Source organism: Mustelus asterias, chromosome 4, assembly GCF_964213995.1.
Source record: "Mustelus asterias chromosome 4, sMusAst1.hap1.1, whole genome shotgun sequence".
Classification (NCBI taxonomy): domain Eukaryota; kingdom Metazoa; phylum Chordata; class Chondrichthyes; order Carcharhiniformes; family Triakidae; genus Mustelus; species Mustelus asterias.
The window spans coordinates 78,939,120-79,011,208 of record NC_135804.1 but is presented as its reverse complement, the minus strand read 5'-3'; the positions used below and the strand labels follow the sequence as shown (position 1 = coordinate 79,011,208).

The 72,089-nt window shown below is 45.0% G+C and overlaps 1 protein-coding gene and 1 pseudogene across 4 annotated transcripts; one reads left to right on the top strand and one right to left on the bottom strand.

Moving 5' to 3' along the window:
* Positions 1-12,767, top strand: part of LOC144493133 (interferon-inducible GTPase 1-like) — a 23,648-nt pseudogene extending 10,881 nt beyond the window's left edge.
* Positions 12,768-41,268: 28,501 nt separating this feature from the next.
* Positions 41,269-50,420, bottom strand: LOC144492798 (interferon-inducible GTPase 5-like). 4 transcript variants are annotated; one of them, XM_078211236.1, is made up of 4 exons: positions 50,245-50,397; positions 47,012-47,138; positions 46,065-46,227; positions 41,269-44,086 (listed from the first exon to the last, which is right to left on the bottom strand). In XM_078211236.1, exons 3-4 carry the CDS (start codon positions 46,082-46,084, stop codon positions 42,856-42,858), a joined length of 1,251 nt encoding a protein of 416 aa, XP_078067362.1. In that variant the 5' UTR covers positions 46,085-46,227; positions 47,012-47,138; positions 50,245-50,397; the 3' UTR covers positions 41,269-42,855. The 4 variants fall into 4 exon arrangements, with proteins under 4 accessions (XP_078067362.1, XP_078067361.1, XP_078067363.1 ...); XM_078211235.1 differs by lacking the exon at positions 47,012-47,138 and having other exon boundaries at positions 50,245-50,420; XM_078211237.1 differs by lacking the exon at positions 47,012-47,138 and having other exon boundaries at positions 50,263-50,410.
* Positions 50,421-72,089: the final 21,669 nt, after the last annotated feature.

Genomic DNA, 72,089 nt, shown 5'->3' with positions numbered 1-72,089 from the left:
TCAAACAGGCAATGTGTCAGGCGCCCGTTTACCTCTATGTCCATCATGGACTTGTCGAGTCTGTGAGGCTTGGCCTGGTCCAGGATGATTGACGCCACTGTTGGTTCCCGAGTGTAACTGCAGGCAGCTGAGATAGTCGACGACGAGGACCCCTGCTGGTCTTCTGCGGCCGGTGTCGACCAAAATGGCTGCGCCCACGGATCGCACGTGGTCGATGGCGTTGAAAGCGGCGGCACCTGCAGGTCGCACGTGTCTTGCATCGTCGTCATCAGAAATGGCGGCGCCCGTGAATCGCATGTGGTTGAAGACATCGACGAGGCCGGAGACGAGGAGACGGATCCTGGGGAGTCACAGGCAGCACTGCTTGGCTTGGAAGGGGGCTTTGCTCGGCACACTTTTGCATAGTGCCCTTTCTTCCCACAAGTGGAGCAAAATACCGTCCTGGCCGGACATCTCTGACGAGGGTGCTTCACCAATCCACAGAAATAGCACCGTGGGCCTCCTGGAGCTGCCGCAGCCGTCAGGTCTGAGGTTGAGAACATGATCGCGCAGTTCCGAGGAGCCGCTGGGTAGAGTTGACGCGGTGGCTGTACTTGCCACGATGTTCCCACGTGGTCGGTGGGGTAGGTTTCAAGACTTCTGGAGGCTGTTTCCATCGCATCGGCCAATTCTACCGTCTTGCCAGGTCCAGGTTACCTTGCTCTAGCAGCCGCAGGCGAATATAGGATGAGCCGATTCCCGCCATGAACGCATCTCGGATCAGATCGTTAGTATATTGAGTAGCCGACACTGGCTTGCAATTGCAGGCTCTGGCTCGCTGCTGAAGTTCGCGCAGGTACTGTCCCGTCGTTTCACCGGGCTGCCGCCGTCGAGTGGCTAATAGGTGACGAGCATGAATTTCGTTTGGTGGTTTATGGTACAGCTTCTTGAGTAATTCGATGGCCTCTTTGTAATCTTGGGAATCACGGATTGTTGCATACACAGTGTCGCTCACCCTTGCGTGGAGGACCCGCAATCTGTCGGCGTCGGTCTGGACTGCTGTCGAGGCATCGATGTAATCCTGGAAACACTTCAACCAATGGTCGAAAGTGTTCGACGCTCCCGCAGCACGTGGATCCAAGGTTAGCCGATCGGGTTTCAGCATCTGCTCCATTTTTTTTTCTGAACAAAATTTGTTGCAAATAAAATTGATGCGCGATTAATCCACTCGGGAGGCTAGATCGTACCCGGGAATAAAGGCTTTTATTCGCAACAAGAATAGAGCATACTGCTTAACAATACTATCCCAGACTAAGGGCCACTAGGAAATAGCAGTGACCTTTATACTCCTATAAGAAGGCGGAGCCAAACGGAGTGTACCACAGAACAGTGCTAACAGGTGGAACACCCCAACCCTAACCCCAACAGTAACAAGAGTAACATATGTACAAGTACCCATAGTGGTAACCATCTATGGTTCACCACAGGGTGCCTGAGCAAATAGACTCCGATCAAGGCACACACTTTACGGGGAAGGTACTCAAGACCATATGTCAACTGATGGGGATAAAGCAGAAATTTCACATACCCCATCACCCTCAAAGCTCAGGAATGGTGGAACGTATGAATAGGACACTTAAGACCTCCCTTTCGAAGGCCATGCAGGAATCAGGAAAGAGGTGGACAGAAGTATTACCCGCCATATTAATGAAACTCAGGGCCACTACAAATCGGACCACTGGGCTGACACCATATGAGCTAATGACCGGAAGGGCTATGCAACTGCCCGACTCCATCATTACCGGAGGGGCAGATGTAGGCCCGTTACGGGACAGGATTAGACGAAATGTAGTAGAGTTAAGCTCCCAATTGAAAGATATGCGGAAAACAGCACGGGACAAACAAATAGTGATAGATGAGCACAATAAATGAGAACAGACCCCGGAGGTACCCCCGGCGGGCAGCAAGGTTATGGTAAAAACACTACCAGGAAAACCTGGATTTGCCCCCAAATGCAAAGGCCCCTATGAGGTCATTATCAGTGGAGACACCTGTGCCTGCATAGATATGCAAGGTAGGGGTGTCTGGAAGCATTGGACTCAGTTAAAGGAATACACCAATTACCGCAACAAAACAGTTAAAAGGGGAGTAAAGGGTTAAAAGAAAACAAACAGGTTGTAAGTTCCTCTCTCACGTGAGAGAGAGAGAAAGATGTGATTGCGATCGAGAGCCTCATGTGGTGGAATGGGGTATAGCAGATCAATGCTATATGCGAGTAGATTCGATCTTGCATCTGCCTGTGTAAAAATAATTAATTTAGTAGAGGTATTTAAAAGTGATAAAATAAATGGATTATTTGGATCAGGTTTTTGTTAAATTTGAAAATGTATTCTTGATAAAACTGAAGTTGAAAAGATAAATAGAAAGAATTATTCCTGCGTATTTGAAATGATGATTAATCACTTGTTTATGTTCCTCTGAATTATAAGACTGCAGTAAATTTTAAGATATAGTCAAAATTTAACAGAGAAGGGAGTTATATAAGGTAGAATGGGAGTGCGTGTGTCATACTGGGAATTATTATACTGCCATAATGCATTCTAATTAAAATGTGTTACATGGATCAACCATGAAAGTGTATTAAATGACAGACGGGCTAAAAGGGAGTGCCCGCCTATCATACCAAATTGACAAATCAATATAATTAGAGATGAGGGAAATAATTCAGTGGAATAAGTGAGATAAGAAAATGCTGAGGAAGTATTTGTTACAAACGGTTAAAGATTAAAGTGATAAGATTTCTTGAATTTACTTCTGTTTTGAGTTGAATTACAGTTTGGAAGGCAGCAGAATAAAAGTGACTGTTAATCAACGGTCTGTATTCTTAAATGTTTTACTTCCATCCCAGTTTAAGATGTTAAGTCTGAATAAATGTTGGAAGCTTCCTTGTGTATCTGTGTGTTTAACAACGTGATTGCGTGAATGTTTTGTTGTTGTTCGTTTTAATGTTGAGAAAGGAGTTAAACCTTGGAAGGACCATGTGCTCTTTCCTTGTCTTGAAGTTGAAATTATAAGAGTATGGTTGAGAAGTTAAAAAAATAATAAGTAATTTTGTGAAAAGTAGAAAAGCAGGAACAAATGAATAAGGTGAATATACTGTTTCTGAGTCAGTTTAAAGTCTTATCAAATCAATGAATCGTAGTTCTGATTATCCCAAGTTACAGCAGGAGATTAATCAGTTAAAACCTCAGTTGTTAATACAAATAAAGATGTTGTCCTTGAGATTTTTAATTTGCATTTGATGCCAACCATTGAACACCATGAATTATTGGAACTTGTGTTGCCAGTTAGTTACCGATATGAAATTCAAGACTTGTGTGATGTTCCGATAACATGCAACAAATTACATCATTTAAATCATCTAACATTGATGATAGTTCTGATAGTGTAACTAGTTAAAACTATATACTGCCGTTGGAATTGTGCCATCTATTGTTCAAGGTTTTCCAAATCTAAGAACACTGCAAAGCTTAAAACCTAGCCAGCTAGGAAGCAAACTCAAACATTTCTAATCAAGTAACTATTGTTATTGTTATATGTATTAGAACAAAGAACAGTACAGCACAGGAAACAGGCCCTTCGGCCCTCCAAGCCTGTGCCGCTCCTTGGTCCAACTAGACCAATCGTTTGTATCCCTCCATTCCCAGGCTGCTCATGTGACTATCCAGGTAAGTCTTAAATGATGTCAGCGTGCCTGCCTCCACCACCTTACTTGGCAGCGCATTCCAGGCCCCCACCACCCTCTGTGTAAAAAACGTCCCTCTGATGTCTGAGTTATACTTCGCCCCTCTCAGCTTGAGCCCGTGACCCCTCGTGATCGTCACCTCCGACCTGGGAAAAAGCTTCCCACTGTTCACCCTATCTATACCCTTCATAATCTTGTATACCTCTATTAGATCTCCCCTCATTCTCCATCTTTCCAAGGAGAACAACCCCAGTCTACCCAATCTCTCCTCATAGCTAAGACCCTCCATACCAGGCAACATCCTGGTAAACCTTCTCTGCACTCTCTCCAATGCCTCCACGTCCTTCTGGTAGTGCGGCGACCAGAACTGGATGCAGTACTCCAAATGTGGCCTAACCAGCGTTCTATACAGCTGCATCATCAGACTCCAGCTTTTATACTCTTTTCCCCCGTCCTATAAAGGCAAGCATACCATATGCCTTCTTCACCACCTTCTCCACCTGTGTTGCCACCTTCAAGGATTTGTGGACTTGCACACCTAGGTCCCTCTGTGTTTCTATACTCCTGATGACTCTGCCATTTATTGTATAACTCCTCCCTACATTATTTCTTCCAAAATGCATCACTTCGCATTTATCCGGATTAAACTCCATTGTGCTTGTTATTGTATTGTGCTTGTTATTGTATTGTATTGTGCTTGTTATTGTATTGTATTGTGCTTGTTATTTTTCTAAAAGTGCAAGGAATTCTGATCTGGAGCTCAGTTTAAAAATGGAAACAGATTAATTTAAAAATTAAATTAAGAGGGTTTTGAGATAACCGAGAAAAGCAAATCCTGAAAAGCCTCAACCAATTTTATAATATATATTGTGTATTGATAAAAACATAATTCTGTGAAAAATAAGGCTAGTTATTCCAAACATGTAACCATTCTTTGCCATAATTTGTAATAGCTTGCACAATTAACATTAACATGACAGGAAGTGAAACCGGATTACTTAAGAGAGAGAGAGAGAAAGAGTTGCAGCCAGACTCAAAAATCTTGCAGCATTCGACTGCACACAACAAACGGCTTATTCGGTTATCTGTGTTTTTAAAGAGCTGTGTCTGGCAGCATAAACTATTGGCATCTGTGAGACCGTATGAGACCTTATGAGACAATCTGTCTATAGAAGAATCATTTCTGCTTAAACATTGCACTTTCAAATGTGGACAAACAAATGATCAAATTAGATATAATGTAAGAATACATCATACAAAGATCGGAGTTGTATGGCATGTGATTTAAATGAGAAAAGCGATGTCTTTTGATAGAATTAGCCAGCTGCAGCCAGTACAAAGTGTTGTTTGATTCGCACTAAGTCAACTGAAGGGTCTGTTTATTTCTTCAGAATAAACTCGACTGATCTGAAGTAAATATGCCTTTCGTTAAGCATTGTTTTCGAAATAACGGTTATTTTAGACAAAGAAGGAGAGAGAGAGCAGCCAAAAACCAGCGCTGAGATTGAACAACTCGAGACATAGCCTGGATCGAACTAACTAAACATCGATCTGTTTCTACAGCATAATTAATTTAGATATTATTATTGCATACAAGCAGTCTCCAGCTACATCAACAACTTGGCCATGAGAAAGTTTGTTTACCTTACAATGTACTATCAGAGAATGCAGCTAAGTTTCTAAGTTGGACTCAGAATTCCAAGCTGATGAGGCCAAATTAGCTTCAATTAACTTAAAGCATAGCACAATTAATTACATTGGGCAAAAATACTTTGCACTGGCGAAAGCCATACAGACATCGGGGAAAATGAACGTGGATGAAGGTATTGCCCACCATACTAAATGAGATTAAGGGTTGCTACAAACCGAACAACCGGATTAACCCCTTATGAGCTAATGACAGGACGGACGATGCAATTACCAGAAAGCATCATAACAGGTGGGACCGATGTAGGTCCACTAAAAGATAAAATCAGGAGATATGTTTTGGAACTAAGCACCCAACCAAAAGGGATGCATAAATCGGTAAAAGACAATCAAGAAATAAGAGATGCAGAGAGAGCTTGTAATGCTCCCTGACAGTCCCAACAGTGGGATGTCCTAGTAAAAATATTACCTAACAAATCAGGGCTTGTACAAAAATGAAATGAGCCATATGAAGTTATGATTAGTGGAGATATCTGTGCCTGTATATACTCAGTTGAATATGCTGAAATTAATTGGAAAATATGTGTCAAAGACTACTTTCCTGGAGTCTATTTTCACTTCTTTATTTCCTAGTTTATAGGCAGTAACCAGTTTCTCATCCTCCAATGCCATGCCGAAGTAATCCTTGGAAGTATCTTTGTTGCCCAGGTACAAAACAAACAGATCCAATTGCAAACATTGACCTACAAGCAAGCTGAACGGGTTTGCGGGTTCGCGGTATCGCGCATGGGTGATATAGCCTTTGGACTTTTGTATAATGGCCGCGCAGGATATTAGTAAGTGATAAGATGCTTTTCATGCTACTTCTCACGACCCTGGCCCTGTTAGCCATAGCGGGAAAATATAGATGGAATTATGAGAATTTAGGGATGGGACACAGTGAACATCTCTGCAATGATGACTCTGTCTATTGTATGAACACCTTTGTGTATATGTCTTATCTGTATGCATCACAATCGAATTTGAGCAAGTGCTGGGTCTGTTCACACATTCCCATGCACGGAGGAAAGGGAGGAATTCACTTATTTCCTATCCCTTTATCAGCTCCAGATGTAATTGAATGGGTTTTAAATCAGAATGGAACCCAGAAAGGATCAAGGAAACTGACATTTAAAACCCCATCGGGTACCACTATGCAGGGTATCAGCAACAGTGATGTTGTTTCAAGGCTAGGGGGCGGAGGGTGCACTTTATCGTCCTTTAAGAAACATTACCAGCCCAGCTACGACAGATCAGATTCCCCATCCTACTTCATTGTGAAAAATCAACAAAGGGGAGTTATCTGCCTGATAGAAATGGAACCATACCTGTTGGCCGTAGCTACTGTATACAGCAGATTGATATCACTGATGACACTGAGGCCATGATACAGGTCACAATCCAGTGCCCCATAGCCACCGTCCCGGTTAACCTCTCCTCCGCTTATATAAGCGCGATGACTGCATATAATGGTACCTATTTTGACTGTGGAAACAATGCCTATCCATGACTTCCCTGGAATTGAACAGGATCGTGTTATTTGGCATATGTGATGCCTTATATTCACCATTACACTGACTTACGGGACCACTCCGAGATACACCTGCTTAGGGCTAAGCTAGCCATTAGTGAGACAGAATGGTTCTTTATGATGGCCTACCCATTTTTTGGGATGGCAAGCACAGCACAGGAACTTATACGGATGGCCTCAACCCGAGAGAAAGTTGCAAATAAGACTAAGGATGGGTTCGAGGAGGTGAGCACGGCCATCTCTGAAATGTCAGCAGAGGTCATAGCTATTCGAACTGTGGCGTTACAGAACCGATTGGCACTCGATTATGTGCTAGCCGCCCAAGGTGGAACATGTGCCATAGTTGGCTCGAAATGCTGTACGTATATTCCCGATGCTTCAGAGAATATAACTTGCTTGGCAGATCATATTAAACACGTGGCGAAAACAATACAGGATGAGGGGAACCAATATCACAACTATAACCCTCCGGGCTGGCTGGGGCAATGGTTCTGGTCGTGGGGTTCATACCTGATGCATGAAAACGATTGTATTAATTGTAATTGTAATTACTTGCTGTGTTTGTAGGGCATTATTGGACGCCTGTTGCAAAACAGTAACAGCGCGGATTATGACGGTCGCAAGTGTACAGGCAGAGGGGACAGACCTCCCAAAAAAGGAAGAGCTGGGCCCATATGCTGGTAACATTTGGTTCTGAGTTGGTCATAGGGGCCATGTGTAGACCACCTGGCACCCGACCAAAAAGCGGGGAGTGAAGTCGGGAATGGGTTAATAAACTTCAAAACTCAAAGTGACCTCTGTGATATTTAGAGCTTGTATGAGAAGTGCTGTAGAATTCATTGTTTTGGTTAGAATTCATTGTTTCTTACATTCGGACCAGATAAGGGAAAACCGTTGTCTCCTGAATGTATATCAGATTAACTTGTTTGTGCAAAGCCTGTGATATTGTTTCAAGGCAATGACGAACGATCGTGGCCTTGGAGATTGCTCGTACAGCGAGAATCTGTATACCGAGAGGTATAAAACTCTGTTCTTAACTCATATTTGATGAGAAGGCTGGGGGTCCACTGTTAGGAACCTCACTTCTCCCACAATTGTGAAAATAAACCTGCACTTTGATCCACTAATAGTGTCAGAGGTTTCTTACCTACAACAATTATGACATAATCTCTTCCAGTGACTTTGAAAGACTTGGTCACAAAAGGGGCAGCACGGTGGCACAGTGGTTAAGCACTGCTGCCTCACAACTCCAGGGACCTGCGTTCAATTCCCAGGTTATGTTATGTATCTGTGTGGAGTTTGCACGTTCTTCCCGTGTCTGCATGGGTTTCCTCCAGGTGCTCCGGTTTCCTCCCACAGTCCAAAGATTTGTGGATTAGGTTGATTGGCCATGCTAAATTGCCCCTTGGTGTCCTGGGATGCATAGGTTAAAGGGATGAGCAGGGTAAATATGTGGGGTTACGGGGATGGAGCCTGGGTGGGATTGTTGTCAGTGCAGACTTGATGGACCGAATGGCCTCCTTCTGCACTGTAGGGATTCTATGATTCTGAAAAGAATATGTTGCTCTGGCTTGGCATTTTTTGGTGCCCCAATGTCCTTGGTGCAGTTGTTACCTTAAATAGACTCAGAACTGTCGGAATGACCAATCTCTCATGATGGATATGTAAATCATCCATTTCACTAATGTATCCCCTTTGTTCATAGTCCTGTTAGAGAATGGGATTGTGTGCCATGTGTGCTGGCCATTCTTTGATGTAATACTCTGATATGAGCACACTGATCTCAGATTTCAGTGCATCTCTGAATTTACTCAGTCACTGAGTTGTTGTTGATAGAATTATCGTTATTGTCGATGCAAAGATTTCAACCTCTTCAGCAAGGACTACTTGATCAGCTCTTGCCATTGAGAAATAGGGCAATGCATTTGCTGTATTTGGAGGTCTTGTGGCACAGTGGGTAGTGTCACTGCCTCTTAGCCAGACACTCTGTGCTTGAGTCCCACCCCAGGACTTGATGGCCAAGTGAGGTGCAATCATAACGCAGCTATACAGGTTGAGTGTCAACCAGAAAATCCTCCAACATGCCAATGGCTGGTGGTAAGAGTGAGAGAGACTCCTGGTCATCCACGCTTGATGTGGTGTGGTGCCCCTCAAGCTGTGTAAACCTCTGGCAACAGACCTGTTCCGAAAATTACTTGCTATGGAAACAGATGAAAGTCTGCCTTCGTGCACCACTAGGTGTGGGAAGAGAACTGGAAATTTGCTGCATTTTGCTCTTTTCCTGGAACATTCTCTTTGCAACAAAGTTCATCATCCTTAGTCTGAAACATTGTACTCATGGAGGAATTTTTGCCACTCATAATTTGAGAATGTCAATAAGGGCTTGTGCTCTGTTTCTGCTTGATGTAGAGAACAACAACGTAATCTGTAAACATTTCACAAGTCCAAGTATCAGCTAATATCTTTTTCTCTATCACTGCATATCTCTTCCATCTATGTCAGAAAGCAGAATGCATAGCAAACTGGTCTATACTTTCCAACCATCTGTACGTGAAAGATTACAGCTCTTAGTCCGATAGAAGATGCATCGGCAGCAATGATAGTAGGTAGCTCTGGGGCATAGTAAGGTAAAATGTCATAATATCATCATTATCTCTTTGATTTTCTCAAATAAACTCTATTGTGCTTCCTTCTAACACCATGCATGCCTTGTAACAGCTGACGTAGTGACTTATTGACAACAGATTGGGCAAAAGCATTCCAACTTGGGTTACCATTCCCATGAATCTCTGGTGGTCGGTCATGTTCTAAGGAGATGGAAACTCCTCAGTTGCTCTTGTCTTCTGTAGATCAACTCTTGACACCATATAAATGTCCAAAGAGCTTAACAGTCAGCTTTGAGAATTCACTTTTGTTGTTGAGAGTAAGTCTTGCTTCCTGTAGGCATCTCAGCACAGCTCACATTCTAGTGTCCAGCTTAGTCTGAATGGATACATGGATCAGAACATCATTCATATGACATACAATTCCACCCGATCCTTTTACGATGGGGTTGGCATTGTCCAGTGGAAGATTTCTGGCACTGATGTAACACCAAAGGAGTTGCATCAAAACCTTCTAAATGTAGTGAAGTTTGTGACAACTTGGACACGTTTCAGGAATAAGTTGCCAAAAACCATTATTTGCTTCTAGATGTGTGAAGATTGAAATCGTTTCCAATTTTGCAAAGCGCTGATCCACAGTTGACATAATATGAAGTTTACATTCAGTTGCTTTGTTCAGCTGTGTAAGATCTGCACAAACTTTAATCAATCTGTCAGGTTTTGGAACTGGGACCATCCCTGAGCACCAGCTGATTGCTCTGTCACAGGTTAAATGATCCCTTGCTTCAACATAGAGTCAGTTTCCTTCTTAACTTTAGCCGGTGTGGATGAGAAACTTTTCTGGTTGTAAACAGACACATTGGCCTCATTTTAGAATTTAGAGTGATGTGCTATGTTGTCTTCAGCTTTCTCAGTCCTGTGAGCAACTGTGGGAATTCAGCTCTGAAGATTTGAAGCTGATTTTCTCAGCTATCCAGTTTCTCTACTCTGTAAATCAGATGTAAGTTGGCCCAGGCTTCCTGCTCAAGAGTGAACAAGACTGGGTCAGGCTCATATCTGAGGTTTCAGTCATAGTTCTCCCTATATTGAAGGGTACAGTTCTGTTGTCCTATGAGTTTGAGTCCTACACCTCCTGTAGTTTTATGCGTAATGGCTGAAGGGAACCACGGTTCAGTATCAGAAAGAACCAAAACTCTGTCTGTGTCTAACTTCAAGTGTGCATTGTTTCCCTCAACTAGAATATCAACTTTCCAGTAACTTCTGCTTAGTTCCTGGGTCACTCCAAGGAAAAGCATCTCAATATATTTGATACCTTCTATTCCATTGATTTTGCCACCTTTCAAAGGCTTCTCTTTTTGTTTATTGTGTACGGACTTCTTGCTCTGACACATAATTTGCAAGCGACCCTTCTGTCTGCAAAATAGCATGTAGCCTCTTTGGCAGGACAATTTTGCAGCTGTGTTTTTCCCACTACATTGATTACAGTTATCTAGGTTGGTGGATAAATGTTCTTCCTGCCTCCTCTTTTGTGCAGTCATCTCTTTGCTTTGAAGTTTGACATGCTCACTGAGATATTTGTTTTTGGATATGGTTCCAGTCACTCCCAATCACTGGTTGGGTTTGCCTTCTAAACTCAGTTGGTCTGCTTAGTGGAATCGTTAAGGTCAAATGGTCTGCCAACCTCAAGTGGTCAGATAATGCTTAATCCAAGACTCTGACAGCAAATCTGTCCCTGATTAGTTTATCCTTTAAGTTGTGATAGTTCTCTGCAAGTCTCTTCAGATAACTGATAAATGTATCAATACTTCCTCTCTGGCTTTTGAAATGCTTGTTATATATAGTCCAATTGAAAATGGTATTTTTTTCACAGATTGAAGAGAAAGACAGTTCATGAGACATTGCATCGATCTCTGTAATGATATATACTGCCTCATTAGTATATTACCTAGTTAGCGTCAACCCTTTATATTACAATGAGTGGCAGTCGCCTCTTTTATTCTACTGCACACCATCATGTATTTTTTTCTTTCAGAGATCAGATGGTTCTATCTTCGAACCCCTCCTTCTTCACTCAGGAAGAGCTCAATAAACTGAAGTCTGTCAATGAAACCGGCGGCATGGAAACAATTAAACCATTGTTACAGAAGAAGTTAGATGACCTGGATAATACAGAACTGAACATTTCCGTGACAGGCAGGGAAATCTGCCTTCGTCAATGCTATAAGAGGGCTTAAGAATGATGATGAGGGAGCAGCGGAAGTTGGTAACAGAAACCACAATGGAGCCAATTGGATACAGGCATCCCAACATGCCAAATGTTTGTTTCTGGGACCTGCCAGGAATTGAAACAACAAAATTTCCAGCGAATAAATACCTAAGGGTAATGAAATTTGAAAGATACGATTTCTTCATTATTATCTCTGCCTGTCGATTCACAGAAAATGATGGAAAACTTGCCAAAGAGGTTAAAAGGCTGGGGAAGAAAATCTATTTAATTCGATCTAAAATTGATAATGATGTCTATTCAATGATGAGGGGGAGGAAATTTAATGAAGGGGAAGAACTGGAAAAGATCAGGAATAACTGTGTCAGCAAGTTGGAAAATGCTGGCATTTCATCACCCTGTGTTTTCTGATATCAAACTTTGATCTGAATTTGTATGATTTTAATCTTTTAAATGAAGCTCTTGAAAATTATCTTCCCAGCATAAAGAAAAGTGTGTATAAACTGGCCCTTCCCAACCTAAATGTGGAAATTGTAGAGAAGAAAAAGGAAGAGCTGAAGAAGTAAGTCTGGATGTTGGCAGCAGTTGCTGGAGCAGTGGGAGCAGTGCCGGTTCCTGTAGTCTCCCTTGCTTGTGACATTGGGATCCTGATTGAAGGAATAATATATTTCCGTGAATGTCTGGGTATGGATGCTGCCTCCCTTCGAAGACTGGCCAACATGGCAGGGAAACCTGTGGAGGATCTAAAAGCCGTGGTGAAAACTCCTCTGGTGGGCGAAATAACCCCTCACATGATAGACAGAATAGGCTGGGGTATCGCTGCCGTCACCATTCCAGTAGTTGAATTTGGCCTTGCATTCATCCCAGTTGTAGGATCCATCTTTGGAGCAGGATCATCATTTGTTGTTACCGACAAGCTGCTGAGTGATGCACTGGATGATTTTACAGAGAATGCACAGAGTGGTGAAAGTTGCTTTTGGGACTGAATCAATCCAGTAATTAATGCTGTAAATGATATATTAAAAGGGTTTCACCCTGAATGTTACAGGAATTCTATTCTGCAATTTTCCATTTTTGTGGATTCATTCCTGAAATAATTCTAATCCACTTCTAGGAATGAGGTCCATTGACCACTGTCTGGTGTCAGAGTTTGTTTCGTTGAAATTTGAAAAGAGAAATTCCCATTATTCAATTTCACACACACATTGCATGCAGACCACCCCCATCGTACAGACCTCCACTCATTTAGGTATTCTCTCATACAGACCTCTCCTCATACAGACTCCCCTGATACAGTCATCTCATGTAGAACTTTGCTTGTATAGGCCTTCCTTGTAAATACCTTCTCTTGTGCTTTCCTCCTACCTTCATCCTTCATACAGACCCAACTCATTCAGACCACCTTATCTAGACCACCCATTTAACTGACCATCACTCATACAGATACAACATCTCTCATATCGACTACCCCATGCAGATCCTCCCATACACACTTCCCTCCATATAGACCACCCCTCATACAGTCCTCTCCTGATGCAGATCACAACTCATAGAGACTCCTTTACCAGATAATCCATGTTATTGACCACCCATCTCTCAAACCAGCACCCATAACTATTGCCCTAAGAGACCACCCTAATATGGACTACATCACATTCAGCCTCTTCCTACATTTCCTTCATTTCTTATCACAGTGACTTCAAAGTTCTTTAATTAGCTCTAAATTGTTTTGACGTATTAGACTTAGCAGTAACTGTAAAGATACCTCAACTCCTGTACCCCAGAGAGTCTAACATTGCAGCCTGGGAGACAGATCAATTGTTTTGTGAGAAAGTCCTCTGTTGGTGAGGTAATGGTGTGGAGGAAATGTGCCTCTGTTGAGGATTAACCAAAATAATGTACGGTGAGTACTCAAATATATCTAGTTTTTATTTACTTGTGCACAAGTGAGAATACAATACAGCAGAAAGCATTACAGGGTATTCTGTGGATTCATACAGAAAATGCATTAGTTATAGTTCACCGTATCTTGCTTTTTGGATTTTTGTTATTGAGAAGGTTCTTATTTTCATCCTGTAGCCAAGGCAGGGAATGGAATGTTTACGGAACTTACACAAGGTGAAGATTAGCCTGAATATGCAAGTACTGGCTTCACTGAAAGCCTCGTATGCTGATAAGCACTTTCCATTACTTGACAGAGTTTTCTTTTGACAATTATGGAACTTTAATTTTAACCTAACTTCCACACCTGAAAATCTGTTACTTTTCTTATTCCATGTCTTCCTCACTGGATGAAGAGCTGGCAGCCATGAACAGGAAAAGCGATGGGAATGGGGGGTGGTGGGGGCGAAATTCAGTTGAGAGATGTGAATTATTTTGAGTATTACTGAGAAAAACAATGAATTGCACCTTTTCTCTCAGTGCTCTGCCACCAAACAGAATTGGTGCTTGATCCTCAGTGACTGACTGTTGAGGAGCAGATGTTAGAGATGGTGGTTTGGGATTTATGAGTGTTGGGGTGGAGGGGGCGTGGTTGTCCCACAGTAACAACCAATAACCTCCAGCCAATGATGATCAACGTTACATAATCACTTTAACTCCATTGAGGTGCAATGCCTAATGTGACTTTGATTGGTCATAAACCTTTTGATTGGGGTTGTCTCCTTCAAAGCAGCCACTACCTTCCAGATACACAATGTTGCCATCACTGACACTCGCCAATATGTGGACAACACATTGATCAGGAGAGTGAGTGAAACTCACTGTCAGAATGATGGCCAACACATTAGTTCCAATTGGCTGGGAAGAGGGAGAGGAAAGTGATCTGAAATAGCAGCAGAAGAGCAGATACTGTGGGAGGAGAGGTGTGGGAGTGTGTTACGCCAATTTACTGGAACCTCATGTACTGCAATGTCACTGATATCAACAATGGATTGACAAATGCGAGTGACAATAAGGTCCACCTAATCACCACCTCTCTCAGCTCCTCTGAAGAAGTCATACACGTTCAAAATGTTGGGGGCGATTCTCCCATTCCGACCCACTAATTTTTTGGCGGGTCGGGCCGGGAGATTTGCATGTGTGCCAATTCACAGGATTTGTGCATGCATTCCCAACGCGCGAGCATCTCCCAGCGACGGAAATCCGGCGTGGTAGGGACCGCACAGGAAATTGGCAGGAACAGCAGGTAAGTTATTTTAATCATATTTTAATGTGATTTAAATGTAATTATCGGGCCCGGAAGTGAATTCTCTGGGCCCGATAGCATCTCCCATCCTGCCAGTACAATTTCACTCTGGCGAGGTTTAGAGTAGCTCCCCACTTTCGGGGAACTAGCGGGAGACCCCGCTGGAGTGGAAGGTGGGACAATCGGGGCCCCCCAAGGAGTCAGCAGTGGAGGGTGGTGGCCCTGGGCATGGGCACCCTGGCAGTCCCAGCCTGTGCCCCCTGGCACTGCCCAAGGGGCAAAGTACCCATAACCAAGGGGCACCTTGGCACTGCCCACCGGGCATGGGGCAGTGCCAAGAGGGTGGGATCTAGGGGGGCAATGCGAAGGGGGCAGGGTCGAGGGGCAGGACCAGCTGGGGGTAGGGCCTAGGGGGCGATCAGTGGGGGTGGGGTGTCCCACTGCCACTCTGCACATCGGATCGATCAGAGCTGGAGGGAGGCCAATGATCCGGGTGGGCTGGGGGGGAGGGGGGAGGTCTGCCGGGAGGGTCTGCTGGGGTCGGGGTGGTCTGCCAGGGTGGGGGTGGGGTGGGGGGAATCTTCACTGTTGGGGAGTGGCTGAAGATCGGGGTGCTCCATGATGGGAGGGGGGTCAGGGCTGGCCGAGGAATCGTCGTGGGGGCCACAATAGAGAGGGGGGGGGGGTTGGGGTGGGGGCAGCAGTGCGAGGGTCCCAGGCTGGCCAGCGATTAAGCTGGCCAGCAAACCAGAGGCTGATAGTGCAGGGCCACTGCACATGCGCAGAGGCGCAGAACAGTCAGGGCCCGATTTTACCAATCAGAGCCTAAGGGCGGGATCCAGGCGTAATACGGATCCGAGCCCGGAATATTCTTTGCAGCGCACCCATACGCGTTTTGCCGGCTCCGGCCCGATGCGCGCTGTCGGCGGTGCATAGCACTGGCGGACCGATCTGAGTTGTGAACTGCGCATGCGCAGTTTGAAAAAAATCCGAAACAGCGCGCCGGGCGCGAAAGAAAAAACAGCAGAGAGAGCAGAGAGGGGGGGACGGATGGACTTGGGAGAATCTTGCAAACTGCAAATAATGTAGCATCTTCTTTGTGCTGCCTAATTATCTATGAGAAAGGTAATTAAACTACAGTGTCCTAGTGAGCAAGTAGTGACCTGTATAATACATTTGTGGTCTGTAACTGGATTGTTGTCGTTCAAATGTTCAGAGTCCTGTGGTGAACTTGGAAGAATTGTCCCCGTGGTGGAACTTGGTTGGAAATAAGATTCAAGGAGATTACTACATCTGGGAAACCAACCATAGTGAAAAGAAGCTTGGATTGGCAACTCTTCTCTCACATTCCATGGCAGATGTGCCCCTACTTATGAATGTGATTTGCATGGGCAACTTTGGATGCAGCGAATCTACCTCTGGAGCAGCCTTGGATCCTTTGTCATCTTGTTTTCATCTGAACATTGCATAGAATTAGAGGAATTCCCTTTGGAAGATAATGTCAAAGTTATAATTGCAGGGACTAAAAACCTGGCAGTCAAAAATCTGGGATAATATTCCAGTAAGTTAAAGTCCAACAGGTTTATTTGGTAGCAAATGCCATTAGCTTTTGGAGCCCTACTCCTTCATCTGAAGGGGCAGCACGGAAGCACAGTGGTTAGCACTGCTGCTTCACAGCTCCAGGGACCTGGGTTCGATTCCCGGCTTGGGTCACTGTCTGTATGGAGTTTGCACATTCTCCTTGTGTCTGCGTGTGTTTCCTCCGGGTGCTCCAGCTTCCTCCCACAGTCCAAAGATGTGCGGGTTAGGTTGATTGGCCAGGTTAAAACTTGCCCCTTAGAGTCCTGAGATGCGTAGATTAAAGGGATTAGCAGGTAAAAATATGTGGGGGTAGGGCCTGGGTGGGATTGTGGTCGGTGCAGACTCGATGGGCCAAATGGCCTCCTTCTGCACTGTAGGGTTTCTGTTCTGTTCTGTTCTGTATCAGATGGAGTGCATATCTGCTCACAAACAAGGCACACAGAGACACAAAATCAAGTTGCAGAATACTGATTAGAATGCGAATCTTTACAGCTAACCAAGTCTTAAAGATACAGACACTGTGAGTGGAGGGAGCATTAGGCACAGGTTAAAGAGATGTGTATTGTCTCCAGACAGGACAGCCAGTGAGATTTTGCAAGTCCAGGAGGCAAGCTGTGGGAGTTACCGATAATGTGACATGAACCCAAGATCCCTGTTTAGGCCGTCCTCATGTGTGCGGAACTTGGCTATCAGTTTCTGCTCAGCGACTCTGCGTTGTCGTGTGTTGTGAAGGCCGCCTTGGAGAACGCTTACCTGAAGATCAGAGGCCGAATGCCCGTGACGTCTGAAGTGCTCCCCCACAGGAAGAGAACAGTCTTGCCTGGTGATTGTCGAGCAATGTTCATTCATCCCTTGTCATAAGAACATAAGAACATAAGAAATAGGAGCAGGAGTGTGGTGAACCATCGTTGGTTCCCACTAGATAGTACTGAGCCAGGGTCTGGCCAGTACTACAAGTATGTATATATGTTGCTGTTGGGGTTAGGGATGGGTTGTTCTACTTGTTGCTGTTGGGGTTAGGGTTGGGCTGTTACACCTTGTATTATAGTTATTATGGTACATCCCAGTCGGGCTCCGCCTCCTGGGAGAGGTATAAAGGTCACTGCTCTGTCTGGGACCCCTCAGTCTGGGATCGTGAATATAATTAGTAGCTTCGTTGTAACAGCAAATAAAAGCCTTTATTTCCTGAGCATCTCAAGCCTCGTGTGTGATAACGCGCATCAATTTTATTTGCTGTTAAGTAAACTCTCGTCGGAAAAAAAAAACGATACAGAGAGTATGGAGCAGATGTTGAAACCTGAACGTCTTACACTGGATCCACGTGCGGCGGGCGCCTCTAACACCTTCGACCACTGGTTGAAATGTTTTGAGGACTACCTGGCAGCCTCCGCAGCGGTCACCACAGACGATGACAGACTCCGGGTCCTCCATGCGAGGGTAAGTGACACCGTATACCTCGCGATCCGTGCGGCCACCGACTATACAAAGGCCCTCGAGCTTCTTAAGAAGCGTTACATTAAACCGCCAAACGAAATGCATGCTCGATACCTCTTAGCCACTCGACGACGGCAGCCCGGCGAGATGACGGAGGAATACGCGAACGAGCTCCTACAGCTAGCCAGGGGCTGTAACTGCAAAGCATTGTCAGCAGACCAGAATATGAACAACCTCGCTCGAGATGCGTTTGTGGCGGGAATCGGATCATCTTATATCCGACTCAAACTACTGGAGCAAGGTAATCTTGATCTCACTAAGTCGATAGAACTAGTGGATACGTTGGAGACGGCCTCCAAAAGCCTAGTATTGTATCCCGAAGACCATGTGGAGACAATGTGGCAGGAGCAGTCGCTGATCCCTCCTCGTCCCTCGGGTTCGAAAAGCTGCGTGATGGCGTGCCCACACTTGGGCCTGACGATGGCAGCAGCTCCGGGTGGCCCGCGGTGTTACTTCTGTGGGGGAGCGAAGCATACTCGGCAGCGAGTGTTGTGCTCCGCCTACGGTAAGAAGGGGCACTATTCGAAAGTATGCCGTTCTAAACTTACTTCTAGGAACAGCAGTGCGGCCTGCGACTCCCCGGAGCCCGGTTCTTCGTCGTCGGCATCGTCGAGGGTTTCGTCCACGTGCGAGGCCAGGACGACGCCATTACAGTCGACGGAGTCGGAGATGCGTGACCACCAGCGGTCGCTGATTTTGGCGCTATCACCCACGTGCGACCTATGGGAGCGGCCATGTTGGTCGGCACCGACCACGAACGACCAGCAGGGGCCATCTTCGTCAATCTCAGCTGCCTGCAGTGGCGCTCACGAACCAACGGTGGTGTCGATCATCCTGGACCAGGCCAAGCCTCATAGACTCGACAAGTCTATGATGGACATTCAGGTAAACAACCACTTATTTATTGTCTGTTTGACAGCGGGAGCACTGAGAGTTTTATTCACCCAGACGCTGTGAAGCGGTGTGGCCTCCAGATCCAACCTGTCAAACAGACAATTTCTATGGCATCAAGGTCCCGGTCTGTCACCGTGCTAGGGAGTTGCGTTGTAACTTTAACAGTGCAAGGCACGGTTTACGAGCGCTTCAAGCTCCTGGTGTTGCCGCACCTTTGCGCACCAATACTCCTCGGACTAAACTTCATGGTCCACTTGAAGAGTGTAACCCTACAGTACGGTGGGCCACTCCCTCCGCTTTCAGTGGGAGAAAAGTAGCTTCCAAATTGCCCAACGCGGTGGAAAAGGAGGCCCCGCCTGTAGCCTCTCGACGCTGAAGATTACCACACCCTCCCTGTTCCAGAATCTTGTGCCAGGCTGCAAGCCCATTGCGACTAAGAGTAGGCGTTACAGCGCTGAGGATCGGATCTTCATTCGATCTGAAGTTCAGCGGCTCCTCAAGGAAAGGATCATACAACCTAGCGCTAGTCCATGGAGAGCGCAGGTCGTGGTGGTCAAGAGTGGGAAAAAACCCCGGATGGTCATTGACTATAGTCAGACCATTAATAGATACACGCAGCTGGATGCGTATCCCCTCCCGCGCATATCTGACATGGTCGATCAGATTGCGCAGTACCGGGTGTTCTCCACCATAGACCTCAGGTCTGCCTACCACCAACTCCCCATTCGCCCAGAGGACCGACAGTACACGGCTTTTGAGGCGGATGGTCATTTGTATCACTTTCTCAGGGTTCCCATTGGTGTCACCAATGGGGTCTCGGTTTTCCAGCGTGCTTTGGACTGAATGGTGGACCAGAACGGGCTGTGGGCTACCTTCCCGTACCTGGATAACGTCACCATCTGCGGCCATGACCAGCAGGACCACGACACAAATCTCCTGAATTTCCTACGCACTGCACCTCGCCTGAATCTGACCTACAACAGGGAGAAGTGTGTATTTTGTACGCGCCGTTTAGCCATCCTCGGATACGTGGTGGAAAACGGGGTCATTGGCCCTGATCCAGACCGTATGCGTCCCCTCTTTGAACTTCCCCTGCCCACTAGTGCAAAAGCACTGAGAAGATGCTTAGGCTTCTTCTCTTATTATGCACAGTGGGTTCCCAATTACGCGGACAATGCCCGTCCGCTCATCAAGTCCACTTCTTTTCCCCTAACACCAGAGGCTCGATTGGCCTTTGATAAACTAAAAGCCGACATCACGAAAGCCACGATGCACGCTGTTGATGAGTCCATCCCCTTTCAGGTGGAGAGCGATGCATCTGATTTCGCCCTGGCCGCCACACTTAACCAGGCGGGCAGGCCCGTCACCTTTGTTTCCACACCCTCCAAGGCCCCGAAATTCGGCATTCAGCGGTGGAAAAGGAGGCCCAGGCCATTGTGGAGGCCGTCAGGCACTGGCGCCATTACTTGGCGGAAAAACGGTTCACCCTGATCACGGACCAGCGGTCCGTGGCGTTCATGTTCAATAACATGCTGAGGGGCAAGATCAAGAACGACAAGATCTTGCGGTGGAGAATTGAACTCTCCACCTATAATTACGACATCATGTATCGTCCAGGGAAACTCAATGAGCCCTCGGATGCCCTCTCGCGTGGAACATGCGCCAGTATACAGGAGGACCGTTTGCAGGCTCTCCATAAATGACCTATGCCATCCTGGGATCACTCGGCTCTACCACTTTGTAGAAGCCCGCAATCTGCCCTACTCGGTGGAGGATGTCAGGTCCATAACAAGAAGCTGTCGGGTATGCGCGGAATGCAAACCGCACTTTTACCGACCTGACCGGGCACAATTAGTCAAGGCCACTCGTCCCTTCGAAAGACTGAGTGTCGACTTTAAGGGCCCCCTTCCCTCAACAGATCGGAATGTGTACTTCCTCAACATCATTGATGAGTACTCGAGATTCCCTTTTGTTATTCCCTGCTCTGATACATCCGCTGCCACGGTTATCAAGGCATTCCGTGATCTTTTCACCCTGTTCGGGTACCCCAGCTACATTCACAGCGACAGGGGCTTGTCGTTCATGAGCGATGACTTGAGGCAATACCTGCTCTCATACGGGATTGCCTCTAGTAGAACCACGAGCTACAACCCTAGGGGTAACGGACAGGTGGAACGTGAGAATGCTACAGTCTGGAAGGCTGTCTTACTGGCGTTGAAGTCAAAAAGCCTTCCAGTCTCCCGTTGGCAGGAGGTGCTCCCTGATGCGCTCCATTCCATACGCTCACTCCTGTGTACGGCAACCAACGCTACTCCTCATGAGAGGCTGTTTTCATTCCCTCGGAAGTCTTCCTCTGGGACCTCATTACCGTCTTGGTTGACGTACTCAGGACCTGTCCTCCTGCGGCGACATGTAAGGGCCCACAAGTCCGACCCGTTGGTCGAACAGGTCCATCTCCTCCACGCCAACCCTCAGTATGCCTATGTGGCATACCCTGACGGGCGAGAGGACACGGTCTCGATCCGAGACCTGGCGCCAGCAGGGGACGTAGAAACCCCTGTTGCTCCCATACCCCTTATTAGAAACCCCTCAACTATTGTTTCCCCTCCGGACACGGCGCGGGCAGCATCGGGATCATTACTTAACCCTTTTACTCCCGTGTACAGCTTGCCTGAGTCCAGAGGATGGTCGCCACTTCAGGGCGTGTCGGAACTCAACGGATTATCATCACCTCGGGGTCAACCGGCCGGTGAGACTGTGGAGGAACCGTTGGATACCGCGTTGGGGAGAACGCCACCGCGAGTGCCTACTCCGGTGTCATCGCCGGTGTTGAGGAGGTCACAACGACGGTGCGGTCCCCCTGACCGTCTGAACTTATAGACTGATGACAAATTATTCTGTTTTTTTGTACCCCGCTGGCCTTTGTCTTCAAAGGAGGGGTGAATGTGGTGAACCATCGTTGGTTCCCACTAGATAGTACTGAGCCAGGGTCTGGCCAGTACTACAAGTATGTATATATGTTGCTGTTGGGGTTAGGGATGGGCTGTTACACCTTGTATTATAGTTATTATGGTACATCCCAGTCAGGCTCCGCTTCCTGGGAGAGGTATAAAGGTCACTGCTCTGTCTGGGACCCCTCAGTCTGGGATCGTGTATATAATTAGTAGCTTTGTTGTAACAGCAAATAAAAGCCTTTATTTCCTGAGCATCTCAAGCCTCGTGTGTGATAACGCGCATCAAGGAGTAGGCCATCTAGCCCCTCGAGCTTGCCCCGCCATTCAATAAGATCATGGCTGATCTGAAGTGGATCAGTTCCACTTACCCGCCTGATCCCTATAACCCCTAATTCCCTTCCCGATCAGGAATCCATCTATCCGTGATTTAAACATATTCAACGAGGTAGCCTCCACCACTTCAGTGGGCAGAGAATTCCAGAGATTCACCACCCTCTGAGAGAAGAAGTTCCTCCTCAACTCTGTCCGAAACTGACCCCCCTTTATTTTGAGGCTGTGCCCTCTAGTTCTAGCTTCCTTTCTAAGTGGAAAGAATCTCTCCACCTCTACCCTATCCAGCCCCTTCATTATCTTATAGGTCTCTACAAGACCCCCCTTCAGCCTTCGAAATTCCAACGAGTACAAACCCAATCTGCTCAGTCTCTCCTCATAATCAATACCCCTCATCTCCGGTATCAACCTGGTGAACCTTCTCTGCACTCCCTCCAAGGCCAATACATCCTTCCGCAAACAAGGGGACCAATACTGCACACAGTATTCCAGCTGCGGCCTCACCAATGCCCTGTACAGATGCAGCAAGACATCTCTGCTTTTATATTCTATCCCCCTTGCGATATAGGCCAACATCCCATTTGCCTTCTTGATCACCTGTTTCACCTGCAGACTGGGTTTTTGCGTCTCATGCACAAGGACCCCCAGGTCCCTCTGCACAGCAGCATGTTGTAATTTCTTTCCATTTAGATAATAATCCAATTTACTCTTATTTCTTCCAAAGTGAATAACCTCGCATTTGTTAACGTTATACTCCATCTGCCAGAACCTCGCCCACTCACTCAGCCTGTCCAAATCTCTCTGCAGACCTTCTACGCCCTCCACATGATTCACTTTTCCACTTATCTTTGTGTCGTCTGCAAACTTTGTTACCCTACACTCAGTGCCCTCCTCCAGATCATCTATATAAATGGTAAATAGTTGAGGCCCCAGTACCGATCCCGGTGGGACGCCACTAGTTACCATCTGCCAACCAGAAAAGCACCCATTTATTCTGACTCTCTGCTTCCTGTCGGATAGCCAATCCACGCTAACACCCTACCCCCAACTCCGTGTGACCCAATCTTCTTCAGCAACCTTTTGTGAGGCACCCTATCAAACGCCTTTTGGAAATCCAAAAACATCGCATCCACCGGTTCCCCTCTGTCAACCGCACTCGTCACATCTTCATAAAAATCCAACAAGTTCGTCAAGCATGACTTTCCCCTCATGAATCCATGCTGCGTCTGCTTAATCGAACCATTCTTCTCCAGATGGCCTGCTATTTCTTCTTTAATGATGGATTCCAGCATTTTCCCAACTACAGACGTTAAGCTAACCGGCCTGTAGTTACCCGCCTTTTGTCTATTTCCTTTTTTAAACAGCAGCGTAACATTAGCCGTTTTCCAATCCGCCGGCACTACCCCAGAATCCAACGAATTTTGATAAATAACCACTAACGCATCCGCTATTACCTCTGACATTTCTTTCAGTACCCGGGATGCATTCCATCCGGGCCCGGGGACTTGTCCACCTTCAGTCCCGTTAGTCTACCAAGCACTGCCTCCCTGGTAACATTAATTGTATTGAGTATCTCTCCTCCTACCAACCCTCTATCGTTAATATTCGGTAAACTATTTGTGTCTTCCACCATGAAGACCGACACAAAAAACGTATTTAAAGTTTAAGCCATTTCCTCATTTCCCACTATTAAATCCCCCCTCTTGTCCTCCAAGGGTCCAACATTCACTGTTGCCACTCTATTCCTTTTTATATATTTGTAAAAGCTTTTACTATCATTTTTTATATTTAGAGCTAGCCTAGTTTCATAACCTATCTTTCCTTTCTTTATCACTTTCTTAGTCATTCTTTGTTGTTTCTTAAAGTTTTCCCAATCTTCCGATTCTCCACTATTTTTGGCCACTCTGTACGCATCGGTCTTTAATTTAATACTCTCCTTAATTTCCTTCGTTATCCACAGCTGGTTATCCCTTTTCTTACAGTCCTTCTTTATCACCGGAATATATTGTTGCTGAGTACTGAAAAGGATCTCCTTAAACATCCTCCACTGTTCCTCAGCTGTCCTACCTACCAGTCTGCTCTCCCAGTCCACTTTAGCCAATTCAGCCCTCATCCTATCGTACTTCCCTCTGTTCAAACAGAGGACAGTGGTATGGGACCCTACTTTCTCCTCTTCCATTTGTATCAGAAATTCGACCATATTGTGATCACTTGACCCAAGAGGGTCCTTCACATGAACATTCTTAATTCTACCTACCTCGTTACACATTACCAGATCTAAGATAACTCGTTCCCTCGTCGGTTCTGTAACATACTGTTCAAGGTAACTATCCCGACAGCATTCTAAGAACTCTTCCTCCATCCCACCCCTTCCAACTTGAGTCAGCCAATCAATATGCAGGTTGAAGTCCCCCATGATTATTGCCGTTCCGTTTTTGCACGCATCCATTATTTGCTGTTTATAGCCCTCCCCACCTCAACATTATTATTTGGGGGCCTATAGACCACGCCTACTAGTGTCTTTCTCCCCCTACTGTTCTCACGTGAGATGATGGCATCCGTGTCGATGATCCGACACGTCTTGCAGAGGTTGCTGTGGCAGGGTTGTGTGGTGTCGTGGTCACTGTTCTCCTGAAGGCTGGGTAGTTTGCTGCGGACCGTGGTCTGTTTGACGTTGTGCGGTTGGTTGAAGGCAAGAAGTGGGGGTGTGGGGCTATCATCTCACATGAGAACACCATCTACCAGGCAACTCGGTCAATTTTGTCTACCTGATTCGCTGCAGGAAAGGATGTCCCGAGGCATGGTACATTGGGGAAACCATGCACACGCTACGACAACGGATGAATGAACACCGCTCGACAATCACCAGGCAAGACTGTTCTCTTCCTGTGGGGGAGCACTTCAGAGGACACAGGCATTCGGCCTCTGATCTTCGGGTAAGCGTTCTCCAAGGCGGCTTTCACGACTCACGACAGCGCAGAGTCGCTGAGCAGAAACTGATCGCCAAGTTCTGCAAACATGAGGACGGCCTAAACCGGGATCTTAGGTTCATGTCACACTATCGGTAACCCCCACAGCTTGCCTCCTGGACTTGCAGAATCTCACTAGCTGTCCTGTCTGGAGACAATACACATTTCTTTAACCTGTGCTTAATGCTCCCTCCACTCACAGTGTCTGTATCTTTAAGACTTGATTAGCTGTAAAGATTCGCATTCTAATCAGTATTCTGTAACTTGATTTTGTGTCTCTGTGTCCTGTTTGTGAGCAGATATCCACTCCATCTGACGAAGGAGCAGGGCTCCGAAAGCTAATGGCATTTACTACCAAATAAACCTGTTGGACTTTAACCTGGTGTTGTTAAAACTCTTACTGTGTTTACCCCAGTCCAACGCCGGCATCTCCACATCATAATATTCCAGAACATGGATGGGGGGATATACATTTTGAAATATTATTCCAGATTTTTGACTGTCAGGTTTTTAGTCCCTGCGATTATAACTTTGACATTATCTTCCAAAGGGGATTCCTCTAATTCTGCGCAATGTTCAGATGAAAACAAGATGACAAAGGATCCAAGGCTGCTCCAGAGACAGAGTAGCTGCACCCAACATTGCCCATGCAAATCACATTCATAAGTAGGGGCACATCTGCCATGGAGTGTGAGAGAAGAGTTGCCAATACAAACTTCTTTTCACTATGATTGGTTTCCCAGATGTAGTAATCTCCTTGAATCTTATTTCCAACCAAGTTCCACCACGGGGACAATTCTGCCAAGTTCACCACAGGACTCTGAACATTTGAGCATCAACAATCCAGTTACAGCCCCCCCATGCCCCCCAGTCCCCCCAGCCACATGCAGCACACAGTCACAGCCCCCAAATGCCCCCCAGCCACATGCTGCACACAGTCACAGCCCCCACATGCCCCGCAGCCACATGCAGCACACAGTCACAGCCCCTGGTAACATTGGAAGTCTGCAGCAGTGCTATCTGCACCGTGTGCACATCTTCAGCCTTCAGCCTGAAGTGAGCTGCAGTACTACGATCCAGCTGCACTGCAGGACCCGAGGTCTGTGCTACCACACGGACATCGGAGTTCATGCACAGCAACAGCCCCCCCTCCCCCCCACACACTCGCAGAGACGCCACGGACCTGGGACAGCGGAATGGCCACGACTCAAGACACACGTAAGTACCGGGGAGCCTCCGAACGCAACGCGCCTACCTCCTCGCCAACCCTCACTGAGGAAGTGCCGGCTTCCGACTTCTATTTACCGGGTCGTTAAAAACGCGGACGCGGATTGGGCCGCATGGTGGTAAAGCGGGATTTGGTGGTAGAGTTGGGCGTGCGCTTCATTAAGTCGATTTAAATGCATGCAAATGCATTTAAATCGGTGGGCCGCCCGATCCTCAGGTGTTGGTAAAGCCGCGCTCTGCTAGGAATCGGATGTGCACCGCGTTAACGGCCCGACACCCAACTTTACTGCGATTTGGTAAAACTGGGCCCTCAGTCTCTGGCGTGAATAGGTCCCGCCACCTCCCCGCTCCCCCGCTCCCCCACCCCCCCACCCCCAGAGCGTTTAATGGTTTCATGATTGTGACCTCTGCAGTGCACAGAGTCTGAGCTCCCACTGAAAAAACAATCGTAATCTACGCCATTTTGCCCGTGAATTCAGCACTTAGAACTTTTTTGGGTGAATCACCCCCCCATCAACTCTGTTCCTTTCTCCACAGATACTGCCAGACTTGCTGAGTTTTTAAAAATCATTTTCTGTTTTCATCCAAAGTTGTTAAATACTCAGTATGACTATCCAACATCCAGTATTGGATAAGCAGAAATTTCCTCCAATTAAATATTATAAAGATTGAAGCCATTGTTTTTCAAGCCTTGCTCCAAACCAAAATCTCCTAATATGGACAGTGTCATACTTTGTTTCCTAATGCGCCTGTGAAACACATTGGGATGTTTTATTATGTTAAAGATATTCAACAACTATGAGTTGTTTATATTGTTGCTACTGGCATGGAATATTGGGTGGGATTCTCTGGCCTACCCATTGGGTGGTTCTCAGTGGCACGAGGTGGCACTCCGCTAGCAGGTGGTGGGATCTCCCGGTCCCACCACTGTCAATTGGATTTCCCATTGATTCCACCCCACAACGCCGGAAAACCCATGGCAGGGGTGCGCTGTCACAGGATCGGATGATCCCAGCGGCATGACCGGCCATTAAATTCAGGCCATTGTACTTTTACTGTGATTCTGTTGAGTTAATTGTACTTAAGTAATTTATACCTATATGTATTCCTCAGTAATGTGTGTCCTGCTGTTTTTCTCAGCTAACAACTCCATATCAATGCAAACATTTTGTTGTGTTAATTGTGAACGCATGCTTTTTCATCATTAACTGTACTGATGGTAATTAGATCAAGTGAGACTGTTGAACTATCTAATCGTGCTATATGTAATGCAATAAAAGTTATATTTTATGTTGGTGTGATGTTCTCTTTTAGAGCTATGTTTATCTAGGAGTTGATTTTGGTAAAGCAGCTGGCTTCCAGTAAATGACCCGTGGCCTCGTTGACTGGGAGACTCACAGTAGAATTGCAAATAATCAACCAGAGGTTCATAGTAGGGGTTAATAGATTATGGCTGTGACTTTGTTTGAATCAAGAGTTTTATTGTTTAATATTACAAGCTGGAGTGCAGGAAACAACTCTTTCAAACAGAATTCAATGAAATTTTATGTGTTGGCTTAAATTAAAACTCTTGACTACTCATGGACTCCTATCTCATGTGCAGCATTATCAGTGATATCGGATCAATAGAACATAGAACATAGAACATTACAGCGCAGAACAGGCCCTTCGGCCCACGATGTTGCACCGACCAGTTAAAAAAAAAACTGTGACCCTCCAACCTAAACCAATTTCTTTTCGTCCATGAACCTATCTACGGATCTCTTAAACGCCCCCAAACTAGGCGCATTTACTACTGATGCTGGCAGGGCATTCCAATCCCTCACCACCCTCTGGGTAAAGAACCTACCCCTGACATCGGTTCTATAACTACCCCCCCTCAATTTAAAGCCATGCCCCCTCGTGCTGGATTTCTCCATCAGAGGAAAAAGGCTATCACTATCCACCCTATCTAAACCTCTAATCATCTTATATGTTTCAATAAGATCCCCTCTTAGCCGCCGCCTTTCCAGCGAAAACAATCCCAAATCCCTCAGCCTCTCCTCATAGGATCTCCCCTCCATACCAGGCAACATCCTGGTAAACCTCCTCTGCACCCTCTCCAAAGCCTCCACATCCTTCCTGTAATGTGGGGACCAGAACTGCACACAGTACTCCAAGTGCGGCCGCACCAGAGTTGTGTACAGTTGCAACATAACGCTACGACTCCTAAATTCAATCCCCCTACCAATAAACGCCAAGACACCATATGCCTTCTTAACAACCTCATCTAATTGATTCCCAACTTTCAGGGATCTATGCACACATACACCTAGATCCCTCTGCTCCTCCACACTATTCAAAGTCCTCCCGTTAGCCCTATACTCAACACATCTGTTATTCCTACCAAAGTGAATTACCTCACACTTCTCCGCATTAAACTCCATCCGCCACCTTTCGGCCCAACTTTGCAACCTGTCTAAGTCTTCCTGCAAACTACGACACCCTTCCTCACTGTCTACCACACCACCGACTTTGGTGTCATCAGCAAATTTGCTAATCCACCCAACTATACCCTCATCCAGATCATTAATAAATATTACAAACAGCAGTGGCCCCAAAACAGATCCCTGAGGTACACCACTTGTAACCGCACTCCATGATGAATATTTACTATCAACCACCACCCTCTGTTTCCTATCCGCTAGCCAATTCCTGATCCAATTTCCTAGATCACCCCCAATCCCATACATCTGCATTTTCTGCAGAAGCCTACCATGGTGAACCTTATCAAACTGAGTTTTCAATAGAATCCCTACAGTGCAGAAAGAGGCCTTCTGGCCCATCGAGTCTACATCGCATCCCACCCAGGCCCGATCTCTGTAACCCTGTGCAATTACCATGGCTAATCCACCTAACCTTCCAATTTTTGGACTGTGGGAGGAAACTGGAGCACCCGGAGGAAACCCATGTCGGCACAGGGAGATCGTGCATATGAGAGATGGATTGATGTTATTGATGTGAAATGTTATATTTTAATCTAAAATTGGCTTTACTGTGATTCTGTCAGATCAATTAAACTTAATTAACATTTATCCATATGTAGCAAGCAATTTTTGTTAAACAATAATTGCACCGTGGGACATTTTTTCTATGCTAAAGGTTCAATAAAAATGCAAACATTTTGCTGCATTAATTGTCCTCTTATGTTTATCTATGATTATCAGGACTGATGGTAATCTATCCAAGTGAAACTGATGAACAATATCATTCTACCACAAGACATTCTGAATATGAATGCAATGTTCTTTGCTCAGGTGAAATGTATTCTCGGTCACAGCTTTGGTAAACAGGTGTAAAACATAGAACATAGAACAGTACAGCACAGAACAGGCCCTTCAGCCCACGATGTTGTGCTGAGCTTTATCTGAAACCAAGATCAAGCTATCCCACTCCCTATCATCCTGGTGTGCTCCATGTGCCTATCCAATAACCGCTTAAATGTTTCTAAAGTGTCTGACTCCACTATCACTGCAGGCAGTCCATTCCACACCCCAACCACTCTCTGCGTAAAGAACCTACCTCTGATATCCTTCCTATATCTCCCACCACGAACCCTATAGTTAATGCTCCCTTGTAATAGCTCCATCCACCCGAGGAAATAATCTTTGAACGTTCACTCTATCTATCCCCTTCATCACTTGGAGAGATCAGGTGTAATGGAAAATGCTGCAGTGAATCAGGTTCCACAGCATGGGCATTGAGATAATACTGAATCAACTCAGACAGGTAACAGTGTTGCAATAAACGCCCAACCCTCCACCCTGAAGATTGTGCTGAGTATTTGGCACTTGCTACATTGAAGTCAGAATGTAGTGTTTCACATTCATGAATAATTTTGGAAGAACCGAACAAATGCAGGAGAAGGTAAAGTGATCGCTTACACATGCATACATGAAAAAAAGTAGGAGCAGGAGTAGGCCATTTGGCCCTTCAAACCTGCTCCGCCATTTAATAAGGTCGTGGCTGGTCTGACTGTGGTCTCAACTCCATTTTGCTGTCTGCTTCCCATATTCCTTGATGCTCTTGCTGATCAAAAAATCAATCGAACTAAATCTTTAACATATTCAATGGCCCAACCCCCACTGCTTTATGGGGAATAGAATTCCACAGACTAATGACTTTCTGAGAGAATAAAAGTCATGCTCCTTAATTCAGTCTTAATGGGAGACCCCTAATTTTTAAATTGTGCCCTTGGTTGTAGAATCATCCACAAGGGGAAACATCCTCACAGCATCCCACTCAGTCAAGGCCCATAGGATATTATATGTTTCAGTCAGATCAATGCTCATTCTTCTAAACCTCAATGGGCCAAGCTGTTCAACATTTTCTCATTAGATAACACCTTCTCTCCAGAGATCTATCCAGTGAAACTTCTCTGAACTACTTCTTTTATAAGACGATCATTTTTTAAGTATAGAGACCAAAACTATATACAGTGCTTCGGATGTGGTTTCACCCAAGTCCTGTACACAGCAGCATAACTGCAGCATAACTTTCCTACTTTCATGTTTGATTTTCATTGCAATGAACCCTGACATTCCATTTGCCTTCCTAATCACTTGCTGCATCTGCATACCAACATATTGTGATTCTTGTTTAAGGGCATCTGTACCTCAGAGTTTTGCAATCTCTCTCCATTGAAATAATATACTTTATAATATTATAACATATTTTAAGTGTGTAACTTAAATAATTAGATGAAATGTGGTACTGTTTGGAAGACATCGGAAAGCAGTATCTGAAGGTCCAGATTTTCTTACTATAACTTTGTACTTTATTCCTTATTTAAAGTCATAGAATTTTACAACATAAAATACCACAGAATGTAGTTGAGGCCCAAACATTGTCTGATTTCAAGAAGAAATTAGATATAGCTCTAGGGATATAGGGCGAAGGGGGGATCATGATATTGAATTTGATGATAAGCCATGATCAAAATGAATGGCAGAGCAGGCTCAAATGGCTGAATGGCCTTTTCTTGCTTCTAGTTTCTATGTTTCTATTAGCAGGAAGATGTTCAGCTCATCCTGCTCTTTCTAGCTGTGGGAGAGATGGGCAATTAATACAATTCCCCTTCCTCTTTCCCCATAGCCCTGTAATTTTTTAACTTGAAGTGTCTTTCCATTTTATTTATGCTGTTAGAGAATCTGTTTCCATCTTCATGAACTGCTTCAGGCAGTGCATTCCAAATCGCAACAACTCACTGTAAAACTAAATGTTTCCTCATGTTGACTTTGGCTGTTTTGTCAATCACCTGAATTCTCCAGTTACCAACCCCTAGGACACTGAATACAGTTTCTTTACTCTCTGAAAACCAGTCAGGACTGTTTCTTGTTCAGTGACAATACACTCACCTCTGGATCAGAAGTCATTGGTATGAGTCTCAAAATCTATGATCTGAACTTGCACTCCAGATTCAGTGCATGGTAGAATCCAGCTACAAAGCTTGTATTTTTTTGGATCAGACTCTAATTGAAGGGATTATGAACATTCAGGTCTCAAGGAAAACTGAAATACAAACAGAAATGGAAATGTTAGGTATCTGGGGAATTGAATCCTCCTTCAAAGTTTGAAGAGAATATATATGCACAAAGGAATACCCAGAGCGATGATAATTCTATGATGTTTGGATCCTGCTAAATTCTAATTGAGCCTACTCCTACTAATTGTTAATTTGTTTGTCTTTATTATTGGTTAAGCCCTTATATATATATATATATATATATTGTGGAAGATTACCACATGTTACCTGTACAGTTTGCAAAAAGCCATTTTTAAAATGTTTTTGATGTTAGGAATTTACTGTACTTTGAAGCTTTTGGAAAAAAATTCACAACGGTAAATCTTTTTTTCCAAAGGTGAGGGGAGGGTGGAAGAAATAGTTTGATGGAAGCCATGGGATAAAAGCTTGTATTTTTTTTATCTTAGAATCAATTAAAGGGAAATTGAACCACCACTCTTCATGGGAAATTAGAACTTAATTTAAATCTAAATCTGAAAGTAAAAGGGAAATTTTAGGTTTCTGGGGAAACTGAAGCTCGTTGAAACAAAATTACAAGCCAGACCCAGCCAAGTTCAGATCCCAGTGGTGAAATTCAGGCAGGCTGAAGAAAATGAAAGTTGGACCGAGGAGCTGGCAACAAGCAAATATAAAGTTTTGGTGGCATTTTCCATCATTTAAAAATACAATAAAACAGAGATACAGGGCCCGATTTTACCATTTTGATTGTAAGTGCTGGGCGCACTTGAATCTGGGAGTGTTTCGGATCCGACTTTTAGACTCGTTCTCCGGCGCCCCCATACGCACTCTGCCTAAAAAAAAATCAGCGATTCTGAATTGTGGTGCAGAAGCCTGTGGGTACTTGTCACACACGAAACCCTACAGCTCCGATCAGAGCCTTCAACTGTGCATGCACAATAAAAAAAATGGAAAAACGCTCGCTTGCCACATCGCTCTTGGGTCGGATAATGCCTCCCCCTGGCCCCCACAGACATTGTCCCATCCCCACAACATAACTGATCCCCTTATCCCCCCACCCCACCCCCCGCTACTCAGACTGATCACGGCCCCTTGCACCCCTTCCCCTCCACCAATTGCATGCAGATTGGCAGTGGACCCCTCCTTCTCCCACACCGATTGCTCGCAGAGTGGCAGCAGACACCCCCTGCCTCAACCCCCCACCAGAGAGCCACTTGACCCACTCCCTCACCCCCACCAGAGAGCCATCTGGCCCACCTCCCTCTCCCCCCAGAGAGCCATCTGACCCACTTCCCTCCTCCCCCAGTGAGCTATCTGACGTGCCTCTCTCCCCCCCCCACCAGAGAGTCACCTGACCCCTCCCTCCACCCACACCAGAGACCCACCTGACCCACTCCGTCCCCCTCCACCAGACAGCCATCTAACCTGCCTTCCTCCCCTTCCAGCGAGCCATCTGACCCGCCTCCCCAACCCCCCACCAGAGAGCCATTAGACCCGCCTCCCTCCTCCCACACCAGGGAGCCATCTGACCCGCCTCCCTCCCCCCCCACCAGAGAGCCATCTGATGCGCCTCCCTCCCCCTCCAGCGAGCCAACTGACCCGCCTCCCTAACCCCCCACCAGAGAGCCATTAGACCTGCCTCCCTCCCCCCACACCAGAGAGCCATCTGACCCACCTCCCCACCCAACGCCACCAGAGAGCCATTTGACCCGCCTCCCTAACCGATCTGAGTCAAAGAGCAGTTGGAAGCTCTGAACCTCCCTACTCAGAAGTTGGAGTGCCTGAATCGGACCGTTATGGACCATGTCTGTTTCGCGCCAAATCTGGACGGGCAAACGCAGTGGTAAAGGGGGAAGTGCCGGTAAGTTTGGGTGTGCAGCCCATTAAGTCAATTTAAATGCAGTCCCAATGGCGCAGTCCCAATGGCGGCCATTTTCGGTGATTGGTAAAGGGGGAACGGGCACAGAGGCGGGCACGGGTCATGTCACTCGCCTCATGTTCAACTTTACCAAGTTGTCGTGCCTGAAAACGGGCGCAGCTTGATGGTAAAATTGGGCCCACAATGTCAGGGTTATAAATAAGAAATTCATGAAAATGAAACTGTTATGAGAAAAGCCAAGGGCCTGGGTTTTTAGATTTGCGTGAGAGTGCGACTGGTGGGATCAGAAGTGGATGCAATTTCCGCTCATGTCCAGGATTGGCTCCTGGCATCAAGTATACATTGGCTGGCCAATCACATGCCAGCCATGAAGAAAGATGTCCTGAGAGAGGCTTAATGTTGTCGGTCATAGCAGGAAGATGATGGGCACAATGACCAATAAGGGTGCAGGTCAGGGTTTAAAATACCTGAAGGCTGGTAGTTGGTACTGAAGAGCCTTAAGGAGTTACTTTGACATTCAATCTTTGGATTACAGTTATTTGTGCTGTGACAATAGTGTGTATTTAAGAACTGTGTTTTTTAAATCATGTTCTCTGCAGTTAAGCAACATCGGGATTTTATTGTTGCCGAGCTGTCTGCTAAAAGTCCTTTTCTTGCTGCTTCAATGGTTTAAATAGGGTTTTGTTTATTTTTACTTTGGGCGATTTCTGGGATCTTTCTTATGACCCTGCACTGTTAGGGGGAAGATTGATTGACAAGTCAAAGTCAGGTGGCTCCTCCCCAGAAGAATCGAAGGATTCACTTTTAGTTTTGGGTTTAGAGTCAGAAGCTGTCCTGGTTGTCAAGTGGCAGGCAGGCTTTCTCTCTCCTCTCCTTGGTCTTGTAAATTCTGCTGGCGAGCTGGAAGCAAGTCTCCTGGCCTTCCTGGAATGAAAGTTGTGCTGTTGATGGTTTGCGAGCTAGTAACTAGAGTCTCTCTCTCTCTCTCCCTGGTGACTTCAAGCTTGTCTGTGTGTGTATCAAGAGAATTGCAGCATCCACCAAAGGACTAAGTTCCAGCATCATGTAAGCATTTGTATTTTCTGTGCTAAACCTGGAGCAAATATTTTATTTATCATAGAATCATAGAAACCCTACAGTGCAGAAAGAGGCCATTTGGCCCATCGAGTCTGCACCGAACACAATCCCACCCAGGCCCTATCCCCATATCCCCACATATTTACCCGCTAATCTACGCATCCCGGGACACTAAGGGGCAATTTAGCATGGCCAATTAACATAACCCGCACATCTTTGGACTGTGGGAGGAAACCGGAGCACCCGGAGGAAACCCACGCAGACACAGGAAGAATGTGCAAACTCCACACAGACAGTGACCCGAGCCGGGAATCAAACCCAGGTCCCTGGAGCTGTGAAGCAGCAGTGCTAACCACTGTGCTACCGTGCCGGGAACAGTAATTGGAACAGTATTTAGCTGCTAAGTTTATGCAATGTCATGGTTGAGTTTTCTTTGGTTTGTAATGGGTAAAAGCTATTGCTAATTTTCTTTCTACACACGTTAACCGTATTCTTAAATAAACTTTGTTTGGTAAAAGCTCCCTAGTGGGTCATTTGAATCATACCTGAAGTGCAAAATCTCATGTTTACCCCAGCCAAATTCAAATTGCAGAACTCATGATCCAGATGGGCTTCATAAAATGCTCTGGAGTTTCTGACCTGCACAATGCTGTTACGGTCTGCAGTATGTCATGCAGACTTGGAGCCCATGCCAGGCAGAATGAGAATGTCTGGAACCAGTCTGTCACCACACCTGGCTTCTCCAACAATAAGCTCTCACAAGTGATAATTTCTCATTAGTATTGTGTATTGGTAAAAATATACCTTTGTCTTTATTCGTAAAATTTCAGATAATGTGCTTCATGAAATTATTAGGAAAGAGGCCTGGGAGTCATGTTGCACTCACATACAAGTCGACAAAGTTTATTTCAGAGTTTCAGACTTGGGTGGAGGGTGACAGGGTTGCCTCATCAGTACCAGTTAAGGTGCTGTTTCCATGCCATCACCCTGCCTCCTTGCTTCAGATTCCGAACAGAAAGTCCTCTGAACAAGGCCTCCCTGCCTCCCATGAACATCCTCACATTGGTCTCCACCTCCTCACCATGGTGCTCCTAAGACCCTGGTGTAGCTTGTTTAAAGGTCGCCAGTACCAAATATTTTTCTTAGGCTATTGACTTCATGACTGTTGACACAGCTGCACTACCATAAATGATCCTTGAACAGTGAGTTGCCAGAGAAACACCCTTCAGATTCCTTGGACTAATCACCCACCCCAATTCTGAAATACACCCTTCAGCAAACAGTGTCACACACAGCTGCCCCTCTGAACCCACTGCAGCTCATTGGGACAGACAGTAAACTCAGTGGGACCTGCTTTAGCCATGGCAGATCTAAGAATCCAGGTGGCCCAGAGTTCATTGACAATCTCCTCTTCCAGGCTGCTGAGCAAGGCAGGAGGTCCTCTTACTGAAGACTGATGGGAAGAGACCTGCTCAATGAACAAAGCGAGGAAGTAGTGGAGGCAGTCAGCAGCTGTCCAGAGAACCTGGATCCATTCCCAGAAGCAGATCAAAAACTTCTTCACAGGATCAGGGTGAGTGACAACATTAAGAACAGAAAAAATAGGAGCAGCAGTAGACCATTCAGCCTCTTGATCCTACTTCAGCGGTCAATAATATTTGAGGCTGGAGGCGCGTTAACTGTTACTATTGAAAAGGCACAAAAGGGTTTTAGGCATTGATAAGGTAGATAGTCAACATCTTTTCTCAAAGGTAGGGGAGTCTAAAACTAGAAGGTATAGATAGGTTTAAGGTGAGAGGGGAGAAATACAAAAGGGTCAAAGAACAAAGAACAGTACAGCACAGGAAACAGGCCCTTCGGCCCTCCAAGCCTGTGCCGCTCCTTGGTCCAACTAGACCAATCGTTTGTATCCCTCCATTCCCAGGCTGCTCATGTGACTATCCAGGTAAGTCTTAAACGATGTCAGCGTGCCTGCCTCCACCACCCTACTTGGCAGCGCATTCCAGGCCCCCACCACCCTCTGTGTAAAAAACATCCCTCTAATATCTGAGTTATACTTCGCCCCTCTCACCTTGAGCCCGTGACCCCTCGTGAACGTCACCTCTGATCTGGGAAAAAGCTTCCCACCGTTCACCCTATCTATCCCCTTCATAATCTTGTACACCTCTATTAGATCTCCCCTCATTCTCCGTCTTTCCAGGGAGAACAACCCCAGTTTACCCAATCTCTCCTCATAGCTAAGACCCTCCATACCAGGCAACATCCTGGTAAACCTTCTCTGCACTCTAACGCCTCCACGTCCTTCTGGTAGTGCGGCGACCAGAACAGGACGCAGTACTCCAAATGTGGCCTAACCAGCGTTCTATACAGCTGCATCATCAGACACCAGCTTTTATACTCTATACCCCGTCCTATAAAGGCAAGCATACCATATGCCTTCTTCACCACCTTCTCCACCTGTGTTGCCACCTTCAAGGATTTGTGGACTTGCACACCTAGGTCCCTCTGTGTTTCTATACTCCTGATGACTCTGCCATTTATTGTATAACTCCTCCCTCCACTATTTCTTCCAAAATGCATCACTTCGCATTTATCCGGATTAAACTCCATGTGCCACCTCTCTGCCCAATTTTCCAGCCTATCTATATCCTGCTGTATTGCCCGACAATGCTCTTCGCTATCCGCAAGTCCAGCCAGAGGGGCAGAGGGGTAATTTTTTCACACAGACGGTGGTGTCTGGAATGAGCTGCCAGAAGCAGTAGGAGAGGCGGGTACAATTATGCCTTTCAAAAAGCATTTGACAGTTACATGGCCAAGATGGGTATGGAAGGACATGGGCCAAATGTGGGCGATTGGGACTAACTTAGTGATTAAAAACTGGGCGACATGGACAACTTGGGCCAAAGGACCTGTTTTCATGCTGGAAACCTCTATGACTCTATGCGAAGCAGCAGACAGGTTCATTTAATAGATGTTCACATTATAGCGTTCAAATCCCAACTGCTGGCAATCTGCGGAGATCCTGATGATGTCACAGAGCAATCACATGACCATCCTCCTAAAAGGACCATGCCACAACACAATAACTCCCCAGATGCATGACAAAAAAGATTATGGCTGATCTAACGTGGCCTTAACTATTTAATTTTCCTCCTGTCCCTCATAATGTTGGCTCTCTTGTCAATCAAACTTCCGTCGAACTCAACTCTGAATATATTCAATGACTCAGCCTCCACTGCGCTTTGGGGACAAGAATTCCAAACACTCACAACCCTCCGAGAGAAGACAGTCCTCCTCACTTCCATCTTATTTTGATAGTGTGCCCTCTCGGTCTAATTTGGCTCTGAGGGGAAAAGTGTTTTCAGCATGGCACAATCAGCCTGTAGAAAGGCTGCTGCTGAGTGGCAGAACGACACTGACCCTAGAAGCTGAAGCAAGCGGGCAAGGTGATAACATTGTGATTTCTATAGTCTGAATAATGAACCCATTCTCATGCATTTCCACAGAAGAGGGCCCAGAATGTCAGGGAGAGGGTACAGATCGGTGGCAGTGCCCCCTGATTGTCATTCTAATAACCATGGAGGAAGAGATGCTGCAGTTGGCTGGCTACCAGGGAGACCGCTCCATCACCGATGGTGAGGCTGGAGCACCCCACGGAGGAAGATGAGTCCCTCCAATAATGAGCCGAGTGGGGATCAATTGGAAGTTACAAGTGACAGTAACAAACAGGTGCCTAAGCTGCAGGCTCTGTGGACTCACATCGGAATGGTCAGTGCAGTGACAGGCAGCTATTATCTCCGGGGTCATATCCCAACTCTGAGGAGGAGGAAGAGATGGAGGGGGGTTCTCAGAGGGTGCACCATCCCACTCTTACTCGACACTCTCCACCAGTTCAAATACTGTCACTTCAGAGGGTATGAGGCGAGTTTCAGAATTAGAGTCATCACCCGGTTTAAGCACTGTACTAATGTCAGAGCAGCAGTCTGCCCTCTGACCCTCAGACAATTGTGGGAGACTTAACCAATGCTGATCCCAGGCTGATGGTGAAGCTCTAGAGCTGTGACAAAAGAGAAAGCGCCCGGGGCTCTGCAGAACCCCCCCTCCCTCCCCCACCCCGCCCCAATCCCGTATGTGACAGGATCTGGTGGAGATTCCAGAAAAAGTGATTGGCTGCAGTGAGTGCGGAATGTGGAGCTTTGGTTCACTCGGTTGCTGATGTGCTAGAATTCAGGAGCAGCTCTCATTATGAGAGTTTTGTAAGCCTCCCTGGCATTTATATCTTGCGGCCTTCCAAGTGGAAGGGGAAGCAATCAAACAGGGCTGCTTTATCCCAGATGGTGTTGAGCTTCCTGACTGTTATTTGAGCTGCACTCAGCCAGGCAAGTGGAGAGTATTCCGTCACACATATGCCTTGTAGATGGTGGACAGGCTTTGGGGAATCAGGAGGTGAGATACTAACAGCAGGATTATTAGCCATTGTGCATAAAATTCTTGCAATTAAATTTTGAAGAACCATATTTGGCTTTTCATTGGACCTTCTCGAATGGTGAACAAAGTTAACATCTAACTTGCTATCCATTGCACACAGATTGGTGTTCAGATGTGACATCAATGACCAAACCTAACGTCATCCAATTCCATTTTACAGCCCCTTCCCCCACCACAAGTACATTCCCAGTCCAGAGCTTGAAGTTACACACTTTCCTCAAACAAACATGTCCAAGTCACCTTCTCATAAACCTTCATGTTCAATTCTTCCAGCATTTTCCATGGTCCGGTGACACAATGGTTAGCACTGCTGCCTCACAGCGCAAGGGACCCAGGATCAATTCCGGCCTTGGGTGACTGTGTGGAGTTTGCACGTTCTCCCCGTGTTTGCGTGGGTTTCATCTGGGTGTTCCGGTTTCCTCCCACAGTCCAAAGATGTGCGGGTCAGGTGGATTGGTCATGCTAAATTGCTCCTTAGTGTTCAAAGAGGTGTAATTTAGGTGGATTCGCCATGGTAAATGCGCAAAGTGTGGGATAATCTTTCGCAGAGTCGATGCAGACTCAATGGGCCAAAGTCCTCCTTCTGCACTGTGGGGATTCTATGTTTTTATGGTTTTATAATCTTGCTTCAATGCAGCTAGTGAAAAACAATATTCAGTACAATGCTCAAGATGAAATGTTCAGCATTTATTGCATCAGTACATGGTGTGTGGCTATTACCTGCCTGAGTTAGTACAGTATTGTCAACACTAATATTGTGGAATCTCATTTAATACAGAATTTTCCACACACCTGTTTTCTAAAGCAGTGGCTTACAATACAGTTCACCTGAGCAAAAACAAATCATGTCCATGTTTAGAATGTTACAATAAATTGTTCATTACTTTCATTTGATTAGATTACCATCAGTCCTGAAAATTACCGATAAGCATAAGTTCGCAATTAATACAGCAGAATGTCTTTGATTAATGTCAATCAATTTCCAGAGTTATTGGCTGGAATTTTCTGACCTTATCCACGGCTGTGATTCTCCAGGCCCGCTGCAGTGAATGGAGTTTTGGCTGAGCACCAAATTCTCCGTTCTCGTTGGCTGTGGGGGAGGGGCGAACGAGATCAGGGAATTCTGGCCATTCTCATCAATGAACAAGAAATGAGACAAATGGATCAATGTCAATGAAATTCAGTTGAACCAAGACAACTGCAATAGAGATTAAGAAGACAATATTTCACATCACTAACATCAATCCATTGTTGATACCGGTGACATTGCAGCATATGAGGTTCCAGTGAGTTGGTGTAACACACTCCCACACTTCTCCTCCCGCAGTAACTGCTCTTCTGCTGCTATTTCAGATCACTTTCCTCTTCCTCTTTCCAGCCAGCTGGAACTATTGTGTCGGCCATCATTCTGACAGTGAGTTTCACTCACTGTCTTGATCAATGTGTTGTCCACATAATGATGGGTGTCAGTGATGGCATCATTGCATGTCTGAAAGGTAGCGGCTGCTTTGGATGATAGAGACACGAACCTCAATCAAAGAGTTTAGGATTCATTAGAGCCTCATAGGGCATTGTTCCTCAATGGAGTTGAAGTGAAGATGTAATATTGTTCAGCATTGGCTGGAGGTGATTGATTATTACTGTGATACAACCCCCCCACCCCCCCTCCCCACCCAGCTCATGAATCCCAATCCACCATCTCTAAGATCTGCTCCTCTGCAATCAGTCACTGAGGATCAAGCACCAATTTTGTTTGGTGGCAAAGAGTACAGTAAATTTTGTGTTTATCCGGCATTTTACCAAGCCGAATTCTCTGCTGACCAGAATTGCTGATGTTCCCCTCATACTAGTTGTCACTTTACCAACCAGAAGAAATTAGAAAGCTCTCCCATACATGTATATTACATTATTTTATATTTTAATTTTTGTTTGAATGTACAGTTGAAGGTTTGAAGTAAAAGAATAATGTTCTTTACTTTAGGAGCACTCACATATTCATTCATGTTACAAGTATTGTGCTGTCTTCCATTGGTAAAAGGACCTCCCATTGACTGGAATTTTTGCCTGACCAGCAAACCCATTTCTCGAGTATGCTGGAAGCAATGAAGAGTGATATTGGACTAGAAATGTTAACTGTGTTTCCCTCTCCACAGATGCTGCCAGGCCTGCTGAGTTCATTCTGTTTTTCAGATTTCCAACATCTGTAGTTTTTAATGAAAATCATTGCTTTTCTCAGCAATACTCAAAATACTTCATAAAAGGAATGTTCATAATTAACATATTTCCTCTCATTCCCATTCCCAGAGGTTTTCCTGTTCATGGTTCTCAGCTCTTCACCAGGTTAGGATGATGGACAGTCTGCATGAAGGATGGTCAGTGAGAGGGATGTTGTGTGTGAGGGATGTGTGTGAGGGACATTGTGTGAGGGACGGTCTTTGTAAGGGACGGTCTGTGTGAGGGATTGTCTGTGTGAGGGATGGTAAGGATGATTGTATATGCTGGGTGGTGTCTCTATGACAGGGAATCTGTGTTCTCACGGCTGACTACAGTCTGATGCTGGCCCCTCTTCTTTACTGTCCCATTCTCGGAATCTGCTGCTTCTCGAACAGAACAAGATTCATTGGACTTGAAGAGAATTTATCCCTTTTCAGACAGACACTGTTTGCTGCAGCAATGGTTCTAAAACCAGGACTGAGAGAGATGTTCAGTGAAAGTCGATAATGGTTTAATAACATTGGAAAATTGGCTTCCTCTTATTAAGTCTCTGTCTTGTGTTCAGTGTGTGCTGGAAGAAAGACTGCATTGTTAACCTCATCACTGTTTGGTACAGAATTTGGCAATAAACGAGGCTGGAAAAAATGACCAAATAAATTATCAAAAGGTGAACAAAATATATAATCCCAGTGCTTTTGACTCCACTATAGACCCAGGATCATCCAATTCAGTAATGATGCTGTTATGAATCAATCAGGAACATTGCAGAGAAGGGGCTGGACATTGGGACTGAATCCATCACGATCAATGAAGAACACAGGCATTTCTAACACAGGCACAATGGGCTGAATGGCCACTCCTGTGCTGTCTGATTCTATAATTCTTGGAACAGGGCAAATTTCCTGGTTATTGTGTTTAATGAAGGGAATTGTATGGATGTAGTGAGTTTCTGATGTTGGGTGGATTCCTTTAAAATTTACGGGTGGGATATTCCGGCCGCGCTTGCCCCAAAACCAGAAAATCCCACCCGCGGTCAACGGACCTTTCCATGGTCCGCCCCTTACCCGCTACGATTCCTGTCGCAGGTGGAACGGGAAAATTTGCCCCCACAGCTTTTGGTTTTTCTCCTTAGATTACACCCAGACAAAATCTTTCACTGAACACTGTAGCATGGAAATAATTTGTTAAAATGGGTCAGTAAAAGGGAATATGGAAGAAGAGTTTGCAATGTCCAGTGTTAGACCCCTTTAACATATCAGCTACAGCACTGATTCATTGAATTGATGTTTGCTCTGGATCATTTTCACCCGTCCCAAATGCAGCTTTCACCACTCTCCGTGCATTCTCTGTGAGATCATCCAGTGCTCCACACAGCAACTTGTAGGTCATAAGAAATGATGATCCTGCTCCAAAGATGGATCCTACAACTGGGATGATGTCAAGTGCAAGCTCAAGACCAGATATGACGACAGCAGCGGATCCCCATGCTAATCTGTTCATTATATCTGGAGTTATTTCACCCACCAGGGGAGTTTTCACCACGGCTTTCAGTTCTTCCACAGGTTTCCCTGCCTTATTGGCCAGTCTTTGAAGGGAGGCATCATCCAGACCCAGACATTTACGGAAATGTATTATTCCTCCAATCAGGATCGCAATATCACAACCAAGGGAGACTCCAGGAACTGGCACTGCTCCCAATATTCCAGAAAGTGATGCCAACATCCAAACTCGCTTCTTTAGCTCTTTCTTTTTCTTCTCCACAATTTCCAAGGTTAGGTTGGGAAGGGCCAGTATGTACACACTTCTCTTTATACTGGGAAGATCACCTTCAAGAACTTCATTTAACAGTTGAAAATCATACAGATGCAGGTCAAAGTTTGAAATCAGGAAAACACGGGGTGATGGGATCCCTGTCTCTTGCATGTTCCTGACACAGTAACTCCTGATCTTTTCCAGTTCTTCCTCTTCATTAAATTCCCTCCTTCCCTTTTTCATGGATTCAAGGTCATGATCAATTTTAGATCGAACGAAGTAGAAATTCTTCCCCAGCCGTTTAATCTCTCGAGCGAGTTTTACATCATTTTCTGTGAATCGACACCCTGAGATAATGATGAAGAAATCGTATTTTTTAAATTTCATTTCATTTAGGTATTTATTCGCTGGGAATTTCTTTGTTCCAATTCCTGGCAGATCCCATAAAATAACATTTGGCAAACAGGGATGCTTGTATCCAGTTGGCTCCATTGTGGTTTCTATGTTACCAACCTCAGCACCGTCCTCATCACCGCTTCGAAGTCCTCTCATCGCATTGATGAAGCTGGATTTCCCTGCGCCTGTTTCTCCTGTCACTGCGATGTTCAGCTCTGTGCTGTCCAGGTCATTAATTTTTTTCTGTATCAGCGGTGTTACCTTTTCCACCCCACCCGATTCATAATCAGATTTCAGATTCTTCAGTTCATCCTCACTGAACAATGAAGTGTTTGAAGCTTCAGCGCTTTGACCTCTGAAAGGAAACATTTTACATGATTTACACCAATTGAAAATAACTCCTATTTACAACACATTGTCACATCTTCAGAACCCCCTTACACATCTCATTAAATCCTTTTGAAAAACAAGCACAATTGTCATGTAGCTTATTAAGACAGCTAATTTATGCACAGCAAGATCCCAGAGTGAGCTATTGGATGAATGAACAGTTAAGTTGTTTTTGCGTGAAAGTAACCTTGCCCCTTATTAATTTTGGACTCTTTAAATTTTGATCCTGAGGTGCCCCAGCTAAGGGCAATCATCTCCTGTTTCTCCAGACAGCAGCAACTACAGACTCATCTCTCAGCCCAAATTCCTCTTCACCACTCTGTGAATCACCTCAGATGCCCTCAGTCTGACTGAGGCCTCCCCAAGGTGTCTCTCCCTTACTGTTTGTGAGGCTCAGATGCATTGATAGGACTTGTGAAATGAGGGTTGGCTGAAGTCCAAACTAAGGGCCCTGGTTAACATAGAAAAAACTACAGCACAATACAGGCCCTTCAGCCCACAAAGTTGTGCCAAACATGTCCCTAGCTTAGCGATTACTAGGCTTTCCTATAACCCTCTATCTTACTAAGTTCCATGTACTTATCTAAAAGTCTCTTGAAAGACCCTATCGAATCCGCCTCCACCACCGTTGCTGGCAGCCCATTCTATGCACCCACCACCCTCTGAGTGAAAAACTTACCCCTGACATCTCCTCTGTACCTACTCCCCAGCACCTTAAACCTGTGTCCTCTTAGAATCATAGAAACCCTACAGTGCAGAAGGAGGCCATTCGGCCCTTCGAGTCTGCACCGACCACAATCCCACCCAGGCCCTACCCCCATATCCCTACATATTTACCTGCTAATCCCTCTAATCTACGCATCTCAGGACTCTAAGGGGCAATTTTATTTTAGCATGGCCAATCAACCTAACCCGCGCAGCTTTGGACTGTGGGAGGAAACCGGAGCACCCGGAGGAAACCCACGCATAGAAATCATAGAAACCCTACAGTGCAGAAGGAGGCCATTCGGCCAATCGAGTCTGCACCGACCACAATCCCACCCAGGCCCTACCCCCACATAATTTACCTGCTAATCCCACTAACCTACACATCCCAGGACTCTAAGGGGCAATTTTTTAACCTGGCCAATCAACCTAACCCGCACATCTTTGGACTGTGGGAGGAAACCGGAGCACCCGGAGGAAACCCACGCAGACATGAGAATGTGCAAACTCCACACAGACAGTGACCCAAGCCAGGAATCGAACCCAGGTCCCTGGAGCTGTGAAGCAGCAGTGCTAACCACTGTGCTACCGTGCCGCCTTCTTATGGCAACCATTTCAGCCCTGGGAAAAAGCCTCTGACTATCCACTCGATCAATACCTCTCAACATCTTATACACCTCTATCAGGTCACCCTCATCCTTCGTCTCTCCAAGGAGAAAAGGCCGAGCTCACTCAATCTATCCTCATAAGGCATGCTCCCCAACCCAGGCAGCATCCTTGTAAATCTCCTCTGCACCCTTTCTATGGCTTCCACATCCTTCCTGTAATGAGGTGACCAGAACTGAGCACAGTACTCCAAGCGTGGTCTGACCAGGATCGTATATAGCTGCAGAATTATCTCACGACTCCTAAACTCAATTCCTCGATTGATGAAGGCCAGTACACCATACGCCTTCTTAACCACAGCCTCAAACTGCACAGCTGCTTTGAGCGTCCTATGAACTCGGACCCCAAGATCCTTCTGATCTCCCACTCTTCCAAGAGGTTCTTGAGGCTTCACCTCCTCTGCTGAAGGGCTGAAGAAGAGGAGAGGTTAATGGAGGTACATGACCCGTAGAATTGCTCACGACATTCTCATTAAAGTGCTGACATTGAGCAATGGCAATGTTTTGCAATGACAAGTTGTGATGTAACTAAAGAAACTGAAGAGACACAATATGAGGAGTTTCTTGACCAACCTGGAGCTGGCTCCTCCCATCCTGCTTCTCTTTCTCTCGCTGCTTTCCCCGTATGAGTGTTCACTGATTCCAGAGCTTTCTCCACAAAAAGGGCGAGAGGGCAGAGGCTTGTGGCTCCTCCCCCAATGTCACTTCTTTACCTTTGGTTATGTTTGGTGTTCTCCTTTGAGATGAAAGTAGAGAGTGTGAGTGGCAGTACTTTATTTACCATCAGATAAAGGATAAGACTGGTGTGAGGAATCATCTTTAATCAGGCTGTGAACAGGAGTAAACTTCAAAATTCCTAATGGAGCTTTTTCCACCTTCACTAATTCAGAGTGTGAGGGAAGGAATAGGATGTGAAAACTCTTGTATTTCCCCCTCAATAGTTCAGGAGAGTAGCACTGGAGGTGGATCACAGAGAGGGTAAGCTGAGTGGAAATGGAAAATGTGGGGACAGATTTTGCTGTACAAATGTTTGCCTGAATAATAGTCACCATAATTAATGTGCAAATTGGCCAGTATCCTGTGGCGGGGTAGCTATTCCATTGCAAATTGTCACAAGTTGTTCCTGATATACACTATTAGTCTCATGAAAATGGCATCTCATGCTTCACCCCCTCATGATCTTCATGGATTTGCTACATTCATTGCCCATTAATCAAATTACAATTGAAATCGGGAACTGGCTAATTTGCTAAACACTCATTCGTCTTCACAAGAGAGAATCACGAACCAGAAATAGGATGAAAATTAAAAGGGAATTTTTTTTTTAAATCAAGGGAGAACTTTATGGCTTAATGGAAATTTTTAAAAATGGTAATAGAAAAATAATGGTACAAAAGACAGACAATGCTCCAGGACCTGATAGACTCCACCCTAGGTTATCAGAAGAGCGAGACTTCAGCAGAGTGAGATTTGTGCATCTGAGAAATGTGATGGAGGGAAGTTTCAATTAATACACTTACTCAATTTAATGTATGCAATTTCTCATCTTTATACTTTATATTTCTGTGTCAATTTGTACTGTATTATACTGAATATTTATCCGTGTTCTGCCAGTACTTCCAGCATTGGTATTCTCTGCGTTTGTATCTGAAATAGCAAAGTAGATAAGTTGAGGAAATAGGTTCCAGGAAGGTAGGGATAAAGTTGGAGCATTATTAAAGGGAAAGTAGAGGCAACTTTAAACAGGGTTGGGAAGCAAATGAGCAGTCAAACGACTGAATGTATAATTTGCAGGTTGATAAAAGGGACGAGGCTTTATGTTTTTTTTTGTTCATGGGATGTGGCTTTGGGCCTCGCTGGCTGGGTCAGTATTTGTTGCCCTTCTCTAAGGGCACGTAGGAGTCAAGAGGTCTGGAGTCACAGGGAGGTCAGACCAGGTAAGGATGACAGATTTCCTTCCCTAAAGGGTATGACAACGATGGTCATCATTAGACTTTTAATTCCAGATTTTTATTGAAGTCAAATTTTACCATCTGCCCTGGTGGGATTTGAACCCAGGTCGCCAGAACATTACACTGGATCTCTGGATTACTAGACTAGCAATAATACCACGACGCCACTCCCTCCCAGTATTTCCCACCACCCTCTCAAACAGAAGGAATGTCAACCCTTGATCTCAATGAAATGAAGAATGGCTTCAATATGAGTTGTGTTCCACTCCACCTTGATGGTAACATTAGGTTAGAGATGGTGTTGAGCATTATGAGGTTTTCACTAGAACACAATAATATTCAGATTGTGTCACTGAAGTGGGAGCCTATCTACTTAAAACAACAGATTAAACAACTAGCTAAGGTACTTTATGGATTTTGACAGAATGATTCTAACTGGGATGAAAAATATGCCCTCATTGTCTGACAGTAACAATTCTGGATCTTTCACCTCTCAGAATTCTCTTGCGAGTTCAGATAGCTTTGGCCTGCTTCTTCAGTTGGATAAAACCCAATATTGATATTCACTGGAAATAGTGAGGGAAAGATCAGGAGGACATTGTTTGGGGTAATAGAGATTGATAGACTTTTGGAATGTTTGGGGAGTCAAGGGATAGGACAGAAAAATGAGTTGAAGTCAAAGACCAGCCATGATATTGAGTGACAGAGCAGGTTTAAGGGGCCGAATGGTCTACTCCTATTTCTTGTGATAAGTTCTAAGAAACCTTGGTCACCCCCTCAACCTTCACTAGAAAACAGCCACAACCTGTTCAATCTTTTCTGCTCCGTGTTCAGAATCCATAGAATCCCTACAGTGCAGAAAGAGGCCATTCGGTCCATTGAGTAGAGTGTGTGAAAATGTGAAGTTGTTCATTTTGGAAGGAAGAAGAAAACAGAATATTATTTAAATGGAGAAAAGCTGTAGAAAGCTGCATCACAAAGGAACTTGGGGGTAATGGTACAGGAAACACAGAAAGCTAGCACACACGAGCAGCAGGTCATCAGGAAGACAAAATACTGCAGATGCTGGAATCCAAAACAAAAGCAGAAAATGCTGGAAAATCTCAGCAGGTCTGACAACATCTGTGAAGAGAGAATAGAGCCAACATTTTGAGTCAGGATAACCCTTCGTCAGAGCTGGGTCATCCTGACTCAAAACATTAGCTCTATTCTCCTTCCACTGATGCTGTCAGACCTGCTGAGATTTTCCAGCATTTTCTGTTTTGAGGCTAATGGAATGTTGGCCCTTATTTCAAGGGGATTGGAGTATAAAATTCGGGAAGTCTTGCTGCAACTCTACAAGGTACCGATGAAACCACACCTGGAATACAATGTGCAGTTTTGGTATCTTTATTGAATGAAAGATATTTCATTGGAGGTAGTTCAGAGAAGGTTCGCGAGGATGATCGCTGGTATGGAGGGATTGTCTTATGAGCAAAGGTTACACAAGTTTGGACTCTACTCACTGGAATTTAGAAGAATGAGAGATAATCTCATTGAAACACACTGGATTCTTAAGGGGCTTGACAGGGTAAATGCTGAAGGGATGTTTCCCCTCGTGGAAGAGACGAGGAGCAGAAAACCCAGTCTCAGAATAAAGGGATGACAATTTAAGACTGAGTTGAGGAGGAATTTCTTCTCTCAGAGGGTTGTGAGTCTTTGGAACTCCTTGCCACAGAGAGTTGTGGGGGCAGAGTCCTTAGGGTAAATTTTACCATCCGACCCACCACGGGAATCAGAGCGGGTGAGGGGCAGACCATGGAAAGGTCTGTTGACCATGGGTGGGATTTTTCAGTTTCAGGGTGAGTGAGGCCAGGGAATCCTGCCCATTGTGTGTATTTAAGGCTGAGACACATAGAGTTTTATGGGGAAAAGGCAGGAAAGTGGACATGAGGAATGTTGGATTAGCCATGATCCTATAATATGGCAGAGCAGGCTCGAGGGGCCTAACTGCCTCCTCCTGCTCCTATTTCTTATGGTAACAAAAATATTGAAATGTTTGTTATGTTCTCATTACTGAATTGAAGCACCTCAAGTGTGCATCTTGATCTCTGGAGAAAATTCTGAGTATCATTGCACTTTCTTGCTATGACAATTTGAAATGTTTTCCAACGTCACTTTCAGATATTTTACGAATAAAGTATCTTGTTTGTAATCATAATAAAAGGACAGTTGGATGAGAACTGGGAAGAATGGGCAGTATCAGTGATTTGCTGTGGCCCTTTTGACTGTGTGGTCAGAGGCAGCAGAGGGTCTGTTATTCAGTAACTTTGTTATCCATGAAAGCAAGTCAGTGGCCATTTTAAAACCGCTGAAAACAAATGTGTTCTTTTAAAAAGCTGGCAAAGTGTTAAACATCCATGCAATAATATCGAACAAAGTACTTCCTTCTTCCAAACTTTTCATCAGCTCTGCAGAGTAACAAAACATGAGCTGATCTGCCCACATCGCAACCACCGAAAACGGAGAGAGTTGCTGAGCTCCTCTATTCACTAACAACATTTAGATTGAGCTTTATCTATCTCTACATCCTGTTTCTGTATCGTCTCCACTCCCCAACCTGATAAACACACGGCTCGTCATTTCCTGCACTGTTTGTAAGTTTCATTTTGGCTTGCCGTCCTGAATCCTGAATATAAAACTTGCTTTTCAGCAACTTTTGAATTTTGAACACAGCCAGAGCTTGCAAGGAAAGGGAAACCTGATAGAGTGAAACACGCGCGACTACAATCTTTAAAGTTGTGCTGGAATTCTCTTCAAACCTGTTGAATATAATTCACCCTGAATTTTGACCACCGCGCTGTGTTTCAATGTCTTGATTGTGGCTCCCTGGCGAGAGGAGAGAGTTGATCAGTGAAGTTCTCCCGCTGTGAACATCTCAGTCCAAAATGAGTGCTTCCGTGTTGCATTCGCACTGGGAATACAGTCACAATAAGTCACAGATAAATTAACAGCTTTTCAACAAGTCATTGGGTAGATTCCTGAACACTATCCAATGACAATCAAAACCCTGGAAGATCACTTGTTACTGGGGAGAATTTGCTTTTCCATTTTCCAGGTTCTAAGTATGAATCACAAAAGGTGCTCACTCACTCACTCAATAGTTGGAAAACTGGATGCTTTGAGTCTGAATTTCAGATAGTTGCTCTCTCTAGGTGGAACAGATAGATGGGTTCAAACATTTCCTACCCCCCAAAAAGATTGTGTTCTGCTTAAAAAATATCCTTCATTCATTTCCTTCATCTCTTCAGGTTTTACTTTGCTGGATTGCAAACACTGAATAGCATCTGGCTATCACTCAAGCTGACAATATATAAATAATTTCCAGCTAATATTCTCCACTAAACACAACCCAGAACATTACAGTTTCATATGACATGTTGCTGTTCAAAGGGCTACACATGAGCACTCCTGTCCCTATCCTTCTGATGAAATGTTTAACTACTGCACTGGTCAAAATCAATTGACAAACACTGGCCCTTTGTCAATCTGATAGAAAGAAATAGGTTGCAGAGTAACTTGTGGTTCATTGTTATGTGGGTAGCAATACAGCCTATAAAATAGGGGACATGAGGTCAGAATCTAAATTGTCCTGCCTTGGCACGTTAGAGTGGTAGTACTGGTGAATGTTGGTGATACACAGATCATTTGTAGAAACCCATTGTGACCAGGTCATCAATAGAATTCAACAGAAGCAATTATGCAATTTAATAAACAGGTTAATTCATATCCTTCAGGCAAGAGAACTGATCCTCTGGAATGTATTGTTGTCTTGTACGGGTCTTAGATGGGACATTCCATTGTTTTAAAACTGCGTCCCCTAGTTCTAGATTCTCCCATGAGGGGAAACATGCTTTCAGAATCTATCCTGTCGAAACCTCGATAATCTTCCTTCACTTTACGAATCACCTACTCTAATTCAGGGCTGCAGGGAGTTGGAGTCTCTCCTGGCAGACACTGTGCTTTAGGTGTGGTACACCCAGCACAGGATGTCAATCCATCGCAGGGGGTAACTCAATAATCTTACACGTTTGAATAAGATCATCTCTCATTCGTCTAAACTCCAATAAGTATAGGCACAACCTGTTCAACCTTTCCTCACATGACAAGGTACTTCTGAATTATCTCCAATGCAAGTATAACCTTCCTTAAATTAGGAGATCAAAACTGTATGCAGTACTCCAGGTGTTGTCTCACCAATGCTCTGTACAGTTATTGATAGATTCCCTACTTTTATGCTCCATGTCCCTTGCAATAAATCCCCAAATTTGACTTTATCTATTTTTTGTTGTACCTGCGTGCTAACCTTCAGTGATTCATGTATGAGGCCATCCAGATCCCTTTGTACTGCAGCATTCTGCAGTCTCTCTATTCTTCCCTTAGTGTCCAAAGAGATGCAGGTTATGTGGACTGGCCATGATTAATGCATAGGGTTACGAGGATAGGGTGGGTGTGTAGGCCTAGGTAGAGTGCTCTTTTGGAGAATTGGTGCAGCCTTGATGGTTCGAATGGACTCCTTCTGCACCGTCAGGATTCTATGGTTCCCAAACACCATAATTTGCAACCCCACATTTTCACACATTATTCTCCATCTGCCTGTTTTTTGCCCACTCACTTAATCTACCTAAATCCCTTTGCATCCTCCTTTTATTCTTACAGCTGGCTTTCCTACCTTTCTTTGTATCATCAGCAATTTTGGCTACAATACACATAAGCCCTTCATACAAGACATCAAATATAGGTTCAGCAGTGAGCCCTGTGACATCGCAGTTTGTAAAGCTGAAAGCCATCCAGTAATCCCAACCTTTAGTTGTCTGTTAATTAACCAACCTATATTAATATATTATTCCACACCATGAGCTCTGCTGTAGTAACTTTTTATGTGGCACCTTAATGAATACACTTTGGAAATCCAAATACAACACACCTATCGGTTCTCCTTTATCCACCTTGCTTGTTACATCCTTAAAGAACTTTAATGTATTCAAAATAATTTCACTTTCATCATTGACTAAGTGTATTAAAAAGCAAATTCTCACACTGTTCCTCACAGGTCATCCATTCATTCTGTGAACAGTGACAGATGGGCTCGAATACTATGACTGCTGAATGATTTGGTATAGTCATTTGCCATTATGGGATGTGAAGTTGTACGAACTAAGGAATAGCATGATGGGAAAATTGGTCAGCTATTTGGTACAATATAAGCAAGGTTGACTCCGCATAACTTTAAGACTGTATGAGTAAATAAAACAAGATAAGGTCAGGGATGACGGAGTCACTGACCTTCTCTGTTGCAGCAAAGGACAAGATAAGGGTACGAATGATGAGACAAAGAGTTCTAGGAGGTCAGCAAGTTATGACATGATTAATGACATTGCTTATGATTCCATTACTAATCAAATTCCTGAATATGCTCTGGTCACACAAACTGATAATGATTATGTATAAATACTGAACTGATTCTTTGTGTAATTGCGGACTTGTGGAAGAATCAGCAGTTGTACCAACTGCTCTCTGACCTCAAGTTTCAGCCGTATACTGCATGCAGTCTTTCGTAAATAAATTCTTGCTATTTTGTCAGAACAAATTTTGTTGAGTCTTTCTATCACAGGCAAGAAACAGGAAAGTTTCGACTTCAACATTTGGCGCTGCGAAGCAGAAACCAATACCCTGAGTGAATTCCGTGGGGGACTGAAGAAGTGATCGAGCCACGACCCAGAGGGCAGAGGCGGACGCCGGCAATAGGTAAGATTCACCTTGGTTTCTTTCTCTCTCTCGGATCGGTGCAACGACCCCTCATCCCTGACAGAGGACACCAACAGGTGACGGTATTCTAATCTAAATTGTACTGTGAGTAGAGTATTTCGGGTCAGGGACCCGAATGTGACTGAGAGTAGAGTATTTAGTGTCAGGGACCCGATTGTGGCTAGCCTAAGGTCAGGGACCCCTTGATCTCGTTTTACATCCGGATCAGGGTTACATCGAACATAGAACATAGAACAGTACAGCACAGAACAGGCCCTTGGGCCCACGATGTTGTGCCGAGCTTCATCTGAAACCAAGGCTTAGTTTGGGTTAGGGACCCTGTGATTTGATTAGTTTGGGTCAGGTACCCTGTGATTTGACTTTGGTACCAGGAATTCTTTTTATTAACATTTTTGCCAGGGGCACAGTATACTGACATTATGGGACAGAGTTTCGACAAAACAGGGGGCAATTCTCCTTTGCTTTTTATGTGTTCTGAGTCCCCCACTCAAGAACGTAATTTACGTCAATTAAGTGCTGCATTAAACAGTAAATTGGGTCACGATATTTGGCCACTGGGCGGCACATGGAACTTCGAAAATTGTGCTGCAGCAGAAAAAACTATTTGGAAAAAAAATGCAGGTTCCAAGTGGAAAACTTTAATTTCAAAATGGAAAAAAGAGTCGACTAGGAAACTTTCCTGCTTCTTGACTGTGATAGAAAAACTCAACAATGTTAGTTCAGACAAAATAACAAGCCTTTATTTACGAAAAGACTGCATGCAGTTTTTGGCTGAAACTTGGGTTCAGAGAGCAGTTATTACAACATGCTAATTCCTCCCCAAGTTCGCGCTTACAGAAAGAAACAGTTCAGTATTTATACATAATCATTATCAGTTAGCGTGACCAGAGCTTATTCAGGAATTCGATCATTAATAGAAGTATAAGCAATAGCATTAATCATGTTATAACCTGTTGACCTCCCAGAACCTTTTGTTGCGTCATTCATACCCTTATCTTGCCCATTGATGTAACAGACGAAGGTCGATGATTTCCGTCATCCCTGACCTTATCTTGTTTTATTTACTCCTATAGTCTTAGGCTATGAGGAATCAATCTTATCGGGCCTTAGAGGTCAGGAAATTGGAACAGCTTGACCTTCTCTGATCTCATTCACGTCATAAGTTATACGAAGTCAGCTTTATCAGATTTACACGGAGGTCAGTCATGTTTTAAGTTATGCGGAGTCAGTCTTTCTTATATTGTACCAATTTTCCCATCATGCTATTCTTTAGTTCGTATAACTTCATATTGTACCAATTTTCCTATCATGCTATTCTTTAGTTCGTATAACTTCATATTGTACCAATTTTCCCATCATGCTATTCTTTAGTTCGTATAACTTCATATTGTACCAATTTTCCCATCATGCTATTCTTTAGTTCGTATAACGTCATATTGTACCAATTTTCCCATCATGCTATTCTTTAGTTCGTATAACTTCATATTGTACCAATTTTCCCATCGTGCTATTCTTTAGTTCGTATAACTTCATATTGTACCAATTTTCCCATCATGCTATTCTTTAGTTCATACAATTCCACACCACGAACAATCGCTATGAATGAGTTGGAGGGATAACGCCTGTAAAAGAGGGATTGATGAATGTATGGATGGGAAATCGAAAGATTGGGAAACATTAAAATTGGAATGTGAACTTAGGGATCAGAAAGCATCGGGTGATAGGCAGGCTGGGCTAGCCCATCAGATTAAACAACAGGAGGATCCTCCCAGTTTCCCCGGCATGCCGCTGTTTCCCTATTCAGGCAATACGGAGGAAGAGGAGGTGTGGACCCCTAAACCCTCCCGTTCAGCTTCCTCATCAATTGGCTATTATTAAATGTGCTGCACACACGAAGGGGGACACTCCTGTGCAATTAGGGAATGCCCGTGCTGATTCAGCTGCCAAGGTGGCAGGTGTATCGGCCTCTGTGATTGTTCCCACTAGGGGTAATCAGGCTCTAAATCGGGTACCTGTATTAGGGACGAAGGGCATGCCAGAGATAACTGAGGTTCAACATTTACAGAGGGACGCCTCTGATTCTGAGCGCACAGTATGGAAGTCAATGGGGTGTTCGCACTCCTTGGCACGGGACCTCTGGCTTACTCCAGTTGGTCAAGTTTGTATTCCGGATTCTATATTGCCGGTTCTTATTGATTATTTGCATTCTTGTACCCATCTTGGCAAGGAGGGAATGGTACAGCTACTTCTAAAGACTTGGTGGCACCCAGATTTGAATACAGCAACGCAAACGTGGCTAGATCGAGGCCTCATTTGTGATGAAAAATAATAAGGGTAAAGGCATTAAATGCCCTCCCGGAACCACTCCCTTGCCAGATGGCCCTTTTGCCTGTATACAGCTTGATTTTATTGAATTACCAAAAGTAAATTGCTATAAATATTGTTTAGTAATAATCGATGTGTTTAGTAAATGGATTGAAGCCTTCCCCACCACGAATTGTACTGCACATACGGTGGTGAAGTTATTGTTGACAGAAGTTATTCCCCGTTTTGGGGTACCCAAAATGGTGAGCTCAGATAATGGACCACATTTTGTGGCTCGGATCAATACTGAACTGTGCGAAGCACTCGTAATTAAACAACAACTGCACTGCGTGTATCACCCGCAGGCAGCAGGAATTGTGGAAAGAGCCAACGGGACTTTAAAAGAAAAATTATCTAAATTGACTGAAGAAACTGGGTTAAATTGGCTAAAGGTATTGCCCTTGGCACTGTTTCACATGCAGGTGACTCCACATTCGCGGACTGGACTGTCAGCTGCAGAGATAGTCTACGATCGGCCAATGAGGACTACCTGGGATGCCCATGAAAACCCCCTGGAGGGAGTAGACCTCCATGTGATGGGGGAACAGATGCAGAATTATTTGAAGCAATTCACACTTTCTCTGAAGTTTCTCCACTCACAGGTAAAACAAGCACACCTCCCAGTGACAGCAGGGACAGCCACCCCTCGATATCCAGTGATCGAACCCGGAGACTACGTATTGGTGAAGAACTGGGACAGAAAGAAGTTGGGACAATGCTGGAGCGGACCTTTTCAAATACTACTGACCACCCTGACTTCCGTCAAGCTTGAAGGACGTTCAAGTTGGATTCATCTGTCAGACTGTAAGGAGATTGTCTCCAACCCAGATATGAACACAGGATGAAGATCTTCATTATATTTTTTGGACTTTCTGGACTATTTGGCCTTAATGGCCACTCGGTAGTAAAAAAGCGAACTACCCGGGGTCTGCATGCCAATACCTATCTATATATGTCATATATTTATGCTGAAAAATTGAATGTGAGCAAGTGTTGGGTTTGTACCCACATCCCCGTCCATTCGAGGGAAGGAATACCTCTTCAATCCCTCCCATTCCATATAGAAGAGACAGTTGAATGGATTCTATGTCAAAACCGAACAGGGTCGGGGGGAGATATGAGAGAATGAAAATTGGCTGGCTATGAAATGACTAGGTTTTCGGCTTGGAACCATCCTGCTTATAATCATGCCTTGCTTCCACCCTCCCTCACCGTCCCCTCGAGTGATGTACGAGGTTCCCTATGTTTTAGTAAATCAGGGAAAGGAAAGTTGATGGGACAAAGTAGATGCAACCTTACAGCCGAGTGGCAAGGACCAGTAGCAAATCTGTCTGACAAGGGTATGTTTATTCTTGATTTGTCCGGGGTATGGAATATAACCTCTTATAGTTCATGGGCACATACTTCCCCAATACCCTGGGTGATATTGGCTAATGATTTTACGGCCTATAATGGAACATATTTCATATGTGGCACTAAAGCATACCTCGTGGCTTCCTACCAATTGGATAGGACCCTGTTATCTGGAATATGTCGTACCCTACATGCACCACCTACCCTCCCTTCAGCATCACCCCTCGTGAGCCAAAAGGACCATTAGCGGAACCGAACGGTTCTTTATGATGGCCTTTCCACTTTATGGAACAGGCAGGGCAGCCAACGAACTGATTCTTATGGCCTCAGCATTGGAACAACTGGCAAACGTAACAACGGCGGAAGCCAGGGCAACTGGACAGGCACTGGCCGAGGTCTCAGCTGAGCTGGTGGCTGTCCGGACCGTGGCATTACAAAATCGACTGGCTTTGGATTATCTGTTAGCCTCGCAGAGAGGAACGTGCGCCATTGCAGATCAGGAATGCTGTACTTACATCCCAGATGCCTCTGAAAATATCACCAACCTGGCCGACCATATTAAGAGATAGGCTGATCAAATTCAAGAGATTGGCCGTGAATTTCATGATTATGACCCACCGGGTTGGTTAGGATGGCTGGGTCATGGATTATTTGATTGGATCTTTAAGGCCTTAATGTTACTACTACTACTGCTATGAGGGATAGGATTCCTTGGTTGCTTGTGGATTCTCCAGTTCTGCTGCTGTGAATGGAGGTTTGGCTGAGCACCAAATTCTCCATTCTTGCTGACAGTGGTAGCGGGGCATGAACATCCAGAGAACCCCAGCTAGAGTTTAATTACTCACAATGCAATCTCCAGAATGAACTTTTCACAAACCAGACTTGCAGCCTCAGCTCCAAAGATCCAAACTTCACCCACTGTAAGAGGTGAAATTTGAAAGTAAACAATTAGAGCTTCTGTCACCTGTTCTTGGTGAGAATTCACCAGAAAAACTACTGTGATTTCCATATGGGATTCAATGGTGTTACATTCCAGAAAGGTGAGAGCTGAGAACAGAGAACGTGGAACTCCCTGTGACAGAGAGATTCGGAGAGAAAGTAATGATGTGTTTCAGGGAAGTTAGGTAAGTAGGTGTGAATAAAAGTAGAGGGTGCTACAACCACCCACCAGATGAAGGTCCCCATCTTCCCCTGAAGAGACCCTTCAATTTGTTGTCATCCAGCTGGGATACCCCCAAATTGTTACAAACCCAGTGAGGAGGGATGAACTTCCCCCCTTGTCTTTATTTGACTCACCCCCTTTGTTGGTTACAACATTTAATCTGAAAAGGATCCCTTTTCATGGATATCTTTTCCCAGACCCAAGAGCAATGTTTTAAAAGGAGCAAATTTAACCAGGTTTTCTTGTGGTAAAGATTGAGTTTATTAATTACAAAAGGCAAGAAAATGCTAAAATACATGCATATACATTCAGAGTGGAAAGGAGAATGCAGTTCAAAGTAAGTTAAAAAAAGAAAGGTATACAGAACAGCTTTTGACTCATGAGTAGGAGATGATGAAGGACTGCAGCCATTATGATTCAAGATTCCAGTAGAGTGACTTACCAAGTGAATAGTTGGTTTTGCGATTGCGGTGTTCTGTAGTTTGACACTGAAGATTCCCAGTTCTCTTTTCTGCCGTGGTCTTTTATGGACTGGGCTGAATTCCAATCGTCAGAGAGAGATTTTTGGGGTCAGACAAAGAGGACATGTCCCCTTTTCTTCATGCCCTGCCACTTTTCTGTGATGCCTTGCCCTTGTCTTGTGGCTTGTTGTCTTCTTGCCTCCTGGGCCTTTTCCTTCTTAAAAATTATATATTATTATTCATGTTTGTTTTTTCTTGTGTGGGATGGTGAATGGGGGGTACCCCCATGTCGCAGAAGAGGAGGTGTAGGTGGGGAGAGAAAGAACAAAGGAAATCAGGGTGATGGTCTGCTTCTGTTGTATTTTAGATGGTTGGGGGGAGGTGGTTGTTGAGGCCATGTGTGTTAGGAGGAGGGGGCTGCTAGGTTGGGGGTTTACGTGTTTCCGGCTACTGGAATGGATGTCCAAGTGGTGTGTGTGCTGGAGACTTGTTTTTGGGGGTTTCCTGGCTGGGGAGGTTTTGTGTCTGTTGCTGAGTCAAATTCTGTTTTTCAGGGTGGCGGGGGGGTGGGGGGGGGGGGGGGGGGGGGCTGTAGGGGGGGGGTACGGTGTAGTGGGGGGTGTGGAATTTGCTTTCGAAAGTCGGATCAAAAACTGATAAGACACAGGTTTCTCCGCAAACCTTCTTTATTGCATCGGAGGAGAGATCGCGAGACCATGCGCATCAAGCATGGGTTCGCGAGTCACTGTCTGGCTTACAAAACAGTTTCAGTTATACACGACGGAGATACATCTATATACTTCTGTTAGCCAATAAGGGCATAGCTGTATTGTTACATTTTGATTAGATTACTTCCAAGAACAAAAGGCCATAGCCACGTAAGGACATGACTATTAAAGTTTCTGATTAGATTACTTTCAAGAACAAAAGGCCAATCCCTCTGAAGCCAGAACCACAATTACCTATTAGCAGTTTCTTTAACGTGATCATTAGTTTCCGTGAGCCTTGTCGCCCTCGCCTCAGGCCCTTTCCATAACCAGTTTATCCCTCAACTGATTCCTAGTTATGCATCCCAATTTTAACCCCTTCCTCTTCTCGATCTACCTTATACACATTCTCAGGGGAAGGTTCTGTTCGTGGTTGAGCTACTGAGGGGGTAGTAGGTGGGCTATTGGGGACGGGGCAAGAGGTCAAGCAGTGGGAAAATATAGTCCTGGGGTTTCCTGATAGGGATGTTTGTGGGTAGGTTGTTGGTTGAAGGGTGGTTTGTTGTCCTCCCCTGCCTTTACACTTTTGTCACCCATGTGTGCCTGTTAGGGTGGGTGGAGTGAGAGGGCTGCCAGAGCTGATGGGATGGGGTGACTTTTTAATTTTTGTGAGTGTTTTATGCTGTGGTGGGCAGGAGTGAGAGAGGGAGATCTGCAAAATGGCTATTTGCTGGGGCATTGTGTGTCTGCTTCCTGGCTCTTTTCCCTCAAAACATCCAGCACTTCTTCACATAGTGCACACAGAGAACCTGGGGCAGCTTTCAATGGTCTTGAACCCAATCTTTGTGTATTCCAAGTGGGAAAGCGAATCCACAAAAAAAACATCTGGGCATTACACAGGAAATCTCTTGATGAGATGACCATTATGTCCCTTTGTCTCTACCGGACATGGCAATTAGTGTGTCTGGGTGATTTAGACATATCTTGTCCAATAACAGAAAGGGGTTTGATTGCCGATAAGAGAATTACTCTGCAGCAATACAGCCAGAGTTTGACTGTACATCGTCAGTCATCTTTGGGTTTGTGTATCCACTTAAAAAAAATACTCAGGTCTTATTTAAAGTCCAATATTTCCTGGTAGGATTCCATCTTTTTCTCCATAATTGGGACAAAGTAAATGGTGATAGAGTTGGCTGAGACAAGGTGGAAGATGGTTGGTGTGGAGCATTAACACCAGTTAAATGATCTATTTTTGCAGTGTAAAATGTGATGTAATTTTAGTTTGGAAATTAAGCAGAAAAGAGTTTTACATTTATATAGCACCTTTCAGGACCCACGATGACTCAAAGTGGTTTCCAGCCAATGATATACTTGAACAAGGCAGCTGACTGGCTCACAACCACCTCCCTCCACCAAGAACTATGATATTAATGGCTAGTTTTTCTGTTGATTGAGGGATAAATATTGCCCAGGACATGGGCGGGGTGGGGGACTTCCCTGCTCTTCTTCAGCACAGTCCCATGGGATCTTTGACATCCACTCAAACAGGAAGATGCGTTTATTGTCTCATCCGATATAAGTCACCCCTGACAATGCAACACTCCCTCAGTACTGCACTGGAGGGTGGACTCTGAGTGTTGCGCTCAAGCCCTGGAGTGAGGATACAACCTCGGGAACCTTGTGATTCAGAGGGGAATGTGCTACATGCTGAACCACAGTTAACATTGTGGAAAGGACATTTTAAAATCCAAATCCTTCGCTGAAAAGTGGCACTTATTTGAAAGTAATTCATAATCGGAATGTATATCTCAAAAATCAGATGTTCACGTCATCCACGATTTGTTTCCAACGATTGAGCTGGAGTCCGAAATCTCTTTTATCCTGAGTCAGGATTTTAAAAGCAGCCACCTCCCCACCCCCCCTCCCCATCCCAGCAACAAGTGAACTCCCGATCTCATTGGATATCGTCCAGCAATCTGACATGACTATTAAAAGCTCTGTTCAATATCACGACAGTCCTGACTCCAAATGTAAAAGAGACACGGAAGCAATGGGAGCAGTCAGAAATTAACTGTGAGAATTTCACTGAGTTTCACTCTCCTTCCTCCAGGGAAACAGTGCGGGTAAGGAGCAAGAAATCAAACTGAGAGAAGTTATCTAAGTGACGAGAGTGAATCAAATTCAACAAGTTTAAAAATGATCACAGCCAATCACTGATCTGCTCCTTCTCCCTGGAGACAGTTCCAGGATTTTGACCCAATGACAGTGAAGGAACGGTGATATATTTCCAAATCAGTATGGTGAGTGGTTTGGAGGGGAACTTTGAGGTGGTGGTGTTCCCACATGTCTGCTGCTCTTCAAATCCAGCTGCCAATCAAAATCACCAATTCTGTACTGAACTGGTTCTGTGATCTGAACCTGAAAGCTCGGGCTGTCTGTTTGAAAATCTTGTCAATCCAGCTCAGAACACATTGTACCAGTCACAGCCAATCGAACAATACTTTAATAATGTCCAAGTGGAAAAGCAAATCTGCAAGAAACATCAGGTGCCACACAGAAAATCTCTTAATGAGATTCAATCAACATCAGAATAATCTCCCTGTGACTGAAACTAATTAGTTCTAGAATTTTCCCTGTGGTAGTTATATTAGAAGTGTGGTTGCAATAACAACAGTTTTGTAAAAATTCAATCAAGGGATGTGATGTCACTGGCTAGGCTATCATTGATTGCCTCTCCCTAATTGCCCTTGAGTAGGAGGTGGTGAGCTGCCTTCTTGAACTGCTGCAGTCCCTGTGATGTAGATACACCCACAGTGCTGTTAGGGAGACAGTTCCAGGATTTTGACCCAACGACAGTGAAGGAACAGTGATATATTTCCAAATCAGTATGGTGAGTGGTTTGGAGGGGAACTTTGAGGTGGTGGTGTTCCCACATGTCTGCTGCCCTTGTCCTTCTAGATGGTTAAGAGTGGCATGGTGGCACACTGCTGTCACACAGCACCAGGGACACAGGTTCAATTCCGGCCTTCAGTGACAGTGTGGAGTTTTTACATTCTCTCCGTATATGTATGGGTTTCCTCTGGATGCTCTGGTTTCCGCCCACAGTCCAAAGATGTACAGGTTAGGTGGATTGGCCATGCTAAATTGCCCCTTAGTGTTCCAAGATGTGTAGGTTAGGGGGAGTAGTGGGACAAGTAAATACATGGGGTTATGGGGATAGGGCCTGAGTAAAATGCTCTGTCAAGTGTAGATTTGATGGGTCGAATCAGCTCCTTCTGCACTGTAAGAATTCTATGATGCAGTGATCACAAGTTTGGAAGATGTTGTCATAGGAGTCCTGGTGAGTTCCTGCAGTGCATCTTGTAGATGGCACACAATGCTGTCACTGTTCACCATTGATGGAAGGAATGGATGCTTAAGGTGATGAAAAGGGTAATAATCAAGCATGCTGCTTTGTCCTGGATCCATTGAGCTTTGAGTGTTGTTGGATCTGCACTCATCTGGGAAAGTGGAGAGTATTCCATCACACTCCTGACTTGTGCCTTATAGGTGGTGGACAGACTTTGGGGATTCAGGAGGTGAGTTACTCAGCTCAGAATTGCAAACCTCTGATCCGTCAATGGTAAGCCCCAGGACATTGACAGTGGGGGATTGAGTGATGGTAATACTCTTGAATGTCAAAGGGAGATGGTTAGATTCTCTTTTGTTGAAGATGGTCATTGCCAGAAGCAAATGTTATTTGCCACTTGTCAACCCAAGCCTGGATGTCGTGCCGGTCTTGCTGCATTTAGACATGAATTGCTTCAGTATTTGAGGTGTTGTGATTTGTGATTTCTATGGAGTATTTACATAATAATATGTCCCAAGGCACTATACAAGAATAGTAACTTGTACTTAGAAAGCTTATTAGTCTTAGGAGTGTTATATAAGAAAATTGACTCTGATAAAGTTTAAAGCAGTGTCCCCAAGAAGGAAGTGGAAGCAGCAAGGTGGAGAGGTTATGGAAGAGCTTAGAATAGAACATAGAACATAGAACAGTACAGCACAGAACAGGCCCTTCGGTCCACGATGTTGTGCCGAGCTTTATCTGAAACCAAGATCAAGCTATCCCACTCCCTATCATCCTGGTGTGCTCCATATGCCTATCCAATAACCGCTTAAATGTTCCTAAAGTGTCTGACTCCACTATCACTGCAGGCAGTCCATTCCACACCCCAACCACTGTCTGCGTAAAGAACCTACCTCTGATATCCTTCCTATATCTCCCACCATGAACCCTATAGTTATGCCCCCTTGTAATAGCTCCATCCACCCGAGGAAATAATCTTTGAACGTTTACTCTATCTATCCCCTTCATCATTTTATAAACCTCTATTAAGTCTCCCCTCAGCCTCCTCCGCTCCAGAGAGAACAGCCCTAGCTCCCTCAACCTTTCCTCATAAGACCTACCCTCCAAACCAGGCAGCATCCTGGTAAATCTCCTCTGCACTCTTTCCAGCGCTTCCACATCCTTCTTATAGTGAGGTGACCAGAACTGCACACAATATTCCAAATGTGATCTCACCAAGGTCCTGTACAGTTGCAGCATAAACCCACGGCTCTTAAACTCCAACCCCCTGTTAATAAAAGCTAACACACTATAGGCCTTCTTCACAGCTCTATCCACTTGAGTGGCAACCTTTAGAGATCTGTGGATATGGACCCCAAGATCTCTCTGTTCCTCCACAGTCTTCAGAACCCTACCTTTGACCCTGTAATCCACATTTAAATTAGTCCTACCAAAATGAATCACCTCACATTTAAACTCCATTTGCCATTTTTCAGCCCAGCTTTGCATCCTATCTATGTCTCTTTGCAGCCTACAACAGCCCTCCACCTCATCCACTACTCCACCAATGTTGGTGTCATCAGCAAATTTACTGATCCACCCTTCAGCCCCCTCCTCTAAGTCATTAATAAAAATCACAAAGAGCAGAGGACCAAGCACTGATCCCTGTGGCACTCCACTAGCAACCTACCTCTAATCCGAAAATTTTCCATCCACCACCACCCTCTGTCTTCGATCAGATAAGAAGTTTAACAACACCAGGTTAAAGTCCAACAGGTTTATTTGGTAGCAAAAGCCACACAAGCTTTCGGAGCTCCAAGCCCCTTCTTCAGGTGAGTGGGAATTCTGTTCACAAACAGGGCATATAAAGACAAAGACTCAATTTACATGAATAATGGTTGGAATGCGAATACTTACAGCTAATCAAGTCTTTAAGAAACAAACAACGTGAGTGAAGAGAGCATCAAGACAGGCTAAAAAGATGTGTATTGTCTCCAGACAAGACAGCCAGTGAAACTCTGCAGGTCCAGGCAAACTGTGGGGGTTACAAATAGTGTGACATGAACCCAATATCCTGGTTGAGGCCGTCCTCGTGTGTGCGGAACTTGGCTATCAGTTTCTGCTCAGCGACTCTGCGCCGTCGTGTGTCGCGAAGGCCGCCTTGGAGAACGCTTACCTGAATATCAGAGGCCAGTTGTTATGGGGAGTGATGGAGTCATTCATTCAGGAACAGAGTTTGAAGTGGAGACTGAAGTCAATGGTTTCAGTCTTCTCCATATTTAATTGGAAGAGATTTCTGCTCAGCCAGGCCTGGGTGTCAGATAAATAGTTTGATCATTTAAAATGGCATTGGATCTGAGAGGTGATGGTGAGGTTGATGTTGATATTGTCAGTGTGAAACTAACACTGATTTGGGATGATGTAACTGAGGGGCAGTATGTTGGTGAGAACGAGAAGGGGTTGAGGATTGATTCTTGAGGAACAGCAGATGTAATGGTCCAGGAGCAGGAAGAGAGGCCATTGCATATGACTCTGTGGCTACCATTGGATTAAGTGTGGAAACATGTACAATCAGCCATACCCAGCTCGATAACAGGGAGAGAAGAGACAGAACCATTAATAATGTCAACTAACATAGGAACCAGAATGGAAAGTTGGGTAGTCAGCAGTTTGGTGGGAACAGCAGGAGGTGTTTCTCATTGACAGGCTGAGTACAAGAAGGCTTCCTATAGAAGGAAAACTAGGCAACAATGTGCATTCTGGGCTAGAGAGGGATGTTTAACCTAATGGGTGAGAAGAAGGATAAGAAGTGACAGGTGCAGCTGATCACATGGGCTCAATCTCAGTGATACAAAGTTCCATGAGGTCTACACATGTCTGTCACTACACGCCTGCCCAGCAGTGTGACCTCGCTGGGATTTCTCACTGAATTATGATGTTTTTGGTCTGTGAGGGAAGGTGTCACACAACAGTTGTGGCCCAGTCTCTGTGGATGTGGCCCTGGGAATAAGGGCATCCATCAGCCAAGAACTTAAATGCTTCAAGAATTTTAGTTTCCTCGTGATGGGAGCTAAGGTAAGATAGTTATGATAGTTGAGCTATGATTTGAACTGAATCACACACAAACCCAGATTTTCCATTTTCACTCAGCTTGCCCTCTCTGTGATCCACATCAGGTGCTGCCTCCCTGAAATATTGAGGGGGAAGTACAAAATGTTTCACATCCCATTCCTTCCCTCAGCCTGACTTCGTGAAGATGGAAAAAGCTCCATTAGGGATTTTCCAGCTTCTTACTCCTGTTCACAGCCTGATTAAGGATGATCCCTCACACCAGTCTTGTCCTTTATCTGATGGTAAATAAAGTACTGCCACTCACACTCTCTACTTTCCTCTCAAAGGAGAAAACCCAACTCAACCAAAGACAAAGAAGTGACATTGGGAAGGAGCCACAAGCCTCTGTCCTCGTGCCCTTTCTGAGGTGAAGCTCTGGAATCACTGGGCACTCACACGGGGAAACAGCGAAAAACAGGATGGGATAAGCCAGCTCCAGGTTTGTCAAAAAACTTTTCATATTGTGTCTCTTCAGTTCCTTCAGTTCCAGCACAACCTGTCATTGCAATACATTGCCATTGCTCAGTGTCAGCACTTGTAATGAGAGTGTCCTGAACAATTCTCTTGCTCATATACCTCCATTAACCTCTCCTCTTCTTCAGCCCTTCAGCAGAGGAGGAGGAGCCTCAAGAACCAGGGCCGTCAGTTTGGGCTTCAGCCAACCCTCATTTCATCAAGCCCATCATTATGTCTGCATCTTACTGATGTCAGTTGAGAGATGTCTGCTCAGGAGGGCACTGTCAGACTGCGGGGGGACTGCATTATTCACAGGCTGAGAAGTAACTTGGGTGGTAGGTGAGGTGCAGTGGTTAATGTCTGGAAGAACAGGAAATGTTTACCCTCTATTTACAGATCACAAGGATCTCGGAGAGCACCAGCTAAAGTTAGGAGTTTAAACACGTCCAGTCAGGAAAGGTAATGTCCAGCATTTGCATCATATGATAGGCAGCAGGTGGGGGCTGCAGAGCAGTGATGCTGATTGGCTGTTGCAGGTAAGATTTGCATAGGTGCAGTCACTGTTCCCAGAAGGTGGATCTCCAGAAGACACCCTCTGTCTTCAAGTGAAAGCAAGCGTCTAGTTGAGGGCATCAGAACAGCAATGCTGATTGGTGCTGCAGGCAAGATTTGCATATGCATAGTCACTGCTACTGGAAGGTGGACCTCTGGAAGACACCCTCCATTGTCAAGTGAAGTTGAGTGTCCAGGTGAGGGCAGCAGAGTGGTCATGCTGCTGTAGGCAAGATTTGCACGGCCTTTTGGCTAAGATCAAGTGTAGTCTGCTGGTACTGCACTTAGTACTGGCCACTGGGTTGCATTTAAGCTTCATTTTCATAAGAAGCAATTTTTTAAAGTGGCATCTTGGCCTTTTGCCTAAGATGCAAATGAGATCAAGCCTTGGAGAAGGAAGGCCTGTGCCTCCTCCAATCAGCTTGGCTCATGTAGATCAGACCCAATAAGAAGTTTAACAACACCAGGTTAAAGTCCAACAGGTTTATTTGGTAGCAAAAGCCACACAAGCTTTCGAGGCTCTGAGCCCCTTCTTCAGGTGAGTGGGAATTCTGTTCACAAACAGAACTTATAAGACACAGACTCAATTTACATGAATAATGGTTGGAATGCGAATACTTACAACTAATCCAGTCTTTAAGAAACAAAACAATGGGAGTGGAGAGAGCATCAAGACAGGCTAAAAAGATGTGTATTGTCTCCAGACAAGACAGCCAGTGAAACTCTGCAGGTCCACGCAACTGTGGGAGTTACAAATAGTGTGACATAAATTCTGATTCTAGGATCGCATGATAAAGACTCAGGAGGAAAAAAGCAGAAATATTTATGTGAAATAGTGTGACATAAACCCAATATCCCGGTTGAGGCCGTCCTTGTGTGTGCGGAACCTGGCTATCAGTTTCTGCTCCGCGACTCTGCGCTGTCGTGTGTCGCGAAGGCCGCCTTGGAGAACGCTTGGAGACCCAAGACAGGGTAAAGGATTGTGTAACCTGTCTTGTCAACTTGGATTGGAAATGTCTCAACTTGTTGAGACTCTGAATTGGACTTGATTTGATTGAATTGGAAAAGTATAAAAACAAAATGCTGGAGGCATTTGCATGGTTGCAGTCACTGCTACCAGATGATGGTCCCCCTTTAGCTGTTGCCCCAGGCTGTTGGACTGTTTTTCAGTTGCTAACTGCTGCCCCTGCAGGCTGTATACTACAATCTCCTTTTTCCTGAATCTCGTGGCACAGCCTCTGTGGTGCCTTCTTTAGATTGTAGCGCGCCTCTGTCAGACGCTGCCCTCAGGATTGTGTTGTTGCTGCATTCACCCTCGTGTTTCAGGTCTTGTTGCTGGAACGCAACTTCTAAACTTCCTCATTGAAGCCATTGCTCCTGAGAATTTCCAAAAGGATTCTCACCCTTTAAGAATTCAAATTTAGCCTTTAGGATTGGTTTGTTACGCAATGTCAGGTTATGGTAATTCTTCTTGCTGTTGGTATATTCGCTTGGCTTCAGATGCTGCTGTACAGAGTGAAATATTGGAAGAATATTGGTGTTGCAGACTGCACTCTGAACAACTCCAACTCTTTTCATTCAGTCATGTGGATCAAATCCCATCCAAATATTGTTCATGAATTTCTGTGCTGGCTCCTTTTTCTCCTGTTGTTGCCATTGTTTATGATCAACAATCTTTTTATCCTTGTTGACTTTTAATGCATGAAGGAAGTCAGCAGCTCCTTTTCCAAATGGAATATTCTTTCCAATGAACTTGAGGATTTCCTTATGGTAAGGAGTTTCGAGGTGCGCCTCGATTTCTTGTTGCTCTGTGGTTATGAATTTACAAAGTGAGCACGTTAACGCATTCCGGTCATCCTCACCACATTTTTCAGTATATTTTTGACCTTCATTTTTTGTTCAAGCATTCATATGCATCTCCCATAAAGTCTTCATTCCTTTGTGTCTGGATCCTGAACCATATTTGTTACTGTATACTCTGCGTTTGTTGTCTTGTCCCAGCACTGCGAACCTGAGCCTTGGCCACGGCTGCTACTTTCTGCTACTTCAGGCTTTTGGTTGGGTTTGCTTCGGACTCCGACATGAGATTCACCTTGGCCCAGTTTAGCCTGATTCTCTCCAGCCAGGCTCTCCCCATTAGGGCTGGATGGTTACCCTTAATGATGTGCAGGAACAGGTCTGTGATTTGTCCATTCAGCTGAACATTTCCAACCCCACAACGGACCACTGCCCCAGTGCAGTGCACTGCACCAGAAGGACGTGGAGGCTTTGGAGAGAGTACAGAGGAGGTTTACCAGGATGTTGCCTGGTATGGAGGGGCTTGGTTATGAGGAGAGATTGGGGAAACTGGGGTTGTTCTCCTTGGAAAGATGGAGGATGAGGGGAGACTTAATAGAGGTGTATAAAATTATGAAAGGCATAGATAGGGTGAACGGTGGGAAGCTTTTCCCCGGGTCGGTGGTGACGTTCACGAGGGGTCATAGGTTCAAGGTGAAGGGGGGGGAGGTTTAACACAGATATCAGAAGGACATATTTTACACAGAGGGTCGTGGGGGCCTGGAATGTGTTGCCGGGCAAGGTGGTGGAGGTGGACTCACTGGGAACGTTTAAGACTTATCTAGACAGCTATATGAACGGAGTGGGAATGGAGGGATACAAAAGAGTGGTCTAGTTTGGACCAGGGAGCGGCGCGGGCTAATTGTTCTTTGTTTCTCGTTTCAAGGCTTCATTCTATGATCATCTTGCTGGTGCCAGTACAGAGCGAGACTGCAGACAGTTGGGAACCTGTCTCTGGGGCAGGGAATTCAGATGGTGTTCGTAAAGCAGAAGTGGAAATGAATAGGGTTGGGAAGCATTTTCTGATCAGGGCCAGTGTGATCTCCTGGACTCGTTTCGATCGCCACAGGGGTCGGAGAGGAATTTCCCAGATTTTTTTTTCCCCATATTGGCCCTGGGGTTTTCACTCTGGGTTTTCGCCTCTCCCTGGAGATCACATGGTCTGGAATGGGGGGGTGGGGGTGAGTTAATAGGTTGTGATGAACAAAGCATCGTAGCTGTGAGGGACAGCTCGGTGGATAGGATATTAGGATGTAGATAGGCTGGAAAATTGGGCGGGGATCCTGGATTCAGGATTCAATCCTGGACCGGGGAGCGGCGCGAGCTTGGAGGGCCGAAGGGCCTGTTCCTGTGCTGTATTGTTCTTTGTTCTTTGTTGTTCTTTGTTCTATGTGAGGGAAATTAAAGTCTCCCACTACAACAACCCTATTTTTTCTGCACCTGTCCAGAATCTCCTTACATATCCGTTCCTCAACTTCCAGTGGGCTGTTGGGAGGCCTGTGGTATACCCAGGCCTCCCAACAGGAGTATAAGGAGTATAGTAGGGGGCTGAGCACAGACAGAACATAAGAACATAAGAAATAGGAGCAGGAGTCAGCCATCTCGCCCCTCGAGCCTGCCCCGCCATTCAATAAGATCATGGCTGATCTGATAGTGGTTTAGTTCCACTTTCTCGCCCGCTCCCCATAACCCTTAATTCCCTTATTGATCAGAAATCTATCTACCTGTGACTTAAATATATTTAACGAGGTAGCCTCCACTGCTTCAATGGGCAGAGAATTCCAGAGATTCACTACTCTCTGAGAGAAGAAGTTCCTCCTCAACTCTGTCCTAAACTGACTCCCCCTTATTTTGAGGCTGTGTCCTCTAGTTCTTGTTTCCTTTCTAAGTGGAAAGAATCTCTCTGCCTCTACCCTGTCTGGCCCCTTCATTATCTTATATGTCCCTATAGGATCTCCCCTCAGCCTTCTAAACTCCAACGAGTACAGGCCCAATCTACTCAATCTCTCCTCATAAGCTAACCCCCTCATCTCCGGTATCAACCTGGTGAACCTTCTCTGTACTCCCTCCAAGGCCAATATATCCTTTCGCAAATAAGGGGACCAAAATTGCACACGGTACTCTAGTTGCGGCCTCACCAGTACCTTGTACAATTGCAGCAAGACCTCCCTGCTTTTATACTCCATCCCCTTCGCAATAAAGGCCAACATTCTCACTGGAAAGACGGAGGATGAGGGGTGACCTAATAGAGGTGTATAAAATTGTGAAAGGCATAGATAGGGTGAACGGTGGGAAGCTTTTTCCCAGGTCGGTGGTGACGTTCACAAGGGGTCATAGGTTCAAGGTGAGGGGGGGGGCAGGTTTAACACGGATTTCAGAAGGACGTATTTTACACAGAGGGTGGTGGGGGCCTGGAATGCGCTGCCAGGCAAGGTGGTGGAGGCGGACACACTGGGAACATTTAAGACTTATCTAGATAGCCGTATGAACGGAGTGGGAATGGAGGGATACAAAAGAATGGTCTAGTTTGGACCAGGGAGCGGCACGGGCTTGGAGGGCCGAAGGGTCTGTTCCTGTGCTGTATTATTCTTTGTTCTTTGTATAGGTTTTGAGTATTATCTTTGAGGGTTTCAAGGCAACATGTGACAGTTTCTTTTGGTAAACCGTTCTCAATACCAATAAAACAGCGGCTCTGGTGACCACCTCCATTTTTACCGGTTGACCGTTCAGTAAGGTAATGACCCACTAACGGCAGGGTGCTCCGTTAATTGACAATACGTTCAACAACGGTTCATTATCTGAGTGTGACTCTGGCCCTTTTTCACTCCCTTTTCATATCACATGGCTACTCTCCCCTCTATTTGGTTTTCCACTTGATTCATTTGGATCATGCTTCTTATAATTGTTGTTGGAAACTTGTTTCTTTCTCCAACACGTATGTTCAATGTTCCCCTTTTAACCACAATGCCAGCTTTTTGCACCTTTACTCCAGCAATCTGCTGCTGTGTGCCCAGTTTTTGCACATCGATAGAAATTTCAAAACTGTGCCACATTAATCAGATTTCAGCTGATACCTTATGGACTTCAATGTTTGAGCTTAATTAGCTTCTAGTTCCAAAGAGATCATGATTTCTAAAGCCTTCTTTAAGTCCAAGTTGCTTTATGTTAACAGCCTTTTCTAGATAGCATTGCTTCTTAATCCACACAATAGTCTGTCTCTCATGATATTGTTCAAGACATCTCCAAATTCACAGAATTCAGCTAATTTCTTCAAAGTAACTACAAATTGTGTGATTGATTCCCTTTCTTGCTGGTTACATTGATGGATTATGAAACCCTTGGCGATGACCCAGGAAAGAAATGGCTCTGCAACATCTCCACAATCTCACCGTAAGTTTTGAGCCTGGTTTTTTCCAATTGTACCAGACTACTTTATTTATGATCTCAGAGTAAAGGCACCTCTGATAGTAACAACTACAATATGATTGAATTTTACAACTAGTTTGAA

Excerpts from the sequence above, each read along its gene's own strand:
- LOC144492798 (XM_078211235.1), bottom strand. The coding sequence starts at position 46,084 with ATGGGAGGAGCCAGCTCCAG. Across the intron at positions 44,087-46,064 it reads ATGGGAGGAGCCAGCTCCAG|AGGTCAAAGCGCTGAAGCTT; the intron begins GTTGGTCAAGAA and ends GTTTCCTTTCAG.